At 39.8% G+C, this 72089-nt stretch overlaps 2 protein-coding genes and 1 non-coding gene across 8 annotated transcripts; 1 reads left to right on the forward strand and 2 right to left on the reverse strand.

Moving 5' to 3' along the window:
* Positions 1 to 1262: 1262 nt before the first annotated feature.
* Positions 1263 to 29936, forward strand: AGGF1 (angiogenic factor with G-patch and FHA domains 1). Of its 4 annotated transcripts, none has more exons than XM_036409509.2 (14): positions 1270 to 1930; positions 4520 to 4622; positions 6029 to 6231; positions 7116 to 7280; positions 10524 to 10709; positions 13656 to 13986; positions 16534 to 16645; positions 19160 to 19211; positions 21763 to 21864; positions 22886 to 23051; positions 24528 to 24610; positions 27050 to 27195; positions 27325 to 27424; positions 28671 to 29936. In XM_036409509.2, exons 1-14 carry the CDS (start codon positions 1721 to 1723, stop codon positions 28869 to 28871), a joined length of 2160 nt encoding a protein of 719 aa, XP_036265402.1. In that variant the 5' UTR covers positions 1270 to 1720; the 3' UTR covers positions 28872 to 29936. The 4 variants fall into 4 exon arrangements, with proteins under 4 accessions (XP_045427568.1, XP_036265404.1, XP_036265402.1 ...); XM_036409510.2 differs by having other exon boundaries at positions 1274 to 1930; positions 27068 to 27195; XM_036409511.2 differs by lacking the exon at positions 21763 to 21864 and having other exon boundaries at positions 1264 to 1930.
* Positions 29937 to 42716: 12780 nt separating this feature from the next.
* Positions 42717 to 53437, reverse strand: ZBED3 (zinc finger BED-type containing 3). 3 transcript variants are annotated; one of them, XM_045571614.1, is made up of 3 exons: positions 53311 to 53424; positions 51030 to 51118; positions 42717 to 43651 (listed from the first exon to the last, which is right to left on the reverse strand). In XM_045571614.1, the coding sequence occupies exon 3, from the start codon at positions 43635 to 43637 to the stop codon at positions 42954 to 42956; it is 684 nt and encodes a 227-aa protein (XP_045427570.1). In that variant the 5' UTR covers positions 43638 to 43651; positions 51030 to 51118; positions 53311 to 53424; the 3' UTR covers positions 42717 to 42953. The 3 variants fall into 3 exon arrangements, with proteins under 3 accessions (XP_045427570.1, XP_036266477.1, XP_045427569.1); XM_036410584.2 differs by lacking the exon at positions 51030 to 51118 and having other exon boundaries at positions 53311 to 53437; XM_045571613.1 differs by lacking the exons at positions 51030 to 51118; positions 53311 to 53424 and adding an exon at positions 47809 to 47915.
* LOC118704041 lies at positions 48273 to 48410 on the reverse strand. The gene has a single exon (XR_004983270.1). It is a non-coding gene; the product is annotated as a small nucleolar RNA SNORA47 (small nucleolar RNA).
* Positions 53438 to 72089: the final 18652 nt, after the last annotated feature.

Raw genomic sequence — 72089 nt, forward strand, 5'->3', positions numbered from 1 at the left:
CAAACCATACATCCACCAAGAAATAGGCAAACAAAAAGATATAAATAGGCAATTCACAGAAGGACAAGTCCAAATAGCCATTTCAACAAATAAATGAAATCCTCTGGTAATCAGAGAAGTGCAAATTAAAACAACAATGAAATACCTCTTTACATTCGCAAAAAAATAGAAGAGTGACTAACATTAAGTATTAGGATGTGGAGGACACAGAACTCCTGTGAACCGTTGGTGAGAGGGTAAAGTTATACAGCCATTCTGGAAAAATAATCTAGTGGAACATAGTGAAATCAAATGTTTGCCCTATAAACCAAAATCACAGTCCTTGCTACTTCTCCCAAAGAAACCAGTACACAGGTCAATAAAATGGCACCAACTAGGTTTGTTTTCTCATTGTGCTATTGAATGTTTTATAGAGAATTGGAGATAACTTAGATGTTAACAACTAGTGGACTCAATAATATGTGGTATACATATATCTTCAAATACTATGCAGAACTTAGATGTATATATAGAGAGCAACATATATTAATTTTTAAAACATTTTAATCAAGTACTATTTAGGTAAAAGAAATACACATGCAACATTTTATAAGGATAGATTTATATTTAAATTTCACAAGAGTGAGAGTGGATATTCATATAGACAGAAAGGAGGCAATGGGACCGATGAATAGAGATAGAGACCTACAGTAAAACAACAACCTCCACTCCTCAAACAGAAGAGCCGCCCATGGGCCAGCGTTGATGATGGATGATGTTCTGTGAACTAAGGCAGTGTTTCCCAACCTTCTCTCATGATGAGAATCACCTGGTGGAGTTGTTAAAACACAGATTCCTGAATCCCAACTAAGAAGTGCTAAACTAGAATTTTTGGGAACATATAGGTAAAATTGTATACTTAACTAGTGCTCTAAGACAGATTTTATATACAGAGCACTAAGTTAGGTATGCAATTTTACCTATATGTTCTCAAAAATTCTAGTTTAGCACTTCTTAGTTGGGATTCAGGAATCTGTGTTTTAACAACTCCACCAGGTGATTCTCATCATGAGAGAAGGTTGGGAAACACTGAACTAAGGGATACGATTAAGTACAAAACAATAACTAAAAACAAAAATTACAAAAAAAAAAAAAAAGTGAATAACGTCAGGTAGTATGCTTCGCAAGGGCAAAAGCTTGAGGCCAAAGGCTGCGACCCGCTCGGCTACTCCAGGTCTTAGCTCCTTTCCCACATCACCCCCAACCGCCCGCCCCCAGCAGCTGGCGGGAAGGGCGCATGCGCACTGCCAGACCCTTCCCGCTTCCCCGTCGCACCTCTTCCGCTTTCGGCCCCGCCCACAGCGGGCGCTGTCGTTTCCGGTTCAGCCTCGGGAACAGCCGGAGCGCTTTGGGCCTTCGCTTTCTTAGGTCCTCCTACTTCTCTAAACGCTTCCGCGACTGCCTCGGTCGCTGGGGAAGGTATTTACCAATAAAGTTTTACTATTTCAAAGCCGAGCGGGTTGGGCCGGGTCCAGCCGCCTTCCTCTGGGCCGAGGCCCGCCGTTCCTCTCGGCTCCTGGCTCCGAGCGTCAGGCCGTCATGGCCCGGGGCCGGCTTGGCCGGGCGGGCTTGAGGCCGCCTTCCGCTGCCCACGCGCTCGCATGGCTCCTGGGGCCGCCGGCGTCCGCCTCCGTCTGAGCGCAGCCCCTGGGCGCCCACGGGCCGCCTCGCGCCGGACCCCATGGCGTCCGAGGCGCCGTCTCCTCCGTTGTCTCCATCGCCACCCGCCTCCCCGGAGCCGGAGCTGGCCCAGTTGAGGCGGAAGGTGGAGAAGTTGGAACGCGAGCTGCGGAGCTGCAAGCGGCAGGTGCGGGAGGTGGAGAAGCTTTTGCACCACACGGAGCGGCTGTACCAGAGCGCCGAGAGCAACAACCAGGAGCTCCGCACCCAGGTGCGCGGTCCGCCGGCCCCGCGCCGCCCCGCCCCGCCCCGGCCTTCGAAGCCTCTGGTTGCCCCTGGCACTTGAAAGAAATAAAAGTTCAGTGCAATTAAAATTCCATGTACTTTTGGAGCAAACCTGAGAGTTCCGGTTACTCGATTTAGATAAGCGCGAGGGGACACGTTCCGGCTGGTGCGCATTGAACTTCTGTCCTTTTAGGTTGTTTTCGTTCTCACGGCATTGCCCGTTGGCAGCAGGCACATTTAATATCTTCTAGGTCACTTTTGGGTTTCTTAAAGCGCTGGATTTTAATCAGAACCCCATCTGTCTGATCCTGACCCTCGGTTGCCCATAAAAAAGAATGCGAGCACCGTACAGGTGAAGGTTAAGTTAAGCGTGAACATTGTGTAAGGTGGTCATTCTGGGCGTTTCCCATTTTGAGTGTTCTGTTGGAAGTAGGGAAGATATAACTTCCTTTTGCTAGAGACTAAGCAGCTAACTTCATTTTTATAAAACACATTAAGGACAAATATTTAAACTGTCACACTTAAAAAAAAAACATTTAAAGAAGAGCATAATACTTTTTTCCAACCTGATTTGTTTGGCCGTTGCACTGTGTCCTGATAAGTTATTTTCACACAATTATTAATTTCAATTAAACTGTTGTCCTTTGTAATATATGGGGTACCCTTGCTAAAAACCACATATGCAGTTTGAACCCTAAAATGTTTCCAGACTTTGATATACTTCATTATCAAATAATCTATGAAAAGAACTGCTGAGTTGCAATGACTTTAGCTATGCCCATTGCATAGAGTTATTGACAGTATGATATTATAGAAAATTTGAATTTGTTTATTCAACTAGTTTTTGAACACCTGTAATGTATAAGGACCGTGCTAGGAGAATATAAATATTGTTAAAATATCTTGGGGGAAGGGGAGCAAAATATGACAGCCTTTTAAAAAGCCTTCTTATAATTTCCATTTGTTCAAGTAATGCCTGCTTTTGTGAGAGAGAAAAAAAACCACAACCAAAAAACAAATAAACATGTTTGCTAACCATTGGGAGCCAGCATTTTGGTTTTTAGTGTTATTTTAAGAATGGTCTAACATGAAACATTGAAATGGATGCAGCTTGACTCTGCTGGTGGTGATAATTACTCTTTACTTTCCTTATCAACCGCCCCTGCTCGTGGTAGAGTTTGGTTGTTAACTGTCACTCCGAATTATTAAATATTGTTTTATCTAGAGCAGTTAAAAACTGGGTTGAGAATTGAGGGTGAACTGTTAGAAAAACAATATGCTCAGGCATTGGAGGCAGTACAAACTTGTGCAAATTACTCTGTCTCCAGGTTTCTCACATATAAAATGGGGATTAGGAAAACTAATTTGTGAGATGGTTGTAAGAATTAATAAAGATGTTATCCAAAGTAACACATATAGTGCCTAGCACATAGCAGATACTAAAGAAATTATCTAGTTTATAGTAATAGTGATAGTGGCAGAGCAGAACCAAGACTGGACAAGGCAATCAGTAGTCTAGGATGAAATATTTGAGAAGGCACTGACTCTCAGGTATGGACCCAATACTTGCAGGAAACTGAGGCTGAATGCCTCCTTAATTTGCTAGCTACGTGCCTTGCTTGATTCACCCTAGTTCTAGCCCTGGTTGTATGGGTAGATCTGATAATTTATGAAGATTTTTGCCTAGATTATATATAATCAGTTTTTTAAATGTTTTTATTAGTTTCAAAGGAAGGGAAAGGGAGAGTAGAAATATCAATGATGAGAAAGAATCGTTAATCACCTGCCTCCTGCACACTCCCTACTGGGGATTGAGCCCACAACCTGGCATGTGCTTTAACCTCCTGGTTCATAGGTTGACATCCAATCACTGAGCCACACCAGCTGGGCTTATATAATCAGTTTTATCCCCTTTCTCTTTTTAAGCTTTATGTGTTACTAAAGAACTAGTTAGAAGCCTGTTTTTAGTTTCATCCTGTAATAGACACCTTACTCTTAGATGTTGTCTGAGGTGTATTGAGAAGGCTGCTCCTCATTGCTTGTGGGTATTTCTGTTGCTCTAGCTTTGGCAGTCAGTGAGGGACAGGGAGAATAGATGCCGCTCTGAGGCAGTCCTGTTTTCTGCTGCAGTTATTCAGTCATAAGACTACAATTTAAAGAAAAATCAATCATCAAAGTACTTTTTAAGTTAAATGCATGAGAATTAATGTTTTTTCCCCTTTAGAGAGAACTGCTAACCAATTAAAATATTACTATAAACACACTCTTACGTTTTGGAAATAAAGGATTCTGTTTATAAAGTCCTGTTAATTTAATCTATTTGATTTTCAAAGGGGATATTTTGAGGTTTAGCAGGAGATGATAAGAATAAAAAGCATTTCCCTCTGCACATGTAAAAGATGAAAGAAAGTAAATGATAGTATTTTCAGTTTTTCTAAAAAGGAAACTGCCTACTATTGGTATTTCTCTGAAAGTTATACCAAGAAAAAATAATTATTGTAATTTCAAGAGAATGGTATGCATTTTTTTAGATTGCTCTATGATTTCTTTTTCCTAAAGCCTCGTTTTCTTTTAGGTAGAAGAGCTCAGTAAAATACTTTATTGTGGGAGAAAGGAAGATAAGAAGAAGTCTGATGTAGAAGTACAAACAGAGAACCACCCTTCTTGGTCAATCTCAGGTATTTAGTTGCTATTGCAGATATCCTACCATTTATCACATTCAAATCATGCTAATATGTAATTTTCATTAAATTTAAAATAGACAAATGTCTAGATAAAGATGAGGACTGTTACAAGGATGTCTTCTCTCCATATGATCATATATTTCATTTTCAGAAAATTGATTTGCTCTTCTGATACGAAAGTAGAAATCCATTGTCATTCCTATAAATACATAGGATTTCTACTGTGTCTTTAGTGGCACATTGACTGAGTAATTTCTGCCATGCTGTGAGCCATTAACCCTCATATCTGATCTTCCATGTGACCCAGGTGCATGAGTTTTCCTGTTGATGTATTCCACTTAGTATTGTGCTCAGTGACAGTCTCTTAAGCCTTTGTGGGAATGGTGAGCCCACAACCATGACCTCATCAGTGGAATTATGTTGTGAGGCAAAATAACTTGAGTAACTGAGTTTTAATAAATAGGGATAAAAAGTTATTTTTCCATTAAGTTTGTTTTATTTTAGTCAGCATATAATTTAGTTAAATTGCTAAACACAGCAAAAGCACTAACATTACATATCTGCATGATAATATATTTTTTAAAAGTCAGCATTATGAGAGATGTTTGACAGAGAAATCAACCTTTGACATGTCTTCATTCCATTGACATTTGATATGCAATGATAGTAACCTATATGGTTAGAATGTTAAGAGTTGCTAATTTTTTTTTGACAGAATACAGCTTATTTACCTATTTTCTTTTTTAGTCTTGCTATGGAAAATAAAAACCTGCTTACTGTTTTTAATTTTTTTAGCTTGACAGCTAGGGTACTTAAAGTGACATTAAAATCAAAGATTAAAGCATCTGCAGATTTATCTGCACTATCAATTTTAATCTGTTGAAGTGTATACAATTATAAAAATACAAGAGACCCAGTGCATGAAATTTGTGCATGGGGAGTGGGGGTCCCCTCAGCCAAGGCTGCACCCTCTCCAATCTGGGACCCCTTCAGGGATTTCTGACTGCCAGTTTAGGCTCCTAATTGCTCACCTGCCTGGTTGCCCCTAACTGCCCCCTTCTGCTAGCCTGGTCACCCCTAGCTGCCCCTCCTGCTAGCCTGGTCACCCCCAAATATGGGCCCCCCCCCCCCCGCCCCCGCCCGCCTGGTTGCTCCCAACTACACCGCCCCCCACCGGCCTGGTCGCTTGTTCAGTCGTGTGGTCATGGCTCACTAACCCCCCTGCTGGCCTGGTCGTAGGCAGTCATCTTGTGAGGGTGCAAGGATTAATTTGCGTATTCTTTATTATATAGGATGATTTGCAGTGTGTACTGTTTTGTGTTCAGTGCCAATGTTTTAGAATTCTAAGTCCTTTTTATATACACTATTCTAATATGTATTACAATTTGTTTTTGCTATAGATTATTATTATCAGACATATTATAAGGATCTTAGTCTTCCAAATAAAGTGACAGAACTTTCAGTTCAGCAAGATCAGGATATCGAAGCTTCTGCTTATAATTTTAAAGACCAATCACAAATAGAAAATGATGTGTACACTGGTACTGATGTAACGGAAAAGGTTGAATGTGGACAAGAGGACCATTTTGCCTCAAATTCACAGGTAATAAAATGCTACTACTACTGATGCCCGAAAACTTGTCCTTCATTATCGTTATTATGCAAATTGAGTTCTTTGGTCCATGACAGCATATATACAAGGGTTATAAATATTCTTTATATAATTATGCAGAATATTACACTTTTAGAGAAACAAAAATTGCTCATGTATTTGTTTCCTACTTTGTTGTGTTCTAGAATCTTGTGATGTACATAAACTAACACAAAAAGGTTGTGGGTTCGATTCTCAGGGCACATACCGAGGTTGCAGGTTCGGTCTTCAGTCAGGCACAGAAGAGAGACAACCTTTTTGTGGATGGGATGACATTCCAACCAACTGAACCCCTGGCCAGGGCTGTACAAAAATTTGTTAATGCTTCCTCTCTGTCATATATCCTGCCACTGTTCAGATTTTTATAATTTGGATGTTTTATAACTTTTTTCTTAGTTGTGTGTTTGAATCAGGATCCCAGTAAAGTTTATACAGTGCAACTGCTGATGCTGTGATAAATCTCACATAATCCATAGCTTTCTCTTCCATCTCCTAAAATGTTTTTTCCCTTTGGGCCTATGATTATGGGAGAATCTAGATAGTTTGTCTTCAAGTGTACTTCAGAGTCCATATTTTGTGGGTTACTTTCCTATGGTATTTGGCATTTATTTTTGAGTAATGGTCAGTGTTTTCAAAACTGAGTCAAAATTGAATTAACTGATAAATATTTTTTAAGTGAATCAAATTATAATTGATAGCCATCCCTTCCGTTGCAGAAATTGAAGACTTATTATTTAAAATAGCTCTTTAGTCTATTTATTGTTTTTAATTTTGCTAACTTTTAAGTTGTTATAAGAATATTGTTGTCTTATTTGACATGAATTTATCTTACCTAGGAGCCAGCATCTGCATTAGCAACAGAAGATGCATCCTTAGAAGGGTCATCATTAGCTGAAAGTTTGAGAGCTGCAGCAGAAGCTGCTGTATCACAGACGGGGTTTATTTATGATGAGAATACTGGACTGTATTTTGACCACAGCACTGGTTTCTATTATGATTCTGTAAGTATCTCAGACCTTTTAGTATTGTAACTGTATACTTAGATGCTTGGTACCAAATATTAAACCCTAAACTGAACTAAGGAAAGCAAGAAGCTGTATTTAAAAATTATGTTTGATTCAAAGGTATTTGATAAGAGTAAAGAATTACAAAATAGTTTACCATACTATACTTTTAGGTTTATAATTAAGTTAATTGTGATTATTATAAGTTGATATAAATATAAAGGAATGTACAAAAATTTTGGAGTACTAATAAAAGCAGACAACTACATTATTGGAAAAATTTAAGAACCTACACTAACATTTTTTAATAGAATTTATAAGGAAGTGACATTGTTAATTCTAGGTGTGGGGTGAGATTTTTTTGTTTGTTTCAAATACTTATGAACCATTTGAGGCCACGGTGGGGGGGGAAGTGTGTCTTTTGCTTGAATTCTCATTAGCATGTTTATTATTAATGTTTTATATTTTGTGGATTTTAAGCATTTCACTTTTACAAAATCAGTCTGTTAATAGTTAGAACTAGGAAAGCCGTGTGGGATCAGATGTATAATGGGCCGCTGACTAGGACAGAACTAGAAAATTAAATTCTTGATTTTTAATACAATGTGGTGTCTGTTGAAGTTTTGTACTTAATTGGGCTTTTAATGAAGACTTGATGTCAGCGATAATGAAACTCACATACCCACATATCTCAACCTTGATGGTCTAGGCATGTGATCTGATCCTCAGGAATTATAGAATTTAGTGCCCAAAAGTGGACTGGGTATTCACTATTCCAGTTCTAGAAGTATTGTTAACTAACCTAGGGAACATAATGATAATGCTAAATATCTTAGATAGGGATTTCATTAGCTTGTTAGTTTGCACTTAGTATAGAGACTTTGTAAATCCTTTGTATAGAGAGGGTTTTCTTTCACTGGAGTGTGCTTATAGATAATGCTAGTTGATATCTAGAAAACTAATATTTAAATGCTTATTACTAAAGGAAGTAAGTTATTCCTTGGTTTCTAGGAAAATATAGAGTTTCTGAATATATGACATTCTTCTTTGTCATTCTTTTACCTAACTTTCTGTATCTTTCCTGCACACATTCTGTAAATGGTTATTTACATTCTGCAGGTTATATGTCTCAGTAAAATAGGGACTTGTTGTTTTGCCATTTTTATTGTGCTAATTTTCATCATATTTTAATTAAAAATTTAAAAATGTCTTTGAAAATGCCTATATTTTGGACTGAAGGACATAACAGATTAAAAGGTTTGAGTTTTAAACATTCTGTTATCGTATATACTAATAAAAGGGTAATATGCTAATTAGACTGGGTCAACTGGACATCTTCCCGACATCCGACTTCCTTCCAGTTCCAGGCAAAGCCATGGTGCCAGGGGCTGGGCAGAGGTGGTTAGGGGCAATCAGGCTGGCAGGGAGGAAGCAGTTAAGGGCAAGATCAGGATGGTGTGGGGGAGTAAGCAGTTAGGGGGTGATCAGGCCAGCAGGGGAAGGCAGGTGGGGATGATCAGGCCAGCAGGGGAGTGTTTAGGGGGTGATCAGGTCAGCAGGCAGAGGTGGTTAGGGGTGATCAGGCAGGCAGGCAGGTGAGTGGTTAGGAGCCAGCATCCCAGACTGTGGGATCGGGCCTAAACCGGCAGTTGGACATCCCCTGAGGGGTCCTAAATTGGAGAGGGCATGTCTGGCTGAGGGACACTTCCCTAACCTGTGCATGAATTTTGTGCATTGGGCCTCTAGTTAGAAACAGGTTTAGAGCACATACATTCAGAAATCTGCAAAATGGACTAAAGATAATAAATTGCAATAGTATCAACAGAAAAATAAACCTTTTCAAGAAGTTTTAGTTTAATCTCAGTATGTCACAAGAGGTCTGATCTGCATGGATTTCTGATGAAAAGAAAATACAGACTTTTAATTAAATCTTTTTAAAAAAATGTGTTTTATTGATTTTTTACAGAGAGGAAGAGAGTGGGATAGAGAGTTAGAAACATCGATGAGAATCATTGATCCCCTGCCTCTTGCACACCCCTACTGGGGATGTGTCCGCAACCAAGGTACATGCCTTTGACCAGAATCAAACCTGGGGCCTTTCAGTCCGCAGGCCGACACTCTATCCACTGAGCCAAACCGGTTTTGGCTAATTAAATCTTTATAATAGAGTACTGGCCAATATCTAAAAAATACAGATGATTGCATAATTTTATCTTTTTGGTTTTCATCCATTATTTTCCAAAATTTATTTTTGTGTGGCTGCTTTACTTTTAAATCTTTAGCTACTTCCAATAGAATTAATTAAGTGAAGATGATTTTTAAATCAATTTCTTTGTGTAGAAAGTTATGGACTTAACTTTATTTCCAAATTTTTCTACAGGACTTTTAGTCATGAACATCAAAAGGCAAATCTTTGTTTTATGACATTGAGAAAAGGGATCAGGGTTTTATATTTCCAAACCATTATTGTGTAATATTAAGGGTAACGAGTCTGTAATTGCTTCCATGTGCTCAGTTTTTTCTGGTGCATGCCTTAGTTTTCATCACTTCTAAAAGGCTTCTTGTTATAATTTTTTGTTGATGTATTAAGTTGAACCATATGAAATTGCTGTTTCTGTAAGTTAAAAAAATGGTGAAATGTTGGTAATTTCATGATTCAATTTAATATTTAAATGTTCACATTTTTTCACCCTAGGAAAATTAGAGCAGATGTTGAATGGTAAAGTATTTTGAAAATTTACATATTTTTGAAAACACGTATATTTTGGACTGAAGTACATAACAAATTTTTCTTTAGAAAAGTTTTTATGTGTTTTAGAGCAAGCGGGGGAGGGGGGGGAGAGAGAGAGAGAGAGAGAGAGAGAGAGAGAGAGAGAGAGAGAGAGAGAGAGAGAGAGAGAGAGAGAGAGAGAGAGAGAGAGAGAGATAGATATGGGAGAGAAATTGATTGGCTGCCTCCTGCATGCCCCTTACTGGGGATTGAGCCCACAATCCAGGCATGTGCCCTGACCTGGAATATAATCAGTGACCTCTCGCTGCATGGAATGACGCTCAACCAACTGAGCCACTCCTGTCAGGGCCAAGCATTTTTCATTGTGATACTTTTATTTACTATCTTCAGAAAATACTGTAGTTCTTAAAAGAAACTTTACTATGTGTGAATATGTTTGACATCTCTATTGTTTACTTTTCTATTTTATCTATCTTAAATAAATAGTACTTATTTTTTTATTTTAAAAGGAAAATCAACTATATTATGATCCTTCCACTGGAATTTATTACTACTGTGATGTGGAAAGTGGTCGATATCAATTTCATTCTCGAGTAGATTTGCAACCTTATCAGACTTCTAGCACAAAACAAAATAAAGATAAAAAGTTGAAGAAGAAAAGAAAGGATCCAGATTCTACAACAAATGAGGAAAAGGTATTATCTTCCTAATTTTTAAAATTTACATAATGGTAACATAGTTAAGTCAATTTTTGATGAAACTGAAAATCATTCAGTAACTACATTTCAAACATGCCCATTAAAGTAGCAAGTTATCAGAATCTGTTAATCACAGAGCATTTGTTTACATTGGTCTGTTTCACAAATTCTCAGACACTAGAAGTCAAGTCTAAAGGAGGTATATTTAAAAGTCTAAAGGAGGTATATTTAGGGCAGATAAGATACTCTTAAGTTACATAATTTGGAAGAACTTTCAGACCCTTAGTTGATAAGTTGATGTCAGTGCACAATTCACAATAAAACACAAAAAAAGTTTATAAGTAAATATATATAAAAATTCTTCTTTCTTAGTCACTTTGAGCAGTTTCTTACCTATATTATGTTAGCAAACATTAAAAAAAATCAATTTCTGGCAAATATAGAGTAGATATATTTTCATAAGTAGTATAAATTGGTATCTTTTGGAGAATAAATTGGCCGTTTGTATCAATATCTGTAAAAATGTTGATAGTTTTCAATTAGAAAATCTCATTTCTGGTAATTTATTATCTATATATATGAAAGCCTAAGTGACCAGTCAACAATAAATTTTGGATCACTTGAACTATTAACTTAAACAAATAGCTATGATGCGCACTGACCACCAGGGGGCAGATGTCCAACCCAGGAGCGGAAACCACAGGCATGGAAACATGAAACAGATGAATCTCAAGGGAAAGAGGGAGCGGGAAGGATGGGAAGAGATAAACCAAAGATTTTACATGCATACTAGAGGCTCAGTGCATGAATGCACCTGAGGAGTCCCTTGGCCTGCCTCTGCCCTCTCGTAATCTGCAATCTGGACCCCTCGGGGGATGCCCTTTAAGCCCCTGTGCCACCCACGTGCTGCTTGCTGGGTAGGTTGGCTCCAGGGCGTGTTCAGCCCATCTCACAGTCCAGCCCCGCTGGCCACCTTCTAATTAATTTCCTTTCAATGTGCATGAATCCGTGTACCAGGCCTCTAGTTATTTTATAAATCCAAAGAAAGAAAAATGCTTTTGTTTAATTATATAGCAATATTTATAAGAACAAAGAAAAGTTAATAGTTCAAATGATCCAAAATATATTGTTTAAGAAAATGATAATACATTTAATTGAAAAAGCATTACTTATGACTAAGAATGGTAGTTGTAAAGAGTGGGGGGAATTTTTAAAATAGTTACAATACGTTAAATTGAAAAAAGGAAAATAACCAAAAAAGTTACTAATGCTCTTATTTCTGCTCACTTCACAGATAAGGTTGATGATTTATAGTCAGGAAAGGAGGCTAATTGTGAATTCTGGCAACTACTTGATACTTTACTCTTAAGATATTATCTCATGTTTTCTTAACCATGGGGAAACATTTTTAAATATATAATACCAAAGTTCAAAGATGAAATTGGTATTTTGTTGAATTTATTTTCTGTTCTTTGTTTGATTTATTTTTATTTCTCTACTGTTTTCATTAAGAGTACATAAAAATAGAAGAATGTGTGACTAAAATACTAAAAATGATTTTTCGCTTTGCTTTCAAGAACTATGTTTTAATCACTCCTACTTGTTACTAGTGGTTGAACCGTTTGAGAAGATAGGTTGTAAAATTACTTCTGCCTAGCAATAAGAAATGAACATACACCTATCATCAAATGGTCTTTCCTGACAAACTAGAGAATGACATTTGAAAGCATTCAGTGAGATTTTGGTTTAGTTTAGCTCCCATAACTGCTTATCTATGTTTTCATTTTATTTATCTCTGTTTTTATTTTGTTTTTTAATCCTCACCCTAGGACATGCTGACAGAAAGAGAGAAAGAGAGAAAGAAAGAAAAACAGAAACATTTATTAACTGCCTTTTATAGGCGCCCCAACCGAGAATTGAACCGCAATTCTTGGGTGCACAGGATGATGCTCATCCAACTGAGCCATTCTGGCTGGGACCATAACTGTACTTTTTTAAATTTAATTTTATTTTTTTATCCTTTGAAAATATGTGAACTCCAGGACAGGGACTTAGGAAAAAATCCTGATGAAATTTTGAGAATTGCTTGAGAATTCTAAAAGGTAATTGTGAAGCATGGGAGACCAGTGAAGACATCCTTACCTTTTCTTTATTTTTTAAGACACTCTTGAGCCTCATTCTTTGTAGATGGAGGGTATGTGGAAAGAAGAGAGTAGAGTGAGGTGATTGGAGTAATTAACTTGAAATATGCATTTATACCTCAATGCCCAAATTATTTTTTACAGAGAGGAAGAGAGAGGGAGAGAGAGTTAGAAACATCAATGAGAGAGAAACATAGATCAGCTGCCTCCTGCACACACCCCACTGGGGATGTGCTCGCAACCAAGGTACATGCCCTTGACCGGAATCGAACCTGGGACCCTTCAGTCCGCAGGACGACGCTCTATCCACTAAGCCAAACAGGTTTCGGTGAGAGCCAATTTTTTTAAACTTAAACTTCTTCTAATGCTACTTCTTCAAAATAGACTTACCCAGGCATTTTATGGAAGAGCCACACTCAAGGGGCCAAAGAGCCGCATGTGGCCTCGTGAGCTGCAGTTTGCCAACCATGGATCTAGACTCTCACTTGGTCCAAGTAATATGTGACCGTTTGTTGAAAATAGATAAGAAGAGAGAATTGGGATAAATTCTTAGCATCGTCTGTATCACTTGATAATTGATTTCATGTGGTGGTTAAAGGGATGTCAAAGATAACTATAAGATTTTTTATTTGAATGCTAAGTGGATAGTAATATGTTTATTAAGGGAATATGAGCAGAAGAGGGGGTACAGGTAATAGCTATCGTTATCTCACTGTACATATATCTTCACTAATTCATTGTTACATTTAGCATTATAAGATAGTCATGTTTAAGATTATCTTCTCCACCCACCATTTTCCAGGATTTGAATTCAGAAGACCAAAAAGCATCCAGTGTTGAACATATAAACTGCAGTGAGGGAGAAGATTGTGCAAATGTGAAAAAGAAAGCCAAAATAGACATTCGTTACAAAAATAGTTCCCATGAATTCACTGTTCCAGTTATCGGAAAGACTATAGAATCTCCCCTTAATGAAAACATCTATAATTCGACCTCATTTAAAGATGAGAAAATCATAGAGACTGAAAGCGAGCCAGAAGAAGGTGAAATTACAGATTCTCAGACTGAGGACAGTTATGATGAAGACACTACCAGTGAAGACAGTGTAACTGCAGAAGATACTGAGGATGAAGGTGAGTAACCATTATTTAATTTTACACAAATAACTCAGTCTGGTCATTGTAAACATAGTAACACTGTTAAAAATGTTAGTATAATATATCTGCCCAAAATTAAACATTGTTTTAAATTGATTCTTTTCATGACATTATTAAAAATTTGGGGGGCTACCATTGCTTATTCTTAGCGAGTAGAATGTAAATAAATGACTAACACTTGGACCTTAAGTTTCATTGCACTGAATGGCCTCATCTATAGAACACAAAACCAAGTTATCTGTGCCCTAATCCTAAAGTATGTATTAAGTCTGTTTTAGTGGCTTAGAGACTATATATATTGGGTCGGCAAGTAAGTAATTGCGGATTTTTTAAAGAAAATCAAAGACAATTTTTTCATGGAACTAAATAACTTTATTCTGTAATGTATTGCCCATTTTGATCAATGACCTTTTGCCATCTTTCAGGCAGCATCATAATCCCACGTTCAAAAAACTTCTGGTTTTTATTAGCAAAAAACTGAATCAGGTACGATTTGACATCATCATCATTATTGAAATTTCTACCATTCAAGGAGTTTTGTAAAGATCGAAACAAAAAGTAATCAGATGGTGCAAGGTCAGGACTATATGGTGGATGTGGCAAAACATCCCAACCAAGCTCCATTAATTTTTGCCGAGTGACCAAAGATGTGTGTGGCCTTGATGGAATACAACACCTTTTCGATTTGTCAATTTGGGCCGCTTTTCTTCAACTGCATTGTTTAATTTCATTAGTTGTTCAATGTAGACATCAGAATTGATCGTTCGGTTGGGTGGTAAGAGTTCAAAGTAGACAATTCCTTTGTAATCCCACCAAACTGATAACAAAACCTTCTTTTGATGAATATCAGCTTTTGATGTTGTTTGAGTTGGTTCACCTGGCCTGCTCCACGATCTTTTCCACTTGATATTGTTGTAAACAACCCATTTTTCATCGCCAGTTATCAGTCATTTTAAAAATGGATCATTTTCATTACGTTTCTTTAGCAAATCGCAGCTGCTAATGCGTTGCGTTAACTGTGATTCTTTCAGTTCGTGAGGAACCCATGTATCGAGTTTTTGAACATAGCCAAGTTGTTTTAAGTGATTTTCAATGCATGTATGTGATACATGAAGCTTCTCTGCAATCTCACGTGTTGTACTGTGACAGTCCGAATTGATTATTGCTTTGATTAGGGCGTCATCAACTTCAACTGGACAACCAGAGCGTTTTTCATCTTTGAGTGAAAAATCACCAGAACGAAATTTGGCAAACCAATTTTGACACTGCCGTTCTTTTAAGGCTTCGTCACCATAAACAGCACATAACTTTTTATGAGCTTGTGATGCGTTTTTCCCTTTGTGGAAATAAAAAATCAAAATATGACGAAAATGTTCCTTTTGATTTTCCATTTTTCAACGAACGCCAAACGAAAACTACTAAACAGATCAAAAAACTTTTTTTTACTGATTAACAGCTGAATAGCCAACTATCAAATAACAAAATGTGTTTTACATTTTTACTACGTCTGCAAACCTAAAAATTCAACTGAAGCCATATATGTGTGAAACCCGCAATTACTTACTTGCCGACCCAATATATATATAAATATTTTTTTTAATATATATTTTATTGATTTTGTACAGAGAGAAAGGGAGAGAGATAGTTAGAAACATCGATGAGAGAGAGTCATCGATCAGCTGCCTCTTGCACACCCCCTACTTGGGCTATGCCCGCAACCAAGGTACATGCCCTTGACCGGAATTGAACCCGGGACCCTTCAGTCCCCAAGCCGACGCTCTATCCATTGAGCCAAACCGGTCCCTGCGGCTTAGATATTTATAGCACACATTTATAATTGAGAGGGGGAGAGCAAATTGCCTTTAAAAAGTATAGTCCTTGAATTCAATTATTAAGATAAATTTAATATATTTTTTTACTTGAGGATATGAAGATAAACTTTTTAAACCCAGGATTTCATATTAGGGTATATGAGTTTATTTTGTTTTTAATGGAATTACTTATATATTTTTTAAAAGGGTAGATTCAGTTTTTCTAACTTAATATAAAAATGCTAGTTTGTGCCGGGACCGGTTTGGCTCAGTGGATAGAGCGTCGGCCTGCGGACTGAAAGGTCCCGGGTTCGATTCTGGGCTAGGGCATGTACCTTGGCTGCGTGCACATCCCCAGTGAGGGGTGTGCAGGAGGCGGCTGATCAATGATTCTCTCTCATTGATGTTTCTAACTCTCTATCCCTCTCTCTTCCTCTCTGTGAAAAATCAATAAAATATAAAATAAAATAAAAATGCTAGTTTGTGACATTTTTAAATTCCAGGACCTTAAAAAAGATATATGCTGACTTTGCTAAATGCCTTTAGTTTGATCACTTTAGATTGGTAACAGTGTCATATACTTCTGATTAATAAATTTTTATTTTATGGATGCCTCCTATCTCTAGACATGTCTAACTTTTTTTTTTTTTTTTTTTTTTTTTTTTTTTCCCATAGCATTTGGTTAATATTTACTCACTTGTTTCTTTGGCAGATGAGGAAAAAATTTGGCCCCCTTGTATTAGAGTAATTGTTATTAGATCACCAGTGTTGCAGACAGGATCACTTTTTATAATTACAGCTGTAAACCCTGCTACCATTGGAAGGTAAAATGTTTAATATTATTATATTTGTCTTAGTGGATTGTACATTTCTTGAACAGTTATCATGAAATCTGCATGGTACTTGTTACTTGAGAACTTGTGCATGGTACCCAAGAAATATTACTTACCGTATTTTCCGGCGTATAAAACGACCCCCTAATTTTACAGTTAAAACATAGGTTTAGGCCTATAGTTGCTGTATAAGACTACCCCCCACTTCCGAGGCAACACCAGTTCTTTTTTTAATAGACCGCCTCTCTGACTCAGCCAATCCAAGCAGGCTTTTTATGCATGCAGTTATACATGTTCTGTACACGAAGCTGCACTGTGTTCTAGTAAAAAGCCTGTTGTCACTTGGTTTTGAAAATCAGATGAGGGTATGACTTCATAGTCCTGAAAGTGGACTGCCTATATAAAGAGATAAAATCTCATTGATACCTTTCACAGAGATTTTTGTCAATTTTCTTACCTTCTATACTGCCTTTTATAGGTTTAAATTACTTACTACACCCAGTATTGGCCTCCTCTGCTTCTTTTCCTTTGCCCCTTTGTACCTCATAATCAGCTTGCTAGAGAGGTAGATTTTAATCAGAATAAGATAATTTCCTTTCTTTCTAACTGAAAAAAATAGTCTATCCTTAATTAAAATTCTATGCAATACCTTAATTTTAAATTCTTAGACTAGTACATGCCTTTTATATGCAGTAATAGAAATGGGAACATAGTCAAGTCAGTCAACAGATCTGAAATAGGTAATTGACATTAGTATGAAGGATATTTTGTCTCTCTGAATGTTTATTAGCCTGGATATATGGACCAAAAATAAAAGTAATTCTGGAACCTTTCAAGTAGGAAATTTACAGTATGATTAAGGAAACTGGTCTTAGTGTGATAGAGACACTTGCATTTTAGCATACATTTTGTTTGTTTGTTTACAGTATTACATATGTCTCCTTTTCCCCCTATTGACATGCCACCCCGGCCACTCCCACCCCCAGGGGCAAGCCCCTACTACCCCAGTGCCTGTGACCATTGGTTATGCTAATATGCACACATACTAGTCCTTTGGTTAATCTCTAGCCCCTCTCCCCCTGCCCCTTGTCTCTGGATCTGTTTTTGTTCATCAGTTAATGTTGATCATTATATCCCACATATAAGTGAGATCATATATTTATCTACTTCGACTGGCTTATTTCACTTAGCATAATGCTCTCCAGGCCCATCCATGCTGTTGCAAATGGTAAAAGTTCCTTCTTTTTTAAAGCGACATAGTGTTCCATTGTGTAGATTAGGAGTGTCGAACTCAATCAGAGAAGGGGCCAAAATCTAAAATCCAGCCTAAATCGCGGGCCGAATGGTTTACTGAACAGTCATAAACTGTCATTGTGATGGAAACGCAGCGGAGTGCAGTGATGACAGCGCGGTGCGGGCCACATTGCAAGGCCTGGCAGCATGGATTTGGCCCACGGGCCTTGTGTTTGACACATGTGGTGTAGATGTACCAAAGTATTTTAATCCATTCATCTGTTGATGGGCACTTAGGCTGTTTCCAAATCTTAGCTATTGTAAATTGTGCTGCTATTAATAGAGAGGTGCATATATCCTTTATGATTGGTGTTTCTGGTTTCTTGGAAAATAGTCCTAGAAGTGGGATTACTGGGTCAAATGCAAGTTACATTTTTAAGGAAACTCCATACTGTTTTCCACAGTGGCTGCACCAGTCTGCATTCCCACCAGCAGTGCATGAGGGTTCCTTTTTTCCACATCCTTGCCAGCACTTGTCTTTTGTTGATTTGTTGATGATAGCCATTCTGACAGGTGTGAGATGGTACCTCATGGTTGTTTTGATTTGTATCTCTCAGATGATTAGTGACTTTGAGCATGTTTTCTTTTTCTTTTTTTAAACTGTTCTATTTCTTTTTAAAAGCTGTTCTATTTTAAAAAAAATGTATGTTATTGATTTTTTTACAGAGAGGAAGAGAAAGGGATAGAGAGCTAGAAATACCAATGAGAGAGAATCATCGATCAGCTGCCTCTTGCACACCCCCCATTGGGGCTGTGCCCGCCACCAAGGTACATGCCCTTGACCAGAATCAAACCTGGGACCTTTCAGTCCGCAGGCTGACACTCTATCCACTGAGCCAAACCGGTTTCGGCGAGCATGTTTTGATATGGCTCTCAGCCTTCTGTATGTCCTCTTTTGAAAAGTGTCTATTTAGGTCCTTTGTCCATTTTTTGATTGGATTGTTTATCTTCCTTTTGTTAAGTTGTATGAGTTTTCTGTAAATTTTGGAGATGAAACCCTTATCTGAAATAGCATTGGCAAATATGTTCTTCTATGCACTGGGCTTTCTTGTTGTTTTGTTGATTGTTTCTTTTGCTGTGCAGAAGTTAATATATCTTTTTTTAACATTACCTTTTAAAACAATATTTAACAAAAAATTCTTTTCATGTTTCTAAGTGCTGCATTTATATTTGCTTCAATAATTATTAAAGACATGTTTCTTAACTGTGCAGAGAAAAAGATATGGAGCATACTCTTCGAATCCCTGAAGTTGGTGTCAGTAAGGTAAGCTCTTTGGTTTTACAAATATAGCACCTTGATATAATTTTATAAGTCATCATTATAGCAGAAAGCTTAGAGTTTTTCCCATTTAATAGAAAGTTTAATAGTTAGTGAAGTAATGCTAATGAAAGTAATACAGATTTGTTTGTTCCACATTTGAGAAAATAAAAATTATCACAATTTTAATGTACTAAATTATGTTTCATTTTTAAAAATCTGGAGCAAGAGTAGAAAAAAATGTGGATTAATTTAGGTACATGAAGTAATACCCATTTAACAGGTATTTATTGAGTGAAATAAATATGCTAGATATTATGACAGTTCAAAAATGAACCAGACCTCGATTCAGACTACCTTTAGTTGATGGTTACTTAGTGTCCAGAGTATTTTATAACCCTGGAACAATCTATTCTCTCTTAGTTGAGCCTCTAATGGTTTCTTTCAGGAAAGAGAACCGTTGAGTTTTCAAAACAAATAGTAAGGACAGAGTTACAACTTAAATACCAAGTATAAAGCAAAAAGGTCTAGCTTCTGAGAGTCTGTACTTCATATTTATCTTTTTTGTTCTGTATTTTCTATTGTTTTTCTTCCTCCCTTCTTGGCTATAATCTTTTCCCCCTTTTTTGTTTTTCTTTTTTTGACCTTTGATCATTCCCTTTTTTTAAAAAAAAATAAAACTTCTCACTATTACTTTGAAAGTGTAGTTATTTTTACTGTTTTTAGACTCATTCAGAGAGGAGTAAATCTTCATAATCTTAACTCTGACCAAATTATCTAGCTTTTAAAAAAATTTTGTTTTATTTTTGCAACATTTTTTATTGTTTAAAGTATTACATATAGTAGTATATATATCTCCTTTTGTTCCCCCCATTGACCTTCCCCCAGCCTCCCCTACCCCCTGTCGCATACCCTCAAACCCCCTTGTGTCTTATTGGTTGTGCTTATATGCATGCATACAAGTCCTTTGGTTGATCTCTCCCTCCACCGCTCCCCAACACTTCCCAGCCTTCCTGATATAATTTGACAGTCTCTTTGGTGCTTTCTGCCTCTGTACCTATCTTTTTGTTCATCAGGTTATAATGTTCTTTTTTCCCCCCATAAATGAGTGAGATCATGTGGTATTTTCCTTTCATTGCCTGGCTTATTTCACTTAACATAATGCCCTCCAGGTCCATCCATGCTGCTGCAAATGATAATAATTCCTTCTTTTTTATAGCAGCATAGTTTTTCATTGTATAGATGTACTATAGTTTTCTAATCCACTCATTTGCTGATGGGCATTTAGTCTGTTTCCAAATCTTAGCTATGGTGAATTGTGCTGCTATGAGCATAGGGGTGCATATGTCCTTTCTGATTGGTGTTTCTAGTTTCTTGGGATATATTCCTAGGAGTGGGATTACTGGGTCGAATGGGAGTTCCATTTTCGTTTTTTTGAGGAAACTCCATACTGTTCTCCATTGTTTAACTTTTTGAGGAACTGCCAGACCCCTCCAAAGCAGCTGTACCATTTTACATTTCTACCGTGTTGTATTATATATGAAATTTTTAATTAAATATTTCTGCAGCTCTTTATCCAATTAAAGAGACATGTATTAAATACATGTCCAGTATTCACATATATGAGGCACTGTGATACGTACTGAGAGGCAAGCAAAAATGTAAACTAATGTAAGCAGTAATTGTAAGGAGTACAATAACATTCACATCTATAATAATAAAAGTGTAATATGCTAACTAGACCAACTGCCAAACGACCTTCTTGATCTCATTCGGACATCCTTCCTGATGAAGCTGTGGTCGTGGGGGCTGAGGCAGAGGCGGTTAGAGGTAATCAGGCAGGCAGGCAGGCAGAGGCAGTTAGGGGCAATCAGGCAGGCAGGCAGTCAGAGGTGGTTAGGGGCAGTCAGGCAGGCGAGTGGTTAGGAGCCAGTGGTCCCGGATTGTGAGAGGAATGTCCGACTGCCAGTTCAGGTTCGATATAGTTGGACATCCCCCAATGGGTCCTGGATTCTGAGAGGGTTGTGCAAGCTGGACTGGGGGACACCCTCCTCCACCCCTCTGCACAAATTTAGTGCACTGGGTCTCTAGTATTCATATAACTTCATAAATACTAGATAAACAAAGTGCTGTGGAGCAAGGAGAGAGTAATTAGTTTTGAGATTAAAAAAATGGAAAACTTCTCTGAGAAGTTGACTTTGAATGTTTCAAATCACCTTTTGAATTAAGCATTTTTAATGATATAGACAAGAACTTATATTTGGTAAAAAGTAATTTCAAATTGTTTATATGGTATAGTGTAACTATATTATAGAAGTAGGAAAGGTAGGTCACACTGAATTATTGATAGTTATAGGTAGAATTATAGGTGACTTTTTTTCTGGAGCCTCCACGTTTCTATCAAAAGCATCATAATACTTTTGTATTCAGAAAAATTATTAAAAATAATAAAAGTTATCAGAGCCTAAACTCCATTGTGTCTTATCAAAGAGAAATTGTTATCTATGTTTTTTAAAAAAAGTATACTACTTTATAATTATCTGGTTTCTTTTTTAAGTTTCATGCAGAAATTTATTTTGATCATGACTTACAAAGTTATGTCCTTGTGGATCAAGGCAGTCAAAATGGTACAGTTGTTAACGGAAAACAGATTCTTCAGGTGAGTATATATAAATTACTTGCACATTACTTTTAAAAATTGAACTGAAATGTTTTATTCCTGAAGGCCGTAGTTATTATACATATCATTTGGTTAGGTCAGTGTTCAAGTCCAAATGTGTTACATGAAAGGGAATTCCCAGAAAGGGCTGAAGAATTATAATAAGTTAATACTTGACTGTTGAGTTTTGACTTCTAATTATGTACCTATGTCTTGATTTAAGAGATAAATCCATTTAAAAATATGTTTTTATTACTTCAGAGAAGGGAGAGGGAGAGATAGATGCATCAATGATAAGAGAAAAATCATCCCTCACTGCCTCCTGCAAGCCCCCTACTGGGGATTGATTCCACAACCCCAGCATGTACTCTGATTTAGAATTGAACCTGACCTCATGGTTCATAGGTAGATGTTCAAACACAGCCACACTTGCTGGGCGAGTGAAATGTATTTTAAAGCTATTCAGACTAAATGTTTTTGAACAGCTTTAGGGGTCCTTCTTTGTGTTTTTAAAATTTTATTTTAATGAAAGTGTTGCTAAACTTTAAATTCCTTGAAGGTAGGGGCTATGTCTATCCAGTTAATTTCTATTTTCAACATGTAGCAAAGTGCTTGGCACTGGAAGGGAGCTGTATTCTTAGAAAATGAAATAAAATGAAATTGTCAAGAGGAAAAAGAATAATGATGCACTATTCCCTGAACACTTTGTCTTTTTTACTAGAATTAATTTGTTTTGGTACTAGATTGTTTAAAGTTTGAGTGGATATTTCTCTGATAGGATTGGGCATGGAGATAGGAGGTTGTGATATTTGATAATATAAAAATCAGATGTTTCTCATTTCTATTATCTTCTCCACTAGTAGAAAATTATGGATCATCCTCAAGTTGTGGAAATATGCGTGCCTATCTTATTGAGAACCATCTAAAAAATTTTTTGTTATAATCAGACATTACTTCCATTTGACATAAAATAATCATATATAACTCTTTTGGATTTCTGTTTTGTAATTTTTCCCCTCAGCCTAAAACTAAATGTGACCCTTACGTACTTGAGCATGGAGATGAAGTGAAAATTGGAGAGACTGTGTTGTCCTTTCACATTCACCCTGGCAGTGATACCTGTGATGGCTGTGAACCAGGGCAGGTTAGAGCTCACCTTCGTCTTGATAAGAAAGATGAATCTTTTGGTATGTGAAATTCTTTTTAATGTGTATGATAACTTCTAAATTCACTGGAGTGTGCTAAAAATGTATCAGTTGGCTACCAGCTTCATATCTTGATATAATACTGTATTGAGAGAATTTATATATATTACTGATTTTAAAGAGAGGAATGGAGAAAAGGAGGAAGGAGAAAGAGAAACATCAGTGAGAGAAACATCCATTGGTTGCCTCCCGAGCTCTCCCTGACTGGTGATTGAACCTGCCATCTTTTGGTACAGGACAACGTTCCAATCAACTGAGCCACACTGGCTAAGGCAAGATAATTTATATTTCAATAAATATTTTAAACATTTACTTATTGATATGAAAAAGTCATCCACAGTTAACTTCTGTCATATACGGTAATAGTAACATCTGTAGTAATAAAAGTGTAGTATGTTAATTAGACCGGACCTCTTTCCTTCCTGACAAAGCCACAGCAGGTGGGGACAGAGGCAGAGGTGGCAGAGGCCCCTGGCCGTGGTGGAGATGGGTGGGGGTCGGGGCCAAGGCCCTTGCATGAATTGTGTGCATCGGGCCTGTAGTAGAAAATAGTAGGCCAAGATATTAAGAGTTATTGGTTTATATGCTTTCCTACTATAGTTTATGTTGATGTATCATCTAAGTATATACCATGATTTTCTGTAGAAAGTAACACTGTAGGAAGTTGCTACTTTGCTTTAAACTCACTCATCTAAGGCTTTTAAAATTTATTTATTTATTTTATTATTTTTTTTAATATATTTTATTGATTTTATACAGAGAGGAAGGGAGAGAGATAGTTAGAAACATCGATGAGAGAAAATCATCGATCAGCTGCCTCTTGCACACCCCCTCCTGGGGATGTGCCCGCAACCAAGGTACATGCCCTTGACCGGAATCGAACCCGGGACCCTTCAGTCCCCAAGCCGACGCTCTATCCATTGAGCCAAACCGGTCCCGGCTAAGGCTTTTAAAATTTAAATAGATACCTTGAACTAGTAAGAACTATTTTTCCCCCCACATCAGTTTCCCCCCTAAATATCACCTTTACATGGTCATTGTATATTTTTTATTTTCTGATGCTAGATAATTAAAATAAGTATGACACTTTACAAAGTATTATGAATCTTGGGTTCTGTGGTTTTTCCTTTGCACATGCCTGTGTTTCTTTGGAAAAGTCACAGTATTTGAGAATCTTAATCTTTGGTGTTTCTTTTGTTATCTGTACTATTCAATATTACATTCCTGTAATCTTTAGGTTTTGGTTTACTTTCCAAGTAGATTTAATTACCAAAATGCTGAAAGGACATCATCACAACTCAAGATTCCTTTATATAAATGTTTATTTGCACTTTTGATTAATTTATAGATGGGATGAGAATATTATTAGTTTTTAATTATTAAATGAGTATTAATTTTATATAAAATCTATCTTTAGTGAGTTTTTATTTTTAAATCACACTCACTTTTTCCTTTTAGTTGGTCCAACACTAAGCAAGGAAGAGAAAGAATTGGAAAGGAGAAAAGAGTTAAAGAAAATACGAGTAAAATATGGTTTACGGGTAAGGATGTTAAGTATTATTATATGTATTCAAAATTGTATACCTGGTTTTGAATAAAAATGCTTTTAGATATGCAGGTCCACTTTAATATATATAAAAATAGTTATTTAGAATGATTTTGAGGTTTATATAATTTCATTTAGTTGTTTACTGTTACCTTAACAATTGTTGAGATTGAAGTAGAAAAATGGTAATAATACCCTAATTTTTTATTTATTTAATTTTTTATTGTTTAAAATATTATATATGTCTCCATTTTCTTCCCTATATTTTGATAGCCATTTCTGGTTTTAAAAAACTTGCATTCAATGTTACCATGGAAGAACATAGTTGGACTAAAGCTGCCTGATTTAAAGACTTGTTATAAATTACAGTAATATAGTGTAGTATTGGCATATGTATATATAGAATACATAATGAACTCTCAAAAATCAGTAAAAACAAGCCAATTAAAAAATGAGCAAAAGATTTGAATAGAAACTTCCACTGATATACAGATGTCAAATAAACACATGAAAAGATGTTCGGTATCAGTAGACATTAGGAAATGCAAAGTAAAACCAGTTAAAAAGATTGACCATAACAAGTGTTGATGGGCATGTAGAGGAACTGGAACTCATGACTCATTTATCCAAGAGAAATGAAAGCATATGCTCATATAAAAACTAGTAAACAAATGTTCATAGCAGCAATTTTTCTAATAGCCCAAACTGGAAAAAAATGTATGTGTTCATCATGAATGGATAAATAAACTCTGGTATATATCTCTGTGGTCAAATACTATTTAGCAATAAAAGATCAGGAGCTATTGATATTGACTAGAATATGGATGAACCTCAATTGTGCTGAGTGAAAGAAGCCAGACAAGAATACATAGTATATACTTCTATTTATATAAAATTCTAGGAAAACAAACTTACATGTGACAGAAAGATTGCCTGATTGCCTGAGTACAGGAGAAGAAGGCTGCACAGGGAGGATCTGAGGGATAGATTGCAAAAAAGGACAAGGACACTTCTATGGGAGATGGATTTGTTTATTGATTGGGGTGATGGTTTTATAGGTATATACACATCTCAAAAGTGTCTAATTGTACACTTTATGTGTAATTTATTGTATGTTAACATACCTCAAGACTGTAAAAAGTATTGCCATTTAATCCTGTAAGTAGACCAGGAACATGATTAATATTTTCAGTTTACATTTGAGAAATTAAAGCTAAGGGTTACTAAGTGATAGAGCTAGGTGTAGAGTCTAGGTCTAAATTAGTGTATTTGTCCAGTGCTTTTTACACTTCATGAAGATGTGGGAAAGATGCTCCAAAATAATATATTTACTGCAAAGTTGTATTTTTGTTGTTACTTTGGTGTTAGGGAGAGAAATCATAATAGGAAAAAAAAAATGTCAAGGGACTAATATGGGAGTAAAATGAAAAATATATAACGAGGGAATAAAATGTTTTCTCAAAAATTATAATTCGCCCTAGCCATTTGGCTTAGTGGATAGAGTGTCAGCCTGTGGACTGAAGGATCCTGGGTTTGATTCCAGTCAAGGGCATCTACTTTGGTTGCAGCCTTCTCCCCGGCCTGGGACCTGATCAGGGCTCATTCAGGAGGCAACCAGTCAATGTGTTTCTCTCGCATTGAGGCAGCCAATCAATGTGTTTCTCTTTTGGATTGCACAGGCCAGGCTGGGGACACTCCCTCCCCATCATGCACGAATTTTGTGCATTGGGCCTCTAGTAAATATATAAATTGTTAACTTAATTTCTAAATCATCTTTAGGAAAAAAACCCATTGAGATCAGTGGTTCTGTTTTGCTTCTCTTATTACAAGCAAAATTAGGTAGTAAAAACTTCTCTGGTACTTTCCTTGAATTGCTCTAGCAGCCCCTAGCAACTCTGTGGATGAATATCAGACTTTTTACATAAAGATCAACAAATAACCCTAACCAGTTTGGCTCAGTGGATAGAGCGTCAGCCTTCGGACTTAAGGGTCCCAGGTTTGATTCCGGTCAAGAGCATGTACCTTGGTTGCTGGCACATCCCCAGTGGGGAGTATGCAGGAGGCAGCTGATCAGTGATTCTCTCTCATCACTGATGTTTCTATCTCTCTCTCCCTCCTATCTGTGAAATCAGTATTTAAAAAAATTTTTTTTAAAGAATACAGAGTATATTAAGTTCCATGTTTAACATATTCTTTACTCATAATTCAGATATGATTAATATTCTATATACAATTTGTGTTTTAATACAACTTCGAATAATATAAAAATTTTAAAGGGGATGGAATAAAAATAGCATATTCAATAACATAATTGTCTTCATTTATATTATGGCTTGTTTTAATTAATTATTTAATAGAGACCACATTGAACAATATTGCTAATAAGGCAGATATACAGACTTTACATTTTTATATATTTGTTTTCTTCATTGAGTATTTTGTATTTATAAAGAATACAGACTATGAAGATGAAAAGGCATTGAAGAATCCAAAATATAAAGATAGAGCAGGAAAACGTAGGAAGCAGATTGGCAGTGAAGGAACTTTCCAAAGAGATGATGCTCCTGCATCTGTTCATTCGTAAGTATTAACTTTTCCAAAGTAGTTTCCAAAGTAGTTGTACTAATTGTTTTTAATTTATTCATTTATTATAAATGTGACCTAAGTGGTCTTTTAGAATTCAGTTATCATCTTAACTTTTTTTTAAAGTGAAATTACTGATAGCAACAAAGGTCGGAAGATGTTGGAAAAGATGGGTTGGAAAAAAGGAGAGGGCCTGGGGAAGGACGGCGGAGGAATGAAAACTCCGGTAAGACTTGCGTTTGCTTTCACTCTTTATTCTTCAGCAGGTATGCTTACTGTGTACCTAATCTGTGCCAGGCATTGCCTTGAGAACTAGTAGAATAGTAGCAGGCAAAAGCAGACGAGATTACTGTCTCAGTGGCATTCATGATTACCAAATATGTATATGTGCATTGTTTTATTTTGTTTTTAATATTTTCAGGAAGCCTCTTAAGAGTTTTTCCTTCAGTGGAGCTAGGATAGTAAACGTTATTTCCTGAGCCAAAGATTTTTTGTATCTTCTAGGTGTTTTTAATGATTTTCTGGCACTAAGCATTTACAGGAGCAGTTGCAATGTTACTTTACAAATAGGCAGATTTTTTATTAGCTGGAGAATCTGTTTTGGGTTCAAGAATCAGAGCATGTAACAAGCAATAGAGAGAATAATGTTTGAAAAACAATGCAGTGATTTAATTCCACAGTCCCATGGTTTATCAGAATTCAGATTATCTTTCACAAAAACCTTACAAAGTAACACGACCAAAGAACTTTCTTCATAATTATTTGGTGCCTAAAGAAATAACAAATGAATCACTGAGTTTAATGTAAATTTTCTCATTCCATTGAGACAAGAATATGGGTTTTATAGCTAGACCTAGGTTAGATATAATAGTGCTCTGTTTCTTATGATCTGCAGGACTTAGGGCAAGTTTGGACTTCAGTTTTCATATATAAAAATGGGGATCATAACTGGTTTTCAATGATGTCATGGAGATAAAGCCTAACATACATTAGGAACTCAGTAACTGGGAGCTTTTAATGGTTCTCGGCATAATGAGAAGTATTCCCCTCCTTTTAAGAAAATAAACAATTGAGTTCTTTTTACGACTCTTAATGTTTAACCTACCTGTTCACTTACTTAGGTGAGGCTAGGACAGTAGGTTTAAATACATCTGTTGCCTGTACTTCTGGTTAGAGTAGGATGACAGATTCTGCAGCATTTCCGTGAATTTCAGTGCTATTTAAAGAGCACTCTACTTGTTGTCGAGGGAACTGACCTTATTGACAGACAAGACAATGGAGAAAAATTTAAATTCCATGTATAGTCATGTATGTATTTCTGTGTGTATCTGATACATTTTGATAGGTTTTTCTTTTGCAACATCTTTTCTAAATAAAAAGAATTATACTTAAAATATCAAGTTGGACACAGCAGATTTTAATGTGCTTTGACTGTACAGTAAATAATTTCTCTGCTCAACTTTTGGTAATAGATTCAGCTTCAGCTTCGACGAACACATGCAGGCTTGGGAACAGGTAAACCATCCTCAATTGAAGATGTTCACCTTCTCCAAAACAAGAGCAAGAAGAACTGGGAGAAAGCACGAGAGAGGTTTGCTGAAAACTTCCCAGAAACTAAGCCTCAAAAGGACGCACCAGGGACAGTGCCCTGGGTCAAAGGGACTGTAGAGTGAAGGTCAGTCCTAGAACACAATTCAAGTTTTTTACAGAGAGTCTGGAACTTTTCCTTCCAGAAGAGCTAGTGGCATGAGGGAACCTGTATCACAATTTACTCCCTCATTCAGAAATGTATAATATAGTGTGGTTTGCAGCTTTTAAAAAACATTTTTTTAAACTAATAAGTAGCGAATGAATCAAGTTATTTGATGGGTGGATTAAAGTTCACAGGGCATGGATGAGCTTATCAAGCTTTGTTATTTTGTCTTGTCATTTATAAGACCCACATAAGTAACTAGCCATATCAGCTACACTCATATCTCTACTAATGATTTAAATGTACATTTGTCTTTGTCTCCATACGTTCATTATGTTGAGAAAATATGGGTAGAGGTGCATAAACTTTATTTTCCTTGAAATAACGTTAAGTAATATTATTGAAGAACTAACAAACAGGTGACACGTAGAAAATTAGTCTTTCGTTGTTTTCTTCTGTGAAGAATCTGTTGATTTGTACTATATATTAAGCATTTACATTGGTTTGTTTCATAGAGGAAATATTTAGATATAAACAATTGAGTACAGTATTGAAATATTCATTGTACTGGCATTTGTAGTTTTGATAAATCCCATTGCTGGCAATGGAGTTTTGCCAGGTAAATCTAATTTCTACTGCCAACAGATTATCTAGCCAAGGCCTCAAACTGGAGTATTTATTGAAAATGTTCTCAAATGCAATAAAAACATTATAACATCAAAAAGAGTGATTCATTGAACCAATGATTTAAACATACTGGTCTGCTTTGAACTCACTACCAGCCAGAATTTTCCTTTTGAAATGGACAGAGCAGTAACAAAGGACACCCTGACATACTGGAGAACTGCAGTGCAGTTTTCTGAGTGCAGGTGTCACTGCTCTGCCAGTTATCAGTATTTTTTTCGTTTGACTTTTCTCTTAACTCGTGTCTGGGAAATTAATGCTGGAACTGACCCTCTTTTGGCAGTGAATATAAGCTACAGCTCCCTCATCTACTATAAAGAAATGTCTTCAAGATTTAGAATAGGAAAGAAAAATTCTGAAGGAAAAAAAACGTACAGTAGGGAAAATAATTCAGAAGGAAAGGCTACCTGTTGAAATTTCTAGTCTAAATGGTATAGGGTACTTCGAAAGAAAAGGGAGAGAGGAAAGAAAAACAAATTTATTACTAAAGATGAGACATGTGACCAAATTATTAAGTCCCTTAAAACCTAAGCTGGGATAATCAGAAGCCCTAGAACTCCAGATGTGATGATAATATTTTTCTGTATCCTTCCTGGCCACCTACATACCCTAACATAAATATATGTGCATGAGACTTGGAGGCAACAGGAGTTTCCTGCATTGTTTTCTCTAAATTAGAAAAATAACTACTCATCTAAATGTGGTTTGGTTCTTGTGCCCCTGTATATAGGTAACGATATAGAATTCCCAAAGTAGATTTTGCTTCTGGTAGATCTTACTCATTGGGTTAGTATACTGTCTACATAGTCCTCATTTTTTTTTTTAAATAAATTTTTATTCATATTATTACAAATGTTCCTTTTTTTTTTCTCTCCCCTCCATTGCTCTCCTCCACCAGGTTCCCACCCCACCCTCTGCCTTTTCCCCACCCCCCATTGTCCTCATCCATAGGTGCACAGTTTATGTTCAGTCTCTTCCCACATCCCCCTCTCCCCTTTTCCCCAAGAATCATCAGTTCACTCCCCTTCCATACCTCTGATTCTATTATATTCCACAGTTAATATTGTTCATCAGATTTTTTTTTTTTTTTTTTTTTTTTTAGTTTCCTTGGTTTTTAGATTCACTTGATAGTTACGTATTTGTTGTTCATAATTTTTATCTTTATTTACTTTCTCTTCCGAAAGAACCCCCTTCAGCAATTCATACAATTCTGGTTTGGTGGTGATGAACTCCTTTAGCTTTTTTTTTTTTATTAGTAAAGCTCTTTATCTGGCCTTCAATTCTGAGTGATAGCTTTGCTGGGTAGATTATCTTTGGCTGTAGGTTCTTACTATTCATCACCTTGAATATTTCTTGCCATTCCCATCTGGCCTGCATGGTTTCTGTTGAGAAATCAGCTGACAATCGTATAGGTGCTCCTTTATAGGTAACTACCTGCTTTGCTCTTGCTGCTTTTAATATTCTCTCTTTGTCTTTTGCTCTTGGAATTTTAATTATGATTTGTCTTGGTGTGGTCCTCTTTGGATTCCTTTTGTTTGGAGTTCTGTGCGCTTCCTGGACTTGTAAGTCTAATTCTTTCACCAGGTGGGGGAAGTTTTCTGTTACTATTTCTTTCAGTATGTCTTCGATATCTTGCTCTCTCTCATCTTCTGGGATCCCCATAATTCTGATGTTGGTTCGCTTGAAGTTGTCCCAGAGGTTTCTTACATTATCTTCAATTTTCTGGATTCTTTTACCTTCTTGCTTCTGCGGAGGAGTGTCTTCTGGCTCTTTATGTTCCAAATCTTTGACTTGATTCTTGCGATCTTCCATTCTGTTTTTAGGACTCTGTATAATATTTTTTATTTCAGACAATGTATTCTTTATTTCTTGTTGATTCCTTATCATTTCTTGTTGATTCCTTATTAATTCTAGTTGATCTCTTTTCATATCCTCATAGGTCTTATCGACCGTTTCTAGGAAATTCTTGAAAAACCTTATAAGCGTAGATTTGAACTCTATATCCAGTCGCTTTTTGTCCTGCATTTCTTTTGTTTGTGATCTATTTCGTTGCATTTTCGCAGCTTCCCTGATGGGGCCGGGTTTCAGACTGGAGCCTGCAGCCTTGGCTTCCGTTAGCCCCGCCCCATGTGGTTCCTGAGTCTCAGTAATCCCCAGGGTCCTTCAGTACTCTCTGCAAGCACCTCTGAGAGAAAGGTGCCCTCGATTTTTGCCTGCTACCAAACAGTCTAGGCTCTCCCCCAATGAGCCTGGAATTGGGGTTCAGTTCAGTTGGAAGTGGAGTTGGAGGTGGCGTTCAGAGCAGTCCGGAGCTTTTGTCTCCTTCCCGCCAGGGCAATCCCTCGGCACAGCCAACCGTCCCTTCTCTGCGCGCAATGTGCGCGCCTCCGGGACCTCCTTTCGCTGCTCCCCCGGGGTTCCGCCTTTCAGCCCAGCTCCCTATAGATGAGCCTGGGTCCCCGGGGTCTGGTCCATGTTCAGAGCAGTTGGAACTGGGGCCCAACACAGTCGGAGCTTTTATCTTCTTCCTGCTAGGAAACGCCAGCCAGCCAATCAGCCGCCCCTTCTCTCCGGTTCCGTCCTCTCCGCGCGCTGTGTGTCTCCGTACTTTAGGCTTTTACAGCTCCTCCGCTTTTCCTTCTGGTTTTCTCCTTGCTTCTCGTTGTAGAATTTCCAGTCAGTTGACTTTCCTGTAGTTCTGGGTAATGTCCATTTTATATTTTAGTTGTATTTTATTGAAATTGTTGTGTGCGGCTGCGGCTAGGTGTTAACCTGGGCAGCCATCTTGGATTCTCCATAGTCCTCATTTTTATTATTGGGTTGCAGAAAACTTTTTTCATTGTTTTCTTTTGTTAAGAAAATGGTGATTAAAAACTGAAATACATGTGATACTTGCATAATTAAACCCCTTTGCAGATCAAAGTCTCAGGGCTACCTTGTATAGTGGTTAAAGAACTGAATATGTCTATTTCCAATTGTGAAATAATATTCTTCTCACATGTCTGTCTTAAATAGAAAATTAGAAAATGTATATAAAAGCACTTTGTAAACCATAAAAGTAGTACAAATATGAGCTTCTGTTTGTTCAGAAGCATACATGCCAATTATGTAGAATTTGGATTACACATAAAATTGTTTTGTGTCTAGTATTTTAAATTATAGTTTATTCACAATGCATAAATTTATTAATGTAATAGCCTTTAAGTGTTATTTTAAATGGAGCTACAAGTTGCTAATTTGAGAAATCTTAACATTTTATATTTTTGCCAGAACATAAGAAGCTGGTAAAATTGAGAACAGAAGAAACCATCAACATCAAAGAAAAATAACAGAAATTGTTTTCTATAATTAAATAGTTAGGAAGTACTTTTTCTAAAAAAGAAAGGAATTGTTTTCTTTTAAACAGTTTTTACTTCTGATGTTTCATTTTTATTCTACTTGTGAATTTAAGAAAAGGTATGGTTCACCTGAATCAAATACCTTCCAACTTATCATGTAAAAAATTATTTTCTTAATTTGGTACATTTTCAAAAGAAGATAGAAATTTCCAACATGGTAGAGCAGGAGGTATCGGAGATTTTGCACAAGGCCACCCCATCACGCCGCAGGACAGAGGAATGTGCTTGGCAGGGAGCCAGAAAGGATTTCTGGACCAACACATTCTCAGGAACAGTTGAAAGTATTTTCTCTGACATCTTATTCTAAATGTGCTTATTTTTGTAGGGCATCACTTTTGTATCTGAATATTTGATTCAAATGTTTTATTTTACCTTTTTAGACTGTAAAGTTGGAAATACATTTGGATTCTTTAAAATGAGTCAGTTTTCATGTGTGTGTGTGTCTGTTTGTCTCAAACCAGGCTCTCACTCTGTCTTTCTGCTTTACTGTCCTTAGTGTTGACTGTGGCTTTGTAGTTGCAATGTGACTTTTGGAATGTCAGTCACTGGAAGAAACGGACAGGAAGAAAGGGTAAAGAGTAGTGTTTGTGTTAGTTCTCTTTTATCAGGTGAGAGAAGCTTACTCTGAAACTCTTCATAGCATACTTCTCCTTAGGGTCAATAGCCAGAACCTGGTAACATGGCTACCCACAGCTACAAGGGAAGTCGAAAAGGTGGGCAGCATGATGGTCTCAATTGACTTAAGCCAATCACCTGGGGCTGACCATGTTGCTACTGGAACAGAATTGGGGTTCAGTGAGCAAGGCAGAAGGGGAACAGTTGAATGAGCAGGTCACTATCTGCCAGAGGGTTGGTTAAATTGTGATAACAGTCCTATCATACAATACTTAGTAGCCCTTCAGGTGAGTAAGGTAGAATTATCTATACTTTAATATAGAAAAATAGTCTCACTGCACTGCTGTTTAAAAAAACAGATTATGGAAAAGTATGCACAGCATAATCTCATTTTAAAAATATGGGTGCATATTAATTGTTTTTAATATTAATTACCCAAGGAGTGAACAGATTTTTTAAAAAATATATTTTATTGAATTTTTACAGAGAGGAAGAGAGAGGAATAGAGAGTTAGAAACATCGATGAGAGAGAATCATCGATCAGCTGCCTCGTGCACACCCCCCACTGGGGATGTGCCCACAACCAAGGTACATGCCCCTGACGGAATCGAGCTACAAGTTGGATTCAGTCCCCAGACCGATGCTCCCACTGAGCCAAATTGGTTTTGGCCAGATTCTTATTTTTTATTTTATTATTTCTATATTTGAACTTTAAAGTAGGTATACTTGTGTAGTTAATGAGGTATCACCATACACATTTGTGGCAAATAGGAGTGTAACACCAGGAAGTGGAGAGGCCTTCCTTCAGGGCCAGCCCCAGACATTTTCTTCACATCTGCCCATGTTCATGTTCCATCTGTGTACCTACAACATGCACGTTCTTTTACTCGGGATCCATACCTAACTCAAAGTCACCGTAAATCAGCCTGTCCAAGACTGAACCCATAGTCGCCCAATCTGGTCTCTTCCAGTTTACTCAGCTGGCAGCATCATCTAGCTAGTTGTGCAAGCCAGAACCTAGGAGTCGGCCTCTCTTCAGTACCACCACCTGCTCTTTCCTTCCCCCTAATTTCCAATGTATCAACTCAATTCACTCACCACTCACCTGGTCTCCCAGCAGTCACTCCTCCCCTTCTCCACTGCAGCCACATTGTGGGCATAGAGCCTTCACAACTCCAATTTCATCATCTCCTGTTTAAATCCTCCAATGACTTCGCATTACTCGGAGGACAGAAAACAAAACCCTAGTCCATAATACCCTACCTGGTCTAGCCACTGCTAAGTTTTCCAGTCCTGTCCTGAATCTTTTCTCCCACTTGGTCTCTGGGCTCCGGCATGCTGGTCTCTCTTAGTTTCTGACACGCCATGTCCTCTCTCACCCCAGGGTTGCTTTATATTCTGTTATGTTTGGAATGCTCTTTTTGCAGCCTTTGGCCTAGTTAACTGACATATTCTTTAGATCTCTGCTAATTGATTCTTCTTCAGGGATGTCTCATTTGTCCCCCTAGACTAATTGCCTTTGATAAATGATCTTGAAAATCCATATTCATTTCACTTAGACTGCTTATTTTGGTTCACAGTTATATATTAACTATGAAACTCGTGCAAGAATAGGCCTTCACAGCCTTGGAGGCTGCCTGGATGCCTCACTGTGAATCCCTTGATCTTGTGGCTGCAGCCCCTGTTCTGCCTGGAAGGTCATCCGGAAGGTCTAATTCGCATATTATGCTTTTTAAAATTTTTTTATTATAGATTAACATGACAAGTGTGAAACTTGTCTGTCTAGATTCTTAAATGCCATGTGGGCAAGACCTTGGTTTTTCTCACAATTGCATTCCTAGTGCCTACTACCAGCTCTGGCTTACACTTTCATAGGCATAGAAGTGAAAGAGCAAGATGGGTTTGGGGGACTGCAAATGGAGTTTTGTGTGCCTGAGAAACATGTTTAAAATCCTTCATAATCAAAAAGATAAAATTCAAATTTCTTAACGCAGTATGCTAGAATGGATGTAGGTAAGGAGCTCAGTTCTTCTCCCCATCCCACCCTACTCCACCCCCTTTAAGCAGTGAAAACCTTCCTACATATGTAATCTCACTGGAGGCCTGAATGGAAAACATTTTGGTAGCAAACATGAGAAACAGAGTCACCAGGAGGGACTGAGGTTACAAAGAGGACATAGTCCTATAGTGAATTATGAAATCAAGTTACTGGTTGGAATCAGTGAACATTGATCGAAGGCTTCGTTTTCAAACTGTTTGACAGAAGCTATGGCATTGCTTTAAGAACTGTAGCTGTGCATGTGCTTGTTGAGGGCAGAAGGGGTTAAGACGCCAGACTGGTGACTCCATTTCTCATGCTTGCTACCAAAATGTTTTCCATTCAGGCCTCCAGTGAGATTACATATGTAGGAAGGTTTTCACTGCTTAAAAGGGGGTGGAGTAGGGTGGGATGGGGAGAAGAACTGAGCCCCTTACCTATATCCATTCTAGCATACTGCGTTAAGAAATTTGAATTTTATCTTTTTGATTATGAAGGATTTTAAACATAAAAGGGCCCTCATTAGATAGCTTTATAGCAGAATAATTGGCTGATTGATGAGAGGTAGAGTGGAGGCTGACAGATTTCCTTGAGGGCTTTATTTAGCAAATGTTTATTGAGCACCCAGACCTGTGAAGGCAGGGACATGGTTTCTTTTATCCACTCATGTGTCTTCAGTATCTACCACAGGTGGATGCTTAGGAGGTACTCAGTAAGTGCTTATTAGTGATTTGTGATACCACATTTGTGATACGTAAGGCACTGTGCTAGGCATTTAACATATTATCTTCTTTATTGCTGATAGTATTTTATGAATTAGAATACAAGCTTAGAGAGGTCTTAATTTTGCTCAAGGTCAAAATACCCATGACAGAGTTGCAGAGTTAGGGTTTAATCTTGATTCTTTTCATCCCAATTTAACGAGTCTGACTGAACTGGGTTCAAATTATAGATTCATCACTCCCAATCTTAGTGACATTTAATAATTTATTATTAATCCTGTATACCTTAATGTCTCTGTGGGGTTGCTGGAAAGTTTAAATGAGATAATGAGGCCCATGTGGCACTGAGCACAGTGTCCAGTTCATAATAAACCCTCAAGTCTGAGAAATTACGGGTATTATTATTGCCATGCTACCATTACCAAGGATGTTGAATCCTGGAGTAGAAGATGGTGGTGCTTGAAGCCAGGGAAGTTGAGGTGATGATAAGAGAAAGATATGTCTTGAGGACTGAGTCAGGAGCTGGATTTCTTAATGAATATTGGAGAATGAGCTGGACATTGGTAATGAGAAAGACTTGAGAATGGGTAGAAGCTATTGTAGGTGAGTCTTATCCTCAAAGAAGGGATAGATTCTGCATGACTTTGGAAAAGGAGCTATCTGAAGAATGACAGGAAGATCTAGCAGGCCCATCCTGGCTCTTGCTGTCTTGTGGGAACAAGGGAGCTGCAGGGAGGACTCCAAGAAGAACTGGGTTTCAGATCTCATATGAAGATCATTCAGCAGATATCCACGAGGTGCTTCATATAGGCCAGGCACAATTCCAGGCACTTGGGATACAGCAGTAAACAAGCTGGATAAGACTCCCTGCATTCTTGGAGCTTACATTTATTTTTTAGACCGTATTTGGTAGAATGTAAAGGCCAAGAAGTCTCATGAAGGCCTTGATAGTTCCCCAAAGAATAGTAATCCAAAGTAGCTTTTGTTCATAGAAAAGTTTTTCACCAGCCAAACTTCTTAGGGGAAAGTGCCATCTGGTTTATTGCTGTTTAATATTTTCAGATCTCGCTCCAAACCAGACCTTTTTAGGGTAATCTTATAAACTCTGCCTTTAAAAAAGTTTGAGTCATGTGTTTGAGGGGTTTGGCTATGTGGACAACAGTAAAGCCTTATTAGTACTGATGCTGCAGCCCTCATTTAATTCTGGAAGAATAACCCTGCCTGCTCAGACATAGGGGTTTTGTGGTCCTAAATCTAAACAGTGGATCATTCAGATACAAAAACAATGCAACATGAATCGGGTCACTGGGATTGGAGTTGATGGAGAACATGTAAATAAAAAAGTCTCTAGAGTAGGGGTGTCGAACTCAATCAGAGAAGGGGCCAAAATCTAAAATCCAGCCTAAATCGCGGGCCGAATGGTTTACTGAACAGTCATAAACTGTCATTGTGATGGAAACACAGCGGAGTGCAGTGATGACAGCGCGGTGCGGGCCACATTGCAAGGCCTGGCGGGACGGATTTGGCCCGCGGGCCTTGTGTTTGACACATGTGCTCTAGAGGATGAGGAGCAGATACGCTTGGAAGAGTTAATGTGAATGGAGGCGAACTGTCTTCTGCCTGCTGACTAAGAATGACTTTCCAGAAATTCTTCCAGCAAAAGGCTAGCTTTGTTCTTCTATGTTAAAATGCCATCGTATTTCATTGCCCAAAAAGCAGAAGACAGAAGTTGGTGGAATATTATTAAATCTGTTTTAACACGTGACAGTGTGTTACTTAGCTTCCCATTACTAGTAGACTTCAGAGGCCAGGAAGGTTGCCAGCTCATTCATCTGATCATTACTTATCTTGACCAAAGGCCCGAGAGAATATATACTGAAATAATAAAGCTCTCATTAGCATTTAATGCTTTTCCTTAAAGCCCTCATTTTAGTGCTGTGAAATCAGATTTCAGAGATTATCATAATTAAGATTTTCATAAAAAGAAACATTCAGTGCTATTTAAATATGTAATGACTCCCAGTGCTATCTGAATTCATTCACATCATAAACCCACTAAAATGGGCTTTAATCTCCACTATGACCATGCTCCTTTTACTTAACCTTAATATATTATATAACACTACCAAGGCCAATTTATGAGCCACACAAAAATCATTATTATTGGTTTATTATAATCACGCTGTACTATCCAGAAAAGTTAATTTAGTTAATCATCTACCACATTCACCACACTGGGCTCCGAATAACTGTCAGCTCTTTTAAAAAATCAAATTTTTCCTGGAAAGATGAATATTTGCCAATTTAAGGATGTTTTAAAGAGTGTGCCAGCAACTGCAAGACCTGCTGTAAGAGAAGAGTTTCAGGAGTGTTTTAAGCATGGGTACATTTTTGGAATAACTCTTCCAAGTGACTACTTTGAAGGGAAGTTACTTGGATGGGCAGGCTTTGATAGATTTACATGTAAAAATTGGTCAGATTACTTTATAATATTGAGTTTTGACTAGATTAGCTCATTTGGCAAATTAGGTATGAAATTTATGTTTTTATAGGAAAATCGTTCTATCCTGAAGGAAAATGACTTGGCAAACCTTTGTGACTTGTGTGCATCTGCTCTCAGGAATCATCCCAGCGAACCTGCTCTTTCTGAGGTCTTTTGGATTAGTTTTGAACTCCCATCCACATCCTAGCAGGACATTTGGTTCCATCCAAATATCCATAGAAACATTTGGTCCCTGCCGAAAGATCCTTGATACTTGGTCCTGTACCAGGCATCCATGGAGACGTTTGGTTCACACTGACCTATCTACCCCCCAGGAGCTATATATGACCAGGTAGGCTACTAAAGAAATAAGGGTCATTGGCAGTACAGCCTCTACACAATGATTGGGCCAATGAAACGTAGTATTTATTATGTTTTAACCATTTAAATAAACCAAAAGTATAAACAAACAGTATGGGCTGTTTGAACTCAGGGACATTTTCTAAACATGTATGTTTTTGGCCTGAAACAGGGACCATTTGATATGGACCAAATATGCTCATGGACATTTTTTTAAATCCTCACCTGAGAAGTGAGGATATTTTTTTACATTGATTTTTAGAGAGTGGAGGAAGGGGGAGAGGGAAATATCTATGTGAGAGAGACACATTGATTGGTTGCTTCCCACATGCACCCCTGACTGGGGATGGGGATCAACCCTGGAACCTAGGTATGTACCTTGGTTGTTGGTACATCCCCAGTAGGAGGTGTGTTTATTATTATTGGTTTATTGCAGAAGGGAGCTGATCGATGTTTCTAATTCTCTATCCCTCTCTCTTCCTCTCTGTAAAAAAATCAATAAAATATATATTCTTTAAAAGAACCCACATTGCCATGAGCTAGATTGTTCTAAGAGTTGTGAGATAGAAAATGCTATGAGAGTTCAGAGAGGTAAGGCATCATCTCTAAAAGAGGAGCCAAGGAAAGCTTCATGCAGGCAGGCAAATTTGAACTTGGATTTTTCACACTCAGAGGTTAAAGGGACTTTTAAGTGGAGGGAAGGTGAATAGAGGTATAGAGGCACCAAGAAGAACAAGGAGTCCGATTTGGCTGGAATATGTGTAGGTGAGGGGACAACTAAGACTGGCCAGGGCGTGTGGATTTGGATGTCAGGACACAGAGTTAAAGCTGGTAGATGATAAGTGATTTGGGGGGGCTTTTGAACAAGAAAAGTGATATCAGTGTTGGCTTAGTACAAATTTTCTGGCCGCGTATCAGGTAGGGGACAGTGGGGGAAGAGAAGGGAGGGAAGATGAACCCCAGATGAGTGAAAAAATGGCCAGAGCTTCACAAGTGGCATCTTAAAGAAAACAGGTGTGATGTTTTGTAAAAATAGATTCAGTAGATCAGGGTCTCGGATTTAGTGAGACTAGATTTCAAGTCCCACTCTGTCTCCTAGTAGTTGTATGACTCTGCAGGCATTATTTAGCTCCCCTGAGCCTATCTCCTGCAAAGTGGGAATAACCGCACTTGTGTCATGGGGTTGCTGCAGGGCAGGCAGTTATTCTTGTAAAGTATTTAGCATGGACCTGGTACATGGTTTATGCTTAGTGCATGTTAATGTCACAGATGGTTCTACATGAAATTGGAGTTAGGAAGCAAACAAGTGTCAGCCAGGTGACAGTAATAAGGGAGGCAATACAGCAGCTAGGAGCCTGGCACCTGGAGGCTAAGACTGGATTTGTATCTCGGTTCTACTATAATACTTAACAGCAGGCTTCTTGTACAAGCTACTTAACTCCTGTCTATGTCCGCTTCCTTAGCTGTGAAGCAGGCATATTAGTACCTCCCCATGGAGCGTCTATGAAAATAAAGTGAGAGGACCCATGTAAAGTGTGCATGTACCTGATACATTTTAAGAGTACAATAAAGATGAGGGTGAGGATGCGGAGATGAGATTTGCCTTTTCCATCTGCAGTGGCAGTTATGCAAGTACAGATGGAAACAGGCAAAAGGGGATTGATTGGCTATAAAGGACAGGTGGGGGCAGAACACTCAAGGTTGGCAGTATTTGGGCGTCATTGGCACCAAAGTGATCGTTGCAGCTTATAGGTAGATAAACTAAGAATGAGTGTAGAAATTGGCTTAAGGCAGTGGTTGGTAACGTGAACCACATGCTGCTCTTCGGCCCCTTGAGTGTGGCTCGGCGTTAGAACCACTTCTTCAAAATAGACCCGCCCAGGCCGAAAGCCCACTTCTGCAGTGGGCCACGAAGTTTCAGTCGCACTGTACATGCGCGCCCACATGTGGTATTTTGTGGCAGAGCCACACTCAAGGGGTCAAAGAGCTGCATGTGGCTCGCAAGCCGTGGTTTGCCAACCACTGGCTTAAGGAAACAAACAAAACCAGATATAGGACTTTCTTTAAGACAGATGGCTGGGATTCTTAATAAAAATATAAAAAATAAAAAATAAAAGATATAGGTTATAATCAAAATAATATATTAATTTTGATCCCTGTTTTTTAAAGGATAAAAAGACATTCTTGGGACAATTGGGGAATTTTTGATTAAGGACTTTATATTAAAGGCTATTAGGAAATTATTTATATTCTTAGGTATAATTGCACTGTAATCATGTAGAACAATGTCTTTATTCTTAGGAGATATATACTGAAATACTTAAGGATAAAATATCACATATGTATGGGGTGGAGGAAAGAAAAAGTATGACAAAAATGTTAACAATTATTCAGTCTAGGTGGAGGGTATATATGGGTATTCATTGTACTAGTCTTTCAACTTTTTCTGGATGTTTGAAAATTTTCAGTATATATAAAAAAATGAGAATAAAACTAAAAAATGGTTTGGGAACTAGTCTATACCAGGAAAAGCAGTTCTCTGGAGGAAAAGCAAGGCCCACATAACAAAGGAGAGATTAAGCAAAATGAAGGTTGAATAAATAAGCACACTCAGCCACTGAGATTGTGGTGGCTTAAGAGTCCAGTGTGGCATGGAAAGCTGACCATGGGGAGGAAGTATGGGCAGCAAGGACTACCTGACTCTCTTGGATGGTGATTCAGTTGAGAGCATCCACCCTGGGGGAAGTCTTTCTTTCAGTACAAGGGAAACTGGGCATTTCTGAGGAAGGGGGGGGGGGGGGGGGGGGGGGGGGAGAAGGGAGGGACTAAGAGGGAAAGAACACTAATGGAGCTAAGAGCCGGTGAAAGTGGAAAAAGGAATAGATGTAAACAGAGAGGAGGTTGCCTCAGGTAGGAGGCTTCTTTCCACACATGCAAGTACTGTGGAAACAGATGGGGAAGGAAGCGCCTTCATAGCAATGAAGGATGCAGTCATGTTTTGCTAGTCAGGAGGCAGGAAGTGGGAACATTGACTACAGCTGCCCCTGGGTCCAAAATGGGAAAGAAGCTGGCTGAGGTGAAACAGACGAAGCTGCACGCGGTGTGCAAACTGGGGAGGAGAGGAAACGGGGGTTCTTGGGATTGTACTGCTGAGGCGAGGCGTGAGATAAGCATAAGTCGTGGAAACGAAGTGACCCCCCTTTTCAGAACTTGGTCTTGGGCAAAGGCTGCTCATCAAAGATAGACTCATTTGGAAATGAGTAGAAAAATTATTTTTTATTTTGCTTTATCCTTTTCATGGATTGTCCTGGGGGTGTAACAGGCACATGGCGGGTGAGAAGCTTTTGTCCTTTCAGAGTCACCAGGTACAAGGTCTCAGATGACCTTAGATTCCAGGGGCTGCTGGAGCTCTCATTTCCAAAGGCATTTAGAGCAAGGTGACCAGAGGTCCCGATTTTTTAACAATGTGTCCCGCGGCGTTTTTAAAAAAGTCCCAATTAAAAATCGGGACCTTTGGTCAGCTTAATTTAGAGGAAAACTTGCTCCCAGCACGGGCGCCAACTAAACGCCAACAGCAAGGGGGGCTGCTGGAGCTTGCTCTCCCAGGCTCCCTAGGTGGCTGCGGGGTCGAACTGACTTTTGGTTCCGCACAGGCTTCCGAAGCGCTTTCCAAGCCCTCCACTGGAGATTCCAGTTCTGAGAAGGAGCTCCCAGGTGAGGCTGAGGACGCTGGTCCGCCGGCCACACGGGGAGCGGCCGGAACCTACAGGTGGACTTTGGTGACGGTGGAGCCGTCCCGCTGCCCCTCGGGCTCCTCCTTGAGCGGAGTGTGCAGCGGGGCCGCGGCCAGGGCGCCTTCGCGCCGGCTCACCTCCCGCAGCCGCGCCTGCAGCGCCTCCCGCTCGGCCTGCAGCTCCCGCCGCGCCTGGGCGGCCGCGCGCTCCTCCTCCCGCAGCGCCCGGCGCCGCCGCTCCAGCACGCGCTCGCCCCGCTCCACGGCCGCCTCGCGCCGCGCCAGCTCGCGCTCCCGCAGGCTGCCCCGCACGGCCAGCGCGCCCATCTGCTCCAGCAGGCGCGCCCAGTCGCCCTCGGCGGCCGCGGCGGGGCCGGGGCCGGGGCCCGGGGGCGGGGAGCGGCGGGCGGCGCCCTCCTCCAGCTCCCGCCGGTGCGCGCTCTTCAGGTGCCTCCACAGCGCCGGGGTGCCCGCGCGGGAGCCCGGGCTGCGGCTCACCTGCTCCCCGCACAGCCGGCAGGTGGCCCAGTAGCCCGACGGCTGCCCCGGGCGCGCGGGGGCCAGGTGGAAGTACCCCCAGGCCTCGGAGTATGGCGCCCCCAGGCGGCCGGGAGGCGCCGGCGCCAGGCCGGGGAAAGCGTCACCGGGCGCCCCCGCCGCGTCCTCCTCCCCGCAGGTCTCTTCCATGGCCACCGCCAGCTCCTCGCTCTTCATCCTCTCCAGAGCGGCTGCGTACCGAGAGGAAAAGAGGTAAGAACAAGGCAAACATGTATGTTCATAGGTGTGCACACACTCAAACCACATTTATGGTTATAGATAGCCTGGGAAGAAACCATGTCTTCCTTTTTTTTTTTTTTTTTTACTTATAAGAGCAATAAGTGTTTATTATAGGTAAAAATACAAAACATAGAAAAGGAGATAATAATACCTAAACATAGCATCCTAAGATAAGCCCTAATAATGTTTTCACCTACATTATATTCTCCCAGAAGTTTTCTTTTTAAAAAAAATTATTTATTTTATTGATTATGGTCTCACATAATTGTCTTTATCCCCCCACCATGTCTTCCTTTTATTACAGATAAAAATCCCATGGTTAGTTTGGGGTAGATACCTGAGATTCTTTTTAAATATATATATTTTATTGGTTTTTTTACAGAGAGGAAGAGAGGGATAGAGTTAAAACATCGATCAGCTGCCTTCTGCACACCCCCTACTGGGGACGTGCCTGCAGCCAAGGCACATGCCCTTGACTGGAATCGAACCCCGGACCTTCCAGTCCGCTCTGTCCAGTGAGCCAAACCAGTTTTGGCTACCTGGGATTCTTTTTAAATATATATATTTTATTGGTTTTTTTACAGAGAAGAAGAGAGGGATAGAGTTAAAACATCGATCAGCTGCCTTCTGCACACCCCCTACTGGGGACGTGCCTGCAGCCAAGGCACATGCCCTTGACTGGAATCGAACCCCGGACCTTCCAGTCCGCTCTGTCCAGTAAGCCAAACCAGTTTTGGCTACCTGGGATTCTTTTTCAGTATTATTGTTCTGAATAGGGCGCAGGAGAATGTGTGTTAGGAATGCCCAGGCCTCTTTTATTAACTGAGAATTCTCTTAGAAAGCAAATGGGAGCCCAGCTAACAAGTACTTATACTAAAAATGAGAAGCCAAGCTTCTTAAATGAAAATAACTAGCTATGTACAGACTGTGTGTGTGTATGTATGTATGTGTAAATGTATCAATATATGTATTATTTTTTCTATTAAAGATGACATACAATATTGTACTAGTTTTAGGTGTTCCACATAGTGACTAGACATTTATGTAGCTTTGGAAGTGAGCACCCTGATAAGTCTAGTACCCACCTGACAACATACATAATTACTACAATATTACTGGTACCTGTGATTGGTTTTATAACAGGCAATTTGCACATCTTAAACCTTCCCTTTTCACCCCCCTGACCCCCCTCCCATCTGCTAGTCATCAAAATGTCATGTATCTACAAGTCTGTTTCTATTTCGTTTGTTCATTTATTGTGTTCTTTAGATTCCACATATAAGTGAAATCGTATGGTATGTCTTTCTCTGTCATTTCACTTCACATAATACCCCTCAGGTCCATCCATGTTGTCACAAATGGCAAAATTTCACTATTTTTCCTGGCTGAGTAATATTCTACTATACATATATATATACCACCTCTTCATTATCCATTTGTCCATGGACAGACACTTAGGTTACTTCCATATCTTTGCTATTGTAAACAATGCTGCAGTGAACATAGGGATGTGTATATCTTTTAAAATTAGTGTTTTAGATTTCTTTGGATAAATACCCATAAGTGGACTTGCTGGGTAATACGGTAGTTCTATTTTTAATTTTTTTAGGAGTTTTCCATACGGTTTTTCATAGTGGCTGTACCAATTTACAATCCGACAAAGGTTCCTTCTGCTCTACATCCCTGATAATACTTGTTTGTTTATGATGTAACCCATTGTGACGAGTGTGAAGCTATATCTCAGGCTACAATGAGTATATAACTGTAGCTATAAATTGTGGTTTTAATTTGCATTTATCTGATGATTAATGATGTTGAGCATCTTTTCATGTGTATTGGTCATCTGTATGTCCCCTGTGGAGAAATGTCTGTTGAGGTCCTCTACCCTCAACAGTATGTATGATCTCATTATTTTTTTTCAATTGGATTGTTGATTTTTCTGTGTGTGTGTTATTTGTTACTTTGTATAGATTCCTTATACTTTTTGGGATTTAACCCCTTATTGGATGTATCATTGGTGATTATCTTATCCTATTCAGTAGGGTATCTTTTTGTTTTGTTGATGATTTCCATCACTGTGCAGCTTTTTAATTTGATGTAGTCCCATTTGTCTTTCTTTTGTTTCCCTTGCACAAAAAAAGACATATAAAAAATATTGCTAGGGCGATGTCAAAGTTTACTGCCTATGTTTTCTTCTACGAGTTTTATGGTTTCAGGTCTTACATTGAAGTTTTTAATCCATTTAAAAATTTTTAATTGATTTCAGAGAGGGAGAGGGAGAGATAGAAACATCAATGATGAGAATCATGGATTGTCTGCCTCCTGGGGATTGGCCTGCAACTTGGGCATGTGCTCTTGACCAGAATCGAACCTTTCAGTCCACAGACCAACGCTCTAGCTGAGGCAAACCTGCTAGGGCAGTCTTTAATCGACTTTTATTTTATTCTTGCATATGGTGTTGGGAAACCTGGACATCACATTAATCGTAATGTAAATATCTGTTGCAACCCACAGGTTGAGAACTGCTGCTGTAGAGCCTAAGACCATCGGAAAACACAGATATTTACATTACGATTCATTAACAGCAGCAAAATTACAGTTATGAAGTAGCAACAAAAATAATTTTACGGTTGGGGGGGTCACCACAACATGAGGAACTAACTGTATTAAAGGGTTGCGGCATTAGAAAGGTTAAGAACCACTGCTCTAACAGGTGCTTGAGCCATAAAATAAAATTAATTTTCTAGGTTGTTCATTCCAACTAAATGGCCTCCTCTGTATAAAGTTGCAAGACACATAGCTCGGTCAATACTTTTAATTAAGGAAGAAAAATAATAGCCTCTTACTTTGTCTAACAAAACATTTGTTAAAGGGATCCAAACACAACACAGTAACTATCATTGCAAAGTCTCCTTTCTATTAGGAAAACCGTTTACCACTGCAATAACCCAGCACAGAAGGGAGGATCGAAAAGGTGAAGTTTATTCTTTAGGAAATAACCTCACAAAGGGCCAAGTGTGTGATTCTGGACTGACTTGCTTTGAAAGTGTAAAGAAAATAAGAGAACACACGACCGACCCTTGGAACTCATCTGAGGACTTATTTCAGGGGGAAATTAAGGCCAAGGTGGGAGAATGGTGCACAGTGACACAGCTAACGCCAGCTCATACTGTCAGGTTTTGAACCAGCAGCAGTGAGGGGATAGTGTCAGAATCTCTCTCATTAAATGCAACTGAAGACAAAAATGAGAATAGGAAAAATAGTTGCTATATTAATATAATTTACTTTCAAATTTTAATTCCATTGCTAATAGTCTTGCTACAGATGAATTACCACTTTCTAAAACCTCATTATTCCTTTTCCCATCAAGCAAGTCCACTTAGGATCAGGCATGATGTTTAATATATCTCTCAGATTTTGAAAAAAGATAATGAATTTACAAGAATTAGCAAAAAATAAAAATAAAAAAATAGATAAGTATCAGGCCTCTTCTAACAAAAGAAATTGCCAGTTACATATTTCCTAATACATTAGAAATTGATTTGAATATGGTAACTCATGATGACCAATTAGTATAAAAGCTTTTTAGAAATTAAAGGCTAGATTTCTCCCAAGAGATTTATTAAATTACTAAAATCCCCAAAGTGGAAGTTGGGGGATGAGGAGGAGAGTCACAGACCACCTTCAGGATAATTTTTTTTTATGGTTAGTAAACATTATGGTTAGTGAAAAGAACCAGATTTTAGTCTTAGAAATGTTTTTTGTTATCCATCTTTGCCTTAAAATTTTTGTACACCTTTTATCTTTTTTTTTTTTTACAATTCTGTTTCCTCCTACATTTGAATCTTATCTTTCCCACAGCTCCTTTATAAAAATTACTGGACTTAATGGTAAAATGGACCCCTATTTTATTTTACATATGAAAAAAGATTTAAAGATTTTTCTATAATATCAAGACTATCACTTTGTATTCTAATATGCTTTCTTGAGCTGGGGGTTGAAAATTGCACGTAACCTAGACTCTCTTACTTGTGCCCAAGTCTGAGAGTAATCATTCCTGATGTACACCTAACAGTGCCCGAGGTGACCAATTACTGTCATACTTTACCTCCTTGCAACATGTCTCTGGGTTTCTTCAAAACCTGGGATGCCTAGAGGAGTGCCAGTGACAAGAATGCCATCTGTTACAGGAGTTGAGGTGGAGCCCTGGCTGGTGACTCGGTTGGTTGGAGCATAGTCTTGTACACCAAAAGGTTCTGGGTTCAGTCCCCAGTCAGGACACATACCTAGGTTGTGAGTTTGATCCCCGGTCAGGGCACATGCCCTGGTTGCAGGCTCCATCCCCAGTAAGGGGCGTGCCAGAGGCAGCCAATCAATGATTCTCTCTGGTCTTTGATGCTTTGATGTTTCTCTCTCTCCCTCTCCCTTCTCTCTGAAGTCAATAAAAATATATTAAAAAAAAGAAAAGAATTAAGGGTAAAAAGGGAAACAAGGGTAAAAAGCACTGTTTTTGATGTCTTAATCCTTTAGACTCAGTGGAACGCCTCTCCTGAGCCAGGACAAGCAGTACCACAGATGTTGGCCAGCTCAGTGCTGCCCCTCTACAGGTGACAGAGGGACACCGTCTACCTCGGCAGGTCTTTGCTCTTGGAGGTCTTAACCAGTGGAAGGCAGCACGGTACAGAACTGCCCCACCTTCTCAGTCCTCCGCACACAGCTACATTTTGGTTCAGTACAATCTCCTGTTCACACACTGTAGCTAAAGAGTGACCAGTAACCTGTGGCTGAAGGTCACAGCAGCCAGCCCAGCTCTACTCAACAACCCCTGAGCTCATTGCAGCCACCCCTGTAAGTGCAGTGGGAGAGCAGCCTCCCATCAACCAGCTTCTTCAGCCACGCTCTAATCCACATGGGACTCAAACAAACTTAAAAGCAAGAGACAAACACCCAATAAAACTTGGGCAAGAAAGATGAGGAGGCAAAGGACCAGGACAAAATCAAATGGCCAGGACCCTTGTGAAAGGTGCATGGCATCACTTACACCCAGGGAAGCGCTAGGTAACAGAATCACAGGAACAAGAGGGAAGAGGTAGGCAGAGGAAGGGGTGCTCCTGCAGTCCTAGTGGAGAGGTGAAGGCTTTTAGGAAAGCAATCTGGTAATCTCTGCTAATTAAAAACAGGTGTGATCAGGATCCCACCAGTGGGAATCTATTCTGTAGAACTAGAAGCACTGGTATGTAAAGCTGTGTGTATTGGGATTTTTTTATTTTTTTATTTTTTTTTTAAGTATAGTATTATTTAGTACAGCAAAAAGCTGGAGACAAGGGAATACCTATCTGCAGAAGAATGGCCAGGTTAAAGATTGCATGGTCACTTCAATGGAGTATTATGCCTTCATTAAAGAGGATAGATTGGAGCTCTGCCAGATGACCTAGAGCCGTGGTCGGCAAACTGCAACTCGAGAGCCACATGCGGCTCTTTGGCCCCTTGAATGTGGCTCTTCCACAAAATACCACGGCCTGGGCGAGTCTATTTGGAAGAAATGGCATTAGAAAAAGTTTAAGTTTAAAAAATTTGGCTCTCAAAAGAAATTTCAATCGTTGTATTGCTCTGTTGACTAATGAGTTTGCCAACCACTGACCTAGAGGAATTTCTGGAGGAACTGTTCAGTTTCTTTGAGGAAAATAAAGTTCCAGAAAAGTATGTATGATCTCATTATTATTAAAGAAAAGTAAGGAAGGACACACATTATAGGTTGAGGAGGTGACATCTGATGTGAAAGGAGAGAGAAAGGGGAGAGGTAAACACAAAAGGAAAAGAACAAAGCACTAAGCATTCATATGATCGTATGTATACGTTTAGGTGGTGTATGTATATAGCAAGACCAATACATGAATAAAAAAAATAAAACATTCCTCATGCATGTGAGCTTAGGCAGGGCTAGGCAGCCTTAGTTACTGAGGCTGGAGGGAACAGGCCTATGGGCATAGTGCCACCTGGCCCTGGAGGGGGTTCCGTTGGGGTGATTTGTGGTGCTGTGCCCAAGCAGGAGGGGATTCTGTATCCACAGGAGGTGGAGGAGGCCACGGGGGAGCAGCCCACCGCACTCACCTAGCTCCCTGCACAGAGCAGGCACCCAGGGGAGGCGATGAGCCTGACTCTAGGTTTCTTAGACCCGGCTCATTCGAGTGTCCCTATCCCCATCCGTAGAGGGACATGGTAAGATTACCTGCCTCTTAAACCGGTGGCTGAAATCAGACAACACAAATGACTCGTTGCTGGACTCTCTAGTGCTATATAAATACAAGGCATGAGGAAAAGAATCCACCAATAGTTACTGTTCAAACCTGCTGCCCATATTAAGTTCTCAGTGGCTAAAAGGCAGTGGTATGTTTCTTTTTGACACCCTATTATTCAATGTAGTAAATAGGTAGTTTCCATTGGAAAAATTGTCATGAGGATTCTTAAGTACAAAAGCAAATAAAAAAAGAATCACAAATCCACTGCCCCCTCCCCAGCCAAATTTAGTCTCACTTCCTAAATTCATCCCTCAGGTAGAAGACGGTGGGGAGGTCTGGTTAGCTGGAGCCTGTAATATGCATCTCTTCCTTATCAAGTACCCAACAAAAAAGCACATCTGTGAACCAGATCGTTAACAAGAAAACAATAAATAAGAAGCCCCTGAAATTTTCCTTCCAACAGTTTTTAAACCACCAGAAAGGTACCAAGGAATGTGATTATTTTGCTTACATCCATTTACTCTGTCATTCAAATGCCCACTGTACACCTGCTCAGGGTCAGGTGCTTGCTTGGCCAAGAGGATAACCACATAGTTCCTGCCCTCTGGAAGCTCGCCATTTGGTGGTGGGAAATGCTTCCGGCAGTAGTTCTGACATCTGTGGTTAAGTTCAGGCAGGGGGATGGATTCCATCCCACTGTGTCCACACGAGGGAAGGGATGGGCCTTGTGGGCCCTCACACAAATGGTCATGCAGACACTGCTGGCTGGGCACCCGTCCTTCCCCACAAAATCCACAAAAATACATGACCACTGTGCTGACTCATAAAGCTCCAGTTCTTCCCAACCTCAGATTTTAAAATAAATTTACTTGAAATTAAAACAGAAGCACTCCTAGCATGAAATGAACAGCAGACAATTTTTAGTCCGGTTTCACGGCGGGGGGGAAAGTAAATTTTAGTTATGCCATGGAAGGGGAGAAAGTAGTATTGTTGGTACTATGACTCCGAACTCTCCTGTGAGTGAGTTTCATTAAGTATCCATTATTTGAAAGGAATATGAGGTGTAAGATAATAAATCTACATTAATTACCTCTGCATTGAAGTTCTCTGAAGAAGTTCTATTCTTCTAATAACCTATCAGATTAAAAGCCAGATTCCTCAGTATGATCTCCTTGAATGCTAATATAGAGAATAAGGGAAAAGATAAAAACCTGGATGAGTAATTTGTGTAAATATGATTGTACTTATACATGTCTCTAACATTGAGAATCATCCTATAAACCACCCATGAAAGTTTATTATTTTATACCTAACTAGAGGCCCAATGCACTAAATTTGTACGAAGGCGCTGGCCCCCACCGCTGCGGGGGCCGCCTCTGCCTCTGCCCCCGCCCTCGGTGGCTTTGTTCAGAAGGAAGGACGTCTGGTCTAATTAGAATGTTATGCTTTTATTATTATAGATTATTATAGATGCTTGTACAAATACAACATAGGAGGCAGGCTAAAGGACAAAGGATCAGGCAATGTTCTCAAAAGGCAGTAACTCATGGACTGCAGCTCTCTAGGTTCTTCCACAAGTCAAACTAATCTCTTTGGTTGGATTAATCCACCACAGTTATAACAATGACGTGTAGATTGAGTCTGGATCTTAGCTGAGAAATTCACGCTCTTGTGAAATCTACACAGACTTGTCTAAAAACATTTTCATTTACTACTTCATCCACTAGTGACTTAAAGCAGAACATAATAATTAAAACAAATAATTAGCCTTGACAAGGGAAGTATCAAGGAAACCAAAGTTCATCCTTCTGTTCCTTGTCTATCTCTGCTGAATATTAGTTTGCAGCCTAATCTTTTGTATTCGTTTATTTATAAAGAGATCCAGACCATTAGAAAAATTAGCGTGGAATCACCAGTTTGAAGACTTAAATGAAGTTAAAAAGCAAGTAAAAATGCCTCCAAACTGTGGGTCAGGGAATTAAGGGACAAGTGTGAAAATGTTTAGAAAAAGATTAAACATGGACTGTGGAAAATTTATTAAGTTGGTTGGAGGGTCGTCCTGTATAATAAAAGGTTCGATCCCTGTGTGTGTGTGTGTGTGGCGGGGAGGCAACCCATCTATGTCTCTCCCCCTCCCCCTTCCTCTTGCTCCAAAAATCATTTTAAAAACTTATCCTCAGATAAGGATTAAAAAAATTACTGGACCCACAGCTATTTATCTGGTAAATCAGAGATGTTCTCTAAATTCCATCAACCAGACTCTTGGATAGCTCTACCATTAGGCAAAGGGCTCAGAAATGTTCTTTCTCTATTAATGCATTTTAAAAAATGAAAATTATAAATTTCTGTCCTAAAATGGACCTTTATTTCAATCCTACATTACTTAAATTATACTTAATATATATGTTCCTTAAAAAGAAGGGTGTTGATCCATTTTATTATGCGTAATTTAATATGAATTGGAAGGATTTTAAGCTGCACTTTGAAGGCCTTTGTGACACCAAGATTTTTAAATTGAGAATTAACTGGTTTGGGCTCTCGGCCCTTTTGCATATTGTTAAATACTTTTTATTGTGGGTTGCCTCCAGCTATTTTTGCACAAAACGGGTGTGTACAAATAACCCATTAATAAAAAAGTGCAGAAAATAACCCTCATTATGTCAATTTATTAAGCTGTTTCTACAAAAGTTCTTTAACACACCCAGTCTTTGTAGTCTGGGCTAATTAGAAATTCAGAAGGTAGCAGATAATTAATTTTTTTCTTTCATGGGAAAAAAAAAGCGTGCTTGGTAAGTTTCAGGCATTTGGTTAGTGTGAGTAGTTACAGCAAGTTGGTCCTGTATACTCCCAAAGGGTCAGAACATTCTTTTGTCTGAGCACCATGAAGGGGGAAGAGGAGGGGAGGCGGGTTCTTAAAGGGTTTCTCCTCCCCACAGAGGGAAACATTAAGGAAATCTCAATCGGAGAGAGCTTTGCATGTTGCTATTATAAAAGTCTGACCGCTGTATGGCAATGTTAACAAAGGGGGAGCAGGGGATCAGTATTCACTAGTAACTTTTTTGAGGTCGTACTGCAGTGAGGGAGAAAAAAGAGGTCCTGAAAGAAACTGCACGGTGCTTTTCTGCACAATCTGGGCCGCGTGCATGTTAAGGACAAGCGGACCAGAGCGAAGGCAGGCACGGCCGTCCCGTGCATGCAAAGCCCGAGACCGGGACACCCCGGGCGCATCTGGGTTCCGCTCACCGGGGTCCCAGGCCACGGGTCCCCAAGCCTCCCCTCCTCCTCCCCCCTCCAGCACGCCCCCTCCCCCGGCCTGCCCGAGCCCCAGTCCGGCCCAGAGCTCCCACACCCGCCTCCAGGCCCACACTCACACCGGTGTCCCGGAGCGTGGCGGGTGCGGGCTGGGGGTGCGGACCGGTCCCGCCAGGATCCTCGCGGCCACGCCGTCCCGCGCAGGAACCTCCGCTGGGCCCCTTAAAGGCGCAGCGCTCCGCTTCCGTCTGGGGGTGAATGGGGGTGAATGGGGGAGCGGGAACGTGGGAACTGTCGTGGAAAGGACGGAGGAGTCCCCCCTAAACGATCCAGATCCACGAGGGAAAGACCACTGTTTGCCAAGTTCAGAAATGAAACAGCAGTTTAGTGATTTTTTTGTTTTGTTTTGTTTTGTTTTGTTTTGTTAAATGTAATTTTTGTTCCATACCTTTTTCCATTAAGCTTCCAAGACCTGGATTCCTATCTCAGGTCTCTGAATGCAGCTCTTATCCTTCCAGGTTCTAGGTGTGTGATGGCACCAGGAGTTAGAAGGAATCTTCCTAACCAAGGCCTGGACAGATGAAGATGGGCAGGGTGCATGGGTATATCAGTCAGCTTTTGATTCTTTATATTTAGTGATTTACGATTTACAACGAAGATTCATGTTTTCAAGCAAATTGCCTGTGCTGCTGCTGCTGGCAGCGTTGGCTGTAGGCCACCGGTTTCCTTTATCCCAGGCTGAAAGATCAACTCTTTGGGGACCGGCTCACTGTGCTGGCACCAACTGAGATGTGAGGGGAGGAGTCCTGATTTGTAGTCTTCGCTGTTCTCATGATGTAAATACTCCCACTGTGGCCGATGTCAAGCAACTGACAGTTAAACAGGTGTCTTGCCAAGTTTCTGGAGATGGAACAGTCAGCTCTCACACGTCCCTGTCACTCCACTCTCAGAACAGCTCACATTCTCTTGGCCAAACCGAGTCACATGACAAAGCCTGCTGTCAATGGGGCCTACACGCATACTCCTCTCACAAGAAAGAAAGCCTTGTAAATCATATGACGTGGGCAGAGATTGTGTAATCCTCCTAAAAGGAGGACAGGGGATCCTGGTTACAATAATATAATTCACTTTACGTGCTTTGGCTCAGGGAATTTTTTTTTTTTTTTTAACCTCATCCTTTCTGGAAAGTAGAGTTTCAAAGTCCATTATAAAGGAGTTTTGCCTTACCAATCCAAGAATGGTTCCAGAAGCAGAAACTGGCTGGGTGTCTTCAAAGGGATAATTTTGTAATATGAAGGTTAACTAGTAGGTTAATATTTTTATCCAATATTTTTCTGACGGTGGACATCTGATTGAAAGAAAAGCAGCTAGTATAATTGAATCATCTCATAAGCAAATGTTTAAAGTTTATTGTATCTGGTAATCCCCTTAACTAGAGACTTTTTACTTTGAGTGCCTTAAAGACCCATGTGGCTCTAACCTGACAATGTAATGAGATACATGCTGCTTCCATTAGTTCATAGAACAGTTTTTAGAGAAAGTGCTGGTTATGGGCAAAGCACTATCCGAACCTAAATAAGAATCTGGAGATTCAAGAGACCATTATTTCAGTAAGAGAGTCAGTCAAACGTAACTCCAAGAAGAAAGTGGAAATGGTGGGAGAGGAACACAACACTGAGAACAGCTACTCTTCTTGAAAGTGGCAGCATTTAACTCCCTTTTCCTAGACCTGAAAAGGGGTAGGATTTGGATTCATGGGATTATGTTTATTTCCCTAACAAGAGTGTGTTTGGGATTTATCTCGAAAGTCTAGAGTAAAGGAGCCTGTCTCTTCTGTGTTTGATTCAGTGCTTTCTTATAACCCAAAATATCTTTCTTGTTCTTTTAAATTAAATTTTAAATCAAATTATAGATACATCTCAAATACCTACTAGTAATAACAATTTTCTTTGCCCTACATTCTTTGTTCTATTTGCAGCAAGAAAAAAAAAATGCTATTCAGTTCTTGTTTTGATAGTGGCAGTTCCCCTAACTTTCATCATGCATTTAACTATAAATAAATAACATTTAATTTTCATAAGAAGACCTCATTTCTATCCCTTGCCCTGGAAGTTGGCAAAGAATGAGGACATGCATTTTATTGGTAGTGCAGAATATTTACTCTCCAGATTCTTGCCAGAGATTATAGCCTTGAAATGTGCTAATTCTTACCAAAAGCCCAGTTATAGAAAACTATTTATAGAAATTACCTCAAAACCATGAAATTACAGAGCTGTATACTTGGGCCACACTCAGTAAATTCTATATGTGCTTTTGGTCTGTAGTTTTCTTCTGATGGTTTGGTTTGGTTTTGGTGTCAGAGTACAACTGACTTCATAAAATGAGTTGAGAAGTATTTCTTCCTCTTCTGTTTTTGGGAAAAGTTTGTGAAGAATTGGTATTATTAATTCTTCCTTAAATATTTGGTAGAATTTAAAAGTGAGGCTACCTGGAACTAGGCTTTTCTTTATGAGTAGTTTTTTTTTTTTTTTTTTAATTACTAATTCAGTATCTTTATTTATCATAGTTCTGTTCAAATTTTCTATTGCTTCTTGAGTCAGTTTTGCTATCTTTCTAGAAATTTGTCCATAATTCAAGTTATTACCCCAAAACTTAACTATAGTAATCCCCCAGTATCCATGGAGAATTTGTTTCAAAGTTCCTTATATAAAACTAGAGGCTCAGTGCACGGAATTTGTGCACGGAGGTTGTGTCCCTCAGCTCAGCCTGCACACTCTTCAATCTGGGACCCCTCTCACAATCCAGGACTGCTGGCTCTCAACTGCTTGCCTGCCTGCCTTCCTGATTGCCTTTAACTGCTTATGCCTGCCAACCTGATTACCCCCTAACCATTTCCCTGCCAGCCTTATTGATGCCTAACTGCTCCCCTGTCAGCCTCATTGCCCCTAACTGCCCTCCCCTGCAGGCCTGGTCACCCCTAACTGACCTCCTCTGCAGGCCTGGTCACCCCTAACTGACCTCCCCTGCAGGCCTGGTCCCCCCCAACTGCTCTCCCCTGCAGGCTTGGATCCCCCCTCTACTGCCCTTCCCTGCAGGCCCAGTTGCCCCCAACTTCCCTCCCCTGCTGGCCTGATTGCCCACAACTGCCTTTCCTTGCAGACCTGGTCCCTTCCAACTGCCCTCCCCTGCTGGCCACCTTGTGGTGGCCATCTTGTGTCCACATGGGGGCAGCCATCTTGTGTGTTGGAGCAATGGTCAATTTGCATATTACTCTTTTATTAGGATAGAGGCCTGGTGCATGGGTGGAGGCCAACTGGTTTGCCCTGAAGGGTGTCCTGGATCAGGGTGGGGGTTCCCTTGGGGCGTGAAGTGGCCTGGGCATCTGGCCTGTGGTGGTTTGCAGGTTGGCCACACACCCCCTGGTGACCCAAGTGGAGGCCCTGGTATCTGGGATTTATCTTCTATAATTGAAACTTTGTAGCCTTGAGTGGAGTCCAGGGACAGCCAGGGTGTGCAGGAAGCTTTGCCAGGGAAACCCAAGCCTCCTGCTCCCTCTGTGGCAGCAGCTATCTTGGTCGGGTTAATTTGCATACTCACTCCTGATCGGCTGGTGGAGACTTTAAGTCTACTTTCTCGGGCTACTCTGGGACCTGTTTTCATAGCTTGTGTTCCCTGAAATTTAGTGATTAGGACAAGGGCTAGAAGCAGGTAATTTGAGAGGTGATCAGAGGAAGCAGGATTGGGAGAACAGGGAGAGTAATGAAAGAAATGCACACCAAAATAAAGAGGTTTTAAAAAAACTACAAATAATTGTATGTCTTTTAAATTCTGTCTTTATTTTATACTTATAATTACGATTATAAGATAAGTTATTCTCACTTGGTGAACTGTTTTTAATCCTCACCTTTTTCAGGCTTTTCCGGACCCAACTTCCTCATTTTTCAACTTTATCATTTTCTGTTATATAATGTTTAGAAAAATGTTAATATAGACTCTATGTCCATTTCATTGGTTGACTTTTGGCTTGGAGACTTTATGAAATTTTAAAAATTTATCTTTGAAACTTGACATTTTCACTGTAGTTATATATAAATGCAAGTCTCTTTTTGCTTGAAACAGCGTGGCTTGGAGTTTATCCTGAAGGTAATCTAAACAAGAGAGTTACATCGTGAGATTTATATTTTAAATATACCACGTTAGGGATGTATGGAGGACGAGTTTACAAAAACAACAAAACAAAACACAAAACAAAGCAGACTAGATATAGATAGACTGTTGCAGTACTGTGGGCCAGAACTGAGATGTTTTAAAGATTCAACCTGCTTGGTTTGTAGCAGGTTGTAATAAACGAGAGTGGAGTCATAAACGCATTGGTTTGCGGTGGTGTGTTTGAGGAGACGGGCTCCTGCCCAAAGGGCACATCTCCGTGGTGCTCAGCTCTGGAGGCAGGCTCTCCGGGGAACTTTCCCGGGCCCTGGCATGAGCGGGAAACCCTGGGAGCAGGAAGAAATGGCTCCCTTCCCCTGGGACTTCTCACAGAGGCCTTAGACATTTCTCAGAACTATTGGGAGGAAACAGTGTAAGAATTTATCTGAGAGTTTCAATGCCTTTTCAGCATCCAAGTGTGCCATAGGCTGTTCCATGCCGGTGGTTGTGGGGCTTGCAGGTGATCCAGGCAGGATAACTTGCTGCCATTTCACTTTTTTTTTTTTCCTCCTAAGGTGGTACAGTGCCGCGCAAAGGGCCATGGTGCACTTCCTGGTGGCTTCACTTAGCCCCACACTTGCAACTTCTGTTAACATACATACAGGGGAAAGGATATTTAGTTTCAGACCTACATGCTGTGGGATACCACGGATGTTTATGTCTAAAAGCAGAGACTCCTTTAAAAAAAAACACATAACCACCCTCCTACACACACACATAAAAACACACACACACACACATACACACACACACACATACCCCACACAACAACCAAATACACACACACACACACACACACACAAACACACACACAAAAAAACCAAAACAAACAAAAACCCCCACACAACAACCAAATACACACACAGACACACACCCACAAAACAAAAAAACAAAAAAAAAAACCAAAACAAACAAACAAAAAAAAACCCTGCCATATCCTAAAAGGAAGAAAGAGAAAAGGTGATGAAAAAAGAACAGAAAAGACAAGGCCCTAGGAGTGAGAGCACTGCAGGCCTCCTGTTCTCACCCACAGATGAGGCTTATGCTTGGAAAGCAGACCAGCAGGAGGAGACGTGGGCAGGGATGCGGGCAGGAGGAACCCGCACAGACAGCTTTGACAGGTGCTGCTCCCCTGGCCCCTGGCTCAAAGGGCTGGGGGGTACCGGTGGAGGCGGGAGGATTCCATGCTGCGTGTTTAAAGGGCCAGCATGACCAGAATAACCGATGAGAGTGAGCATCTGGAGGCTTATCCCACTCACCACAACTTCAGGCGTCTGTGACCCCAGCTGTGGTCCGGGTTGATGTGACCTGACCCTGGTGGTCAGACATTCCATGCAAGCTCCAGAGGTTTTACTAACTCCCTTTGCCAAAGGAAAAAGACACACTTGTCCAAAAGAGCTGGCTTGGTTATTTTCTGAGGTAATCATAAAGAAAACCTTTGATTTTCTTCTCTATCTTTTGTAATGGGAGAAAAGGGAACCATCGTATGGGTGAGTTGGGAATACAAGCAGTAGTCTGACCCATAGGCCTCGGGTTTATCATCCTGCCCTCAGAAACCAGGTCGGAATGCTGTGGCCCACGGGCTTTGGCTGGCTCTCCTCGTGATGATCCAGCCTGCCTGGATTTGTGAATTATTGTTCATCCAGAACCTTCCACTCTGCTCAACCAAACCTCATTCTCAGTGCTCTTATGAAGACTTCCTGGACTATACCAGCTTACAAGGATCTCTCTCATCTGAATATCTCCTGTCCTCGAAGTCGATATCATGCACATATATATTGTTTCTTAGAAACTAGCCTCGTCTTTACACCTCAACTATGATGACCTGAGTGGCAAGAATCAGATCTCATATTTTATGTATTCTCCCCCGTAAAGCCCAGCAGAGTGCTGAGCAAATAGTAGGTCACTATTGAAAGCATATATTCTGCTTTGAATGAGGTACCCAGTGAGTGTATTCACATTCATAAGGATGGAACGTGGAAGGGTGGCTGCTGGGGCAGGATTTGGGGGAAGGGAACGGGACGTTGGAACTTAATGGGGACGGAGTTTCAGTCTGGGAAGATGGATGGTGAAGACAGTTACTCAACAAAGTGAATGTACTTAATGCCACTCAAGTGTACACGTTAAAGGGGTTAAAATGGTAAGTTCTGTGTATATTTTACCACAATAGAAAAAAAATATATTTTTACAAAGGCAAGTACTGTAGAAATCTCAGGCTCTTTCTTCATGGTAGGCCCAGCTGGTGCCCATGTGTAGGATCAGTATTTGTGTGTGGATGATACTTCCAGTTTGATGGGCTGGCTGAGCTAGCTCCATTTTTTTAAAACACTGGAACATTTGCATCAGGCTTTTAGTTTAGATTTATTTATTTATTTTTAGTTCACACCTACAGGAAGGATTAAGTAGGAATCCAGATCTAGGCTAGGCAGTGACCTGATCTTGGTGGTTAGATATTCCATACTCCCTTCACAGGTTGCTCTCAGAGGAATGGGAGCAGTTAGTGATGGTGTGAAAGTGGGCAAGTTACATTATTATAGATCTCAAAAAAAATTGGGCCTCCAATTTTGATTTTGTTTCTCCTTTGTAAAATGGGGATAATGATACATAATACCTTCCTCGATAGTCTACAGGGTTGTTGTAAGGGTTAACTGAGATAAATTACGTGAAATACCGCGTAGAGTACCTGAGACAGAAGAGCAGCAGGAAAGTATGGCTAATGGTTTACAAATGGCAGCTGAGAGGTCTTTGGTTTTGTGACTTTACTTTGGATTTGAGAAGAATGAAAGCAGACCACAGGTCCTGGGAGACCACGAGTGCCTCGTCTGAGACTTGTGATCTCACGTGCAACCAAATCCCCAGAGGGCATGAGGTTGGTGGCTGTGGGAGCAACCCGACTGGGGGAGTTAGAGACTTAGGGCTCTTTCTCTCAGACTGCCCACTCGGCCAACACACACGTTCCAAGCTGTGTTCTCTTTCTTTAGTTTAAATTCAAAAAATCTGGGAAAGGACTCGAAGAGACCCAGGTGGCTGGCTTTCTCACCTATGTGGTCAGGATGCCAGGTTTGGCTGCTCTCACTTGATCTTTTTTTAAAATATATTTTTGTTGATTTTTTTTACAGAGAGGAAGAGAGTGGGATAGAGAGTTAGAAACATTGACGACAGAGAAACATCAATCAGCTGCTTCTTGCACACACACCCCGCCCCCCGCCACTGGGGATGTGCCGGCAACCAAGGTACATGCCCCTGACTGGAATCGAACCCGGGACCCTTCAGTTCACAGGCCGACGCTCTATCCATGAGCCTAACCGGTTTCGGCTCTCACTTGGTCTTGATGTTGGAGTGGTGGAGGGGGTTTTCAAAATAAAAAGATAGCTGCTTTTGGAAAAAAAAAAAAAGAAGAAGAAGAAAAGAAAGAGTGTTGGGCAAGTGAAAATGAGGTGTTCACCCAGCAGTGAAGTTCATGCTCTGAACAAGCCAAAGAAAAATCAGTACAGATGAAGTATTACAGAATTGTCTACCTGATACCTACGTAATCTTATTAACCAATGTCACCCCAATAAAGTCAATATAAGTTAAAAAAAGAAAGAAACATCAGCCATGAGCCGCACCCTCAAGGATCTGGTTCCGTAGTGACTAATGACCTCTGGGGGGTGCGTTTGTTTTTAAAGAACAGTTGCCTGTGTTTCTTCTTTTCAAAGGGAGTTGAACACATTGATCTTAAGGTTTTTTTTTCCAAACTGGCATCAAACATGATTTGACCTTGGTTTAATGTGGGGGGAACTTATCAGGTTGTAAAAATGAAAATGCTTAATGAAAAGTACTTGAAATAAGCTCAAGGCCACATGAACATTTAATGCGAACTTCCAAACATAAGCTATTTTTACATTCCTATTTACTAGTATGATAGACTGTAGTTATTTTCCCCCATGACTCAATACGGTGGGATAGTTTCCCCCTTTGTTCAAATAGTTCTCAATTTGAACGTGACACAGAGTTCCCATTTCCCCCATAAATTACATATTTATAGCTCATGGGAATAACCGGAATGCTGCGTGTCTCTTAAGAGTACTTCTGTGTTTGAATTATAGAGAAGATGACTTAATAGGATCCTGAACTTTGGGTGCTCTCGGTGCAGCTGGAACAGAGAGAACAGGACTCTGCGTCCTGGGCCTGGGTCCTCTTCGCCCTGAGCACCGTCCTCTGGGCCTGCCCCCACCTGTGTGCTCCTCTGGCCTGGCGAGGAGGGGGAGGGAGGACGGGCATGAGCATGGGAGCAGCTGGCTCACCAGCAGAGGCAGTGTTGCAGTTGAGAATATAGGCCTAAGTGCAGCTCTGCCATACACCAGTCTAAGCTTGGGATGGTTTCTGTTTCTCTGCTTCTTCTGCTTTATGCCTCTCTAAACCGGCACAGTAGGAGTTACGTTTAGGGTTGTGATTGAATGAGGTAACACTCCAGAAGGCATGGAGTGAGTCGCAGCGAGTGATGGTTATTGTTCCGGAGTTATGAAGCAGGAAGGACTAGGTGTCTTCTCTTCCGAGCACCCTTCTGCCCTTCTCCTTAACTTCTTTGGGAGCCTGGTGGCCACCTCCTTAGACCAGCTGAGCTTCCTGCTGAGGAGGTAGTACCCTTCGTTTCCTCGAAAGCGTAGTGGGGTTCCAGGGTGGGGCGAGCACAGAGCTGACTTCACGCCTGCCTCTGGTCCAAGCCTCGTTTGGGGCCAGTCCTCTCTGGCAGTAAGAAACCACACGAAGGCCTGGGAGCCCAGTACATCTCTTCCTTGAAGGTCCTCAGTAAACTAATGCTGTCTTTACAAACCTGTGCCCTAGGGGACAATGGGCAGCTGGTTGAGTGTTTAAAAAATAAAACTTACAGCACAATTTATAGAAAGCACAATGCTCCAATTTTAAATGTACCATTTGATGGATTTTGAAAAATGTATGCAGCCATGTAAGCCCCACCTCAGGCCAGGTACAGGATATTCCCACAACCCCCCAGAGTTTCCTTATATCCTGTTCAGTTAACATCCCCTTCTTCCCACCCCTTGGCAGCCACTGATTAGCCTTCCGCTAACTATAGATCAGTTTGCATTTTCTAGAATTTCATATAGTAAATGGAATGTGTTGGGCTTCTTTTATTTATCGTAATGTTTTGAGATTCACCCATGTTTTTGCATGTATCTGTGGATTCTCCCTTTTTATTGCTAAGTTTTTTCCATTATATAACATACCACAGTTTGTTTATTTATCCCCCTGCTGGTGAATATTCAGGTTGAATGAGGCAGGCTCAGTGATTTCTTCTGGTCCTGGGATTCCATGATTCTCTAATCCCACTACGAAGTATAAGGAGTTGTTACAAAATATAAGGAGTTGTTTGTATAGTGAACAAAGAAGAGGCCCTGGAAACTTCGACCAGTGGGTCAGGAAGGACAGCAAGGCAGTTAAAAAGTTAAACACTTTGTAAAGGCAAACGAAAGAGTCTTATCCTTAGCTTAGTTTCAAGAATGCTCACCCCTGTCATTGATGGTGACCTGGCACCTCATTCCTGGGGCTGTGGGGTCCTTATTCAGTTAAATCGCAGAGGGTAGACTCTGATGGTAGCTAACCCAGGACACGCCTGCCCTTGAGCTCCTCCTGGATGCTCAGCTCAATCCCACCTCCGCCTGGGAGTTTTCTGTGCACTTGGACAGCAGAAGCAGGTGCAACACCAGGGGTCCGAGCCTCTCCAAAGGTGCTCATGGGTCCCTGACGTCAGAATCCCTTGGAGTGCCTCCAGAAAAGCCAGAGAAATGAGAGATGTTTGCCAATTCAGAATGTAAGGGGAGGGTCCAGGAATCTGCTCGTAAACTGTTTGCCGGGAGATATAATACCTTCTGAACTTTGAGCACCATTCATATAGGAGGACGGCCAAGAGAGATTTGAAAATGATTCAAAGCTGATGTGATAGAAGTGAATTATTAAACACATTTAACTGCTTCTTGCTATTTCACAATATATTTTAATGATTACATGACCAGTGTTTTGTCCTTCAAACTTGTCATTCTGCAAAGTCATTTTAACCTGTTAACCGAGTGGGACCTATAAATACGTCAAACGTAAACAATATCGGGAACGGGTAGGACGTATGAATACGTCCTTGAAATATATGTTGCGCCCCCAGAGGGACGGTATATATTTTTTGTAATCTTTTTAAAAATATATTTTATTGATTTTTTACAGAGAGGAAGGAAAGAGGAGGGATAGAAAGTTAGAAATATCGATGAGATGAGAGAGAAACATCGATCAGCTGCCTATTGCACACCCCCCACTAGGGATGTGCCGGCAACCAAGGTACATGCCCTTGACTGGAATCGAACCTGGGACCTTTAGGTCTGAAGGCCGACACTCTATCCACTGAGCCAAACCGGTTTCGGCTATTTTTTGTAATCTTTATCATTGTTTGTAAAATTTATAATTTTTTAATTCGATGTGTCCATTTTTTTTTGTCAGTATTCTTTTCTATTTTTTTGTAATTTTGTATTTTCCTTTGTGCTTTATATATATAAATAAACGAAAAATATATATATATTTAATTTATTTTCATTAAGTATAAATAAAAAAAATAATATGAAATTATGTCCTCTGGGCGTAACGTACTGACACGTCCTAGTGAAAGAGTACGCACCCGTTACAGGTTGCGTCATTAAAAAGGGAACTCCCCGGTTAACAGGTTAAGTATTCAATAGTATCAAGTAGTATAAGAAAATAAAGTGATATCACTGATATGACAAATTATAAGATGACATTCATCACATGGAATCCAGGGCCTGAAGGAAGGGTTAGAGAAACTATAGATTTCTAATGAGAAAGTCAAGTTTAATTAATTGTCCTCTGTTAAATAGATTTGGATTGGGTTTGGCACCTGAAAGTTAAATAGCTAATTACAAGGTCTGCCAGTGAATAGTAAGTAATTTGCACCCCCAATTGCATGTTGGAGATGTCACGATTGCTGTTTGTTGGAGGAGAGGGAGTGGATGCCAACTGAGACTCTGTAGGGACATCACAAGATGAGGTGCTCTGAGAGTTGGGGAATGGGTCCCAGTTGTAAACCACCAACTGAGACAGAATCAGTAGTTTCAGAGGATGTGCTATGTACACAACTGCTTTTGAATCAGAGGCAATAGGGACTTCCAGGTGACCTCTACTCAACCCCCTTCAAGGCCATCAGGTATCCAGGTATTTCAGATAATACCACCTTCCCCTGCCCTTCTAACTCTACCTACCATTCAGCCAATTCCCTCCCACAGTTAGGTAACAGGTAGGGTTCCTCTAATCGATGTATTGAGAACATTTGATAAGATTCAACATTCATTTGTGATAAAAGTTCTCAGCCATTCTGAAACAGAAGAGAAATGCCTTAACCTTAATAAAAGGCATCTACTAGGTGTACAGGTGGATTTTTTTCCCCAATAGATGGAGGGAGTTACATATATGTTGATAATATGCGATTTGATATGTATGCTATTTTGTTGTATTGACAGCAAGCTTCAAAACTTCATATGTCAAATTTGCTGAAGGTTTTAACAACATCGATATTTTTATGCTTATAAACACCAAATTTTGTGCCAAAAAAAAGTATTTGTGGGAAGTTTTAATTCATTACTTTATTTTGAAGAAAAGTGCTGCTGAAAACTCCAGGAAGCTTATGGTGAACATGCTCCATCTCAAGATACTTGTGAACTTTGGTTCAAATGCTTTAAAAGTGATGATTTCGATGTGTAAGACTAAGAACAACTAGGTTAACTGAAAAAATTTGAAGACCAACAATTACAAGCATTATTGGGTGAAGATGTGTGTCAAACTCAAAAACAACTTGCAGAAAGATTAAATGTTGCTCAGCAAACAATTTCTGGTCATTTACAAGCAATGGGAATGATTTTAAAGGAAGGAAAATGGGTGCCACATCAACTGAACAAAAGACAAATGGAAAACTGAAAAGTCATCAATAAAATGTTGCTTCAACAGCACGAAAGAAAGTCTTTTTTGCATTGAATTGTGACTGGTGATGAAAAGTGGATTTATCTTGAGAATCACAAATGCACAAAATCATGGGTTGATCCAGGTCAACCATCAACATCAATTGCAAGGCCAAATCGCTTCAGAAAGAAGACAATGCTCTGCGTTTGGTGGGATCAGGAAGGTCTGGTGTATTATGAGCTTCTAAAACCAGGTGAAACCATTAATACTGATCGCTACCAACAACAAATAATCAATTTGAACCACGCTTTGATCATAAACGACCAGAATGGGCCAGAAGACATGGCAAAGTAATTTTGCTTCATGATAAAGCACCATGACCCACTTCAAAATCAGTTAAAGACATATTAAAAGATCTTGTCTGGGAAGTATTAACCCACCCGCCATATTCTCCAGACCTTGCTCCTTCAGATTACCACTTGTTTCGATCAATGGCACATGCACTTTTAAAATGTATGAAGAAGTTGAAAATTTGGCTTCTGAATGGTTTGCCTCAAAACAAAAAAAGCTCTATTGGGATGGTATCCACAAATTACTTGAAAGATGGGCGAGATGTGTAGCTAGCAATGGACATTACTTTGAATAAACCACCTTAAAAATATATATATATATATATTATTGATATTTTACAGAGAGGAGGAAGGGAGAGAGAAAGAGAGCTAGAAACATCGACCAGCTGCCTCTTGCACACCCCCTACTGGGGATGTGCCTGCAACGAATGTACATGCCCTTGACCGGAATCGAACCTGGGACCTTTCAGTCCGCAGACAGACACTCTACCACTGAGCCAAACCAGTTTCCGCTGAATAAACCACTTTTGATGTTTCTCTTGAAATTATCCTGTTTTCTTTGGTTACAAAATCTGCATTATTAACAGGTAAATGGTCAATCCTCATTTTTAACCTGTACTGGTTAATAATGTGTATTTACCATTTTCTTCAAAATAATGAATCGAAACTTCCTGCAAATACTCTTTTTTTTTTGCATGAAATTTGACATTTTTAAGCGTAAATATATCTATGGTGTTAATACCTTCAGAAAATTTGACATACGAAGTTTTGAAGCTTGTTGTCAACACAACAAAATAGCATACATATCAAATTGCATATATATCAACATATGTCTAACTCCACCTATTGAAAAAAAAAATCCACAATATTAACCAGTACACCTAGTACAAAATACAGCTAGCATCAGAATGGTGCAAGACTGAATGCTTTTTCCTTAATATTGAGAAAATCACTATAGATTGTAGAGAGATGGGCAAAAGTCAGAGATATGACAACTAGGAGGTCATTGCAGTAGTTCAGGCAAATATGAAAGTTTAGACTTTGGTGAAAGCCAGAGAAATGAGAGATGTTTGAGAGGTACAAAAAGAGCTTATTCACACGTTGGATATGGGGACTGAGGAGTGTTGCAAGGATAACTTTTAGGTATGAACTTACTGAGCTGGATGGATGGTGCTGCCATTCATTTAGCAGGATGGTGGGAAATGTCCATTCTCTTCTGCAGAAACCCCCACCATCTGTACCATGGCTCCAAAATTTCAATTAGAACAGTCTGGCATCCATGGAAGAGATACGTATTTGGAAGGGGAGTAAGGTATTTTCAAGCCTATGAAAATATATTAAAATATACAGCCTTCCCTGCTACACCTGGTTATTGAAGAAACAAATTATTTGGAAGATGTGCCAATACTGAAATTCCAGAGAAGTGAGAATTCTATATTTCAAGGTGTTTGTAACAAAGCTCTTTAACAAACTATCTAGTTTAGGAATCATCACAGATGTGTGAGGTACATGTTTTCGGACACCTGTTTTCAGATGAGAAATTGGAGTCTCAGATTTATTGATTTGTCCAATGCTAATCCATGGTGAAAGAGGTTTCTAAACTGAAGTCTCCTGATTACCCTGCTCCTACTTTTTTCACTGCTATAGTGAAGGTTAATTTCAGTTTTGAAGAGAATTATCCAAAAGAACTTGGGTCTGTACAGGCTGGTATTCTCTCATAGGCTGTTCCCCTTTCCTCCCACCCAGCTCAATCCTATTCATCCTTCTGCGCACAGTTCGAATTGTTCATATCCATAAACCTTTCATGCCCATTCCTGCTTACTGATTCCCCCCTCCCCCCTATTTTCTTTTAAGTTTTGCCTTAGATGAAAAACATCGTAAACAGGTATTGAATTCTAGTTAATGATATACGTGCTGAATGAATTGTGCTGTTATCTGCAAATTACATTGTAATGTATTAAAAATAATATAGATTAGTAGATGGATAGAGGGATAAATGAATAGAAATGTGATAAAGAGTAAAATGTGCCCAGCTGGCATGGCTCAGTGGTTGAGCATCGACCTATGGACCAGGAGGTTGCGATTTGATTCCCAGTCAGGGGCACTTGCCCAGGTTGCAGGCTTAATCCCCAGTGGGGGATGTGCATGTGGCAACTGATCAATGATTCTTTCATCATTGATGCTTCTATCTCTCTCTCTCTCCCTCTCTCTTCTTCTCTGAAATCAATGAAAATATTCTTAAAAAGAGTAAATGTTTATTGTACAGTCTGGGTAGTAGATATATGAATTTTGACTGTATAATTTGTTCCACTCCTAAGTATGTTTGCAACTTTTCATAATATGAAGTACCCTATTTTTCCCGAAAATAAGACAGTGTCATATTAATTTTTGCTCCCAAAGATGCGCTAGGTCTTATTTTCAGGGGATGTCTTATTTTTCCATGAAGAAGAATATGGTACACATTTATTATTAAATGAAAATAAAGGAAATTTATTACCTGAATACGGTACGGTAGTACGGTAGTTGTCAACACAAACCAGACAAACTGTGAATCCTACTGTATCAAGAATTTACTCATTTATTCAATGACAATCATGTCATCATCTTCTGGAACATCATCATAACAATCCAATTCCTGAATTTCCTGGTGAATTATTTGTGACTCCATTTCTTTCAGAATCAATGGACCAAATCTCTCATGTTTAGCCTAAGGGGGCCTTATTTTCGAGGGATGCCTTATATTTCACTCAGAAGGAAACCTGTAAGTAGGTCTTATTTTTGGAGGATGTCTTATTTTCGGGGAAACATGGTAGGGAAAAAGAAAAATACATTATCATTAGTAATAACGGAACAACTGAAACTCAAATCTACCAAAACGTTCTCAGAAGTCTTATGAGACCCACCTCAAAACCTAACACCTGAGTGGTGAATGGGAAAGCATTTATCCATTGGTTTCTTTCTCATTGTGTGAATGCTGGGAGGCCTCACACCTTGCACATGTGTCAAACACAAGGCCCTCGGGCCAAATCCGTTCCGCCAGGCCTTGCAATGTGGCCCGCACCGCGCTGTCATCACTGCACTCCGCTGCGTTTCCATCACAATGACAGTTTATGACTGTTCAGTAAACCATTGGGCCCACGATTTAGGCTGGATTTTAGATTTTGGCCCCTTCTCTGATTGAGTTCGACACCCCTACCTTAGAGAATTCCCAGTGTTGCAAGCTAGAGACACAGCATAGACTGAGGTGAGATGTTTCAAATCTATACCTGAGTGCAGCTGGTCAAAGCCTGTGCAGAAATGGTCTCTTGAATCAGTGACTACATTTAAGAGTCAAACAGGAGTAACTAAAGCGCTGCAAAAGTATTGTGTTATTACCTATTGCTACATAAGGGATTACCTCCAAATTTATTGTCTGAAACAATTATTATCCACAGTTTTTGTGGGTCAGGAATTCAGGAGCAACTTAACTGGGTGGTTCTGTCTTGGAGGTCTCCCATAATAGTTTAGGCAATATTTTAAGCCAGGGCTCAATGTATCTGAAAGTTTGATTAGGGCTGAAAGATCCATATCCAAGGTGGCTTGTTGCATGGCTGTTGGCAGGCGGCTTCAGCTTCTCACAATATGGCCTCATAGTAAGGCTGCTTGAGTTTTCTGATGACATGGCAGCTGGTTTCCCCCAAAGTCAGTGATGAGAGAGAGAGAGAGAGAGAGAGAGAGAGAGAGAGAGAGAGAGAGAGAGAGAGAGAGAGAGAGATCCTAATGCCTTTTATGACCTAGTCTCAGAAGTCACACACTGTCACTCCCACGACATTCTTTTCCTTAGAAGTGAATCACTAAGTACAGTCTACACTCAAGGGGAAGGGAATTAGGTTTCATGTTTTGAAGGAATGAACATTAAAGATTTTGAAAGCACAACAGGTTTCCAATAAAGTTCTCCTCTTGTACTCCTTAGATACTTTCATGCTCTGCATTAATTCCAGCCTGTCCAAAGTAGCTCCAAACCCTACAAAGATTTAATATGCGAAGGTTAGCAGAAGTTAATTCCCTACTGCAGCAGCATGCCCCAGGCCCATCATTTATTATCTCCCTTCCCCATTATCTGCTCTAGAGTCCCTTAGCCTCAGCCAATTCTTTGGCTCATCTAGGCTGCTTTCCTGATGGATGACTCAGACCTTCATCTCTTTGAGGTCTGAGCCTTTGGTTGTCTTTGTAAGGCCATGATTGCTGCAATTGCCTATTTCATCATCGCAGTAGTGGAATCATTAATTGATACCCGGTGAATCTCTTGTGTTCCAGACATACTTCTCCCTGTGCACATTATTTAAGAGCAGCCTTTAGCTCTTCATGGAAATCAGAGCCAGATACTCTTGCCAGTATAATAACATCTTTCTTTGCTTGCTGGTCTACTGTCATGAGGAGGCTAAAGGTAACAGGCAGTAGTCATACTTCAAGTGGAAGCCCTACCTTTTCCCCTATTGGGAACATTCTCTATCTGAAAGTAGGATGATTGATTCAGTGGAATCTAAGATTGTGGGATGGGAAACATTTTTAATTGGATCAGGAGAAGTGCTGGTGTGAAGGGGCAATCCTAGTTTCAACTCATGTTTTCTGGACCAATGATGCTAGACACTGGGACATGGCATCATATACCAGCTGTTGTTTTAGCACATATATACAGTACTGTGGAGGCCTAACAATGGGATGTTGTCTCTGAGCTGATTCTTTAGCTTAGTTGTTAAAATGACTTTCTAACAACTACTTCCAGCCAGGAGGGAGTAAGTCAGTCTGGGATTACATGTTGAATGTAAACAACTAGAAAATTAAACAAAATATAGGAAATAATTGTTTTTAAACATTGGATAAGAATCAAACAAGATTATGACCCCTGAGAAAAGGAAAATAAATGGAACAGGACCAACCATTATGTAGACTTTCTGCTTTCAGGTAGCTCTAAGACTATGGTTTAAGGGAGGGGAAACCATGCAGAGTGTGGCAATCTCACAGAGTTAAGTAAGTAGATACTGTAGTTCAAGAAGACTATTATATTTAAGCCCTGGGCACTGTGGCTCAATTGGTTGGGTGTCATTCTATGCACCAGAAAGTTGCCAGTTTGATTCTTGGTCAAGAGTACATGTGTGGGCCGAAGCCGGTTTGGCTCAGTGGTAGAGCGTCGGTCTGCGGACTGAAGGGTCCCAGGTTCGATTCTGGTCAAGGGCATGTACATTGGTTGTGGGCACATCCCCGGTGGGGGGTGTGCAGGAGGCAGCTGGTCGATGTTTCTCTCTCGTCGACCTTTCTAGCTCTCTATCTCTCTCCCTTCCTCTCTGTAAAAGATCAATAAAATATATTAAAAAAAAAAAAAAAAAGAGTACATGTGTGGGTTTCAGGTTCAATTCCCAGTGGGGGGGCCTGCAGGAGGCAACTGATTGATGTGCTCTCACACATCAAGTGGTTTCTCTCTCTCTCTCTCTCTCTCTCTTTCCCTCTTCCTTTCTCTCTCTCTAAAAAAAAAAAAAAAAAAAAAAAAAAAAAGACCTCTTAAGAACACTTAAAAATGGTTAAAATGGTACATTTTATGTATGTATATTTTAGTACAAAATATTTTTTTAAATTAGTCACTACTGTTCAACCTTGGTTTATTTGCCAGTTCAGGTCATTCCATGTTGATGACAAAAAATCAAAGAACACAATGGAATTCAGTTATATAAAAGTGGCTTCTTTGTGTGCTTCCTACAAACTTTTGAAAACATAAATGCCTATAGAAATCTAACTTACATTTTGCCTTTATTAATTCCTACTGAACACTTTATGTAATCTGCCATAAATGAATAATCAATATTTCCACTTGCCCGAGCTTTCTGACTCCTTCCTTCGAGCTCTATGCCAGTGAAGTTCCAGCAACTGAACTTTATTTATTGTAGGCCATTCTTTTGTTCAAACCTCAAGAAACCATCCTTGCAATGGATTGCTCCAGGTATCCTTGCCAGGACACTTTAAATCAGGAAGAACACTCCCATGTCAATAAATTCTCTGCTATTCTCTCACCAGCCCTGGTCCAACATCCTCAAGGTCCACTCCCACTAGCATGTTCAGGTTCCTGCCTGTACGAATTCAACAGAATCTTTGATTCCTTCAGAAAACTATTTCCTACTGGAGCAGGGATGTATTTTCCCTCCTGCGTGAGCCAAAACCTGGCTCTACTTATCCTGGAGACAGTGAGTGGAAGTTGGAGCAGATCTTGAGGACAAGAATCACATAACAAGGCAGGCTCAGGTGAAGTCTTTTTAGGTGTCCTGCTGGAGAGTGGTTCTCTTCTAGCAAGGAAAAGAAGGCTGGTTCCGCTCTCTTAGAGGATTACAATCAGACTCAGTATTCTCAGACTTGTTTAT

The sequence above is a fragment of the Pipistrellus kuhlii genome, unplaced genomic scaffold (genome assembly GCF_014108245.1).
Source record: "Pipistrellus kuhlii isolate mPipKuh1 unplaced genomic scaffold, mPipKuh1.p scaffold_m20_p_4, whole genome shotgun sequence".
NCBI classification, from domain to species: Eukaryota; Metazoa; Chordata; class Mammalia; order Chiroptera; family Vespertilionidae; genus Pipistrellus; species Pipistrellus kuhlii.

Excerpts from the sequence above, each read along its gene's own strand:
- AGGF1 (XM_036409509.2), top strand. The coding sequence starts at position 1,721 with ATGGCGTCCGAGGCGCCGTCTCCTCCGTTGTCTCCATCGCCACCCGCC. Across the intron at positions 16,646-19,159 it reads AACCCTGCTACCATTGGAAG|AGAAAAAGATATGGAGCATA; the intron begins GTAAAATGTTTA and ends TTAACTGTGCAG. Across the intron at positions 23,052-24,527 it reads TAAGAAAGATGAATCTTTTG|TTGGTCCAACACTAAGCAAG; the intron begins GTATGTGAAATT and ends TTTTCCTTTTAG.